Source organism: Pagrus major, chromosome 14 (assembly GCF_040436345.1).
Source record: "Pagrus major chromosome 14, Pma_NU_1.0".
NCBI classification, from domain to species: domain Eukaryota; kingdom Metazoa; phylum Chordata; class Actinopteri; order Spariformes; family Sparidae; genus Pagrus; species Pagrus major.
This window is the reverse complement of record NC_133228.1, coordinates 11,254,299-11,326,387: the sequence shown is the minus strand read 5'-3', so window position 1 is coordinate 11,326,387 and position 72,089 is coordinate 11,254,299. Positions and strand designations below refer to the sequence as shown.

Below are 72,089 nucleotides of genomic sequence, written 5' to 3'. Positions count from 1 at the left end.
ATTGTCCCAGTAACGCGAGAGAAATCACCACAGCTGAAGACGGCATATGGGTCTTAAAGGGTTGTCTGATTTATGGGGGGAGATTTCAACCTCTACCTCTTGTAACTCTGTCCTGAGGGGCAAGGGGGCTCTTGAAAACGAGGGGTAGGGCTTAAAATCTGAAATGGGATTGAGCCTAAGTGTCAACAACTTTATGGAAAGGATCCCTACAGAGATGGACCGTTATATCAAGAATGAGAGACTTTTTGTTAAACCAGAAACAGCCACTTGCCAAAGCAACCAGACTCCATTTGCAGAAACAGTAATTTTGTCATTTTAAAACACACTTCATCCAACAGGAAACCCAACAGCAAGAAAAATAAAACTCAACAAGACCTTCTCGGTTCCTCTTTCCAATGTTCCAACAATCACTGAGTCTGGTTTGGTCAAATTCACCACATTAGATGCAAAAGTATCGAGAGCGAGGACGGATACATAAGAGACACTGCCGGGGAAGAAAACGTCTAGAAATTCAAATTCAGATCAGTCAGACCAAATACCGGCTGGCAGGCCTCAGCTGCACTTTTGTTGCTTTAGAGCTAATTAGCAAATGTAAGCATGCTAACTTGCTAAACTGAGATCGTTAAACTAATTAAACCTGGTAAACATAAGCATGTAAGCATAGTCATTGTGAGCATGTTAGCATGCTGACATTCGCTCAAAGCGTCATTGTGCCAGTAGCATGACTGCTTACTGTTGGCTCATTGTTTCTCCGCTGGGTTTAACTTTATGAGATCATAATTTATAAATAAGAAACAGCACGTGACAGTAAAGTCCAGGAGGTTGGAAAGCCACTGAACATGCTAACATGGAGAGGATTTAAACCAGTCCTTTCTTCCAACTGGGTTACTGAGCAACAATAAGATAGCCATGGCGATATAGGCTAAAATATATGTAGATTGTGTTGGGTTTCCTGTCTCAAGTGAGTTTTAAGTTACAATAATTTGGTTTTCATACTATTAGAAATGCAGAAAATCAAAGTAAAAACTTGTAGCGTGCTTTGGAAAATGGTTGGTAGTAAATCAAAACATAAGTGATTGTAAGTTAATGGGTCAAAAACACATGGTCTGTGAAGTGTTTGCTTTTTTAAATAAAAAAAAAACAACAATTTTGGTGAAAACGGAGAAGCATACAGTTCATATGTGCTAATATATGACTTAAAAAGCATACCATACTGGTCACATGATCCGTGAACCTCCCTCTCCCTCTTTAAGAAGAAAACAATCTCCCTGCAGCCTTCACGCAGGGATTTCAGCCTTTAACATTTTGCCCCCTCCGAGGGTCGCGACCCAAACTCACCCAATCACAGCACCAATGACACACATCACAAGAGTTTGTTTTGCCCTCGAACTGACCTGTGAGTGCTGATACTTCCTGTAGCCACACGTCTGTCCTCAGGTCAAACATTACTCACCACCTAAAACCCCAGCTTAGAGGTCAAGTGTTCAGAGATCATCAAGGCCGAGATGTTTACTTTACTTTCAGTAACCAGCTATTTCTTACCAATTATACAACACGGAGATTAGAGGAAAATTGACCCTTTGGTACATTCCAGGATGGATATTACAAAGGTGCATTTTTTAAACTCCTCAGCATGCACACACATTCAAACACACATATTTTGTTGGGGTCTGGCCGTCTGTCTGGCTGAGGCTCGCGTGCCATCTACCAGCTGCTCGAAACCTTGATGCATATACGAGGAAAAGACATGGCCCCGGGTTATTAGCTGGAGCACGAGTCACCTCAGCAGTTGATTGTTGCCTCATTTCAACCAAGTTGTTCCTTCCTCACACACACACACACACACACACACACATGTCATCAAACCCTCAGGGCCAGAAGAAAGAAATCAAAGACATGTGACCCACAAAAGGATGGAAGAGGGGCTACGATGGTGTATTAGTGTGTATGTGTGTGTGTGTGGAGATCTTGAAATTCAAGAGAACATTCAGTCGGCCTTGAGGTCATAGAACAGTTTGTTTCCCGTAACAGCGATACAGTGGATTCATTCTGTAAAAATATAATACCTGACATTTACCATTTATCTCAAAAATACTGCATTTAAAGTTGTAATCCTCAAGATTTTCAAGCCCCACTTTTTGATACATTTATGCATTTCTTCAGCAAAACCCAATGTAGGGCTGCAACTAACGATTATTTTCATTATCGATTGATCTTCCTACTATTTACTGACTTTTTCTGTTTATCCATTAAGTGTCAGAAAATGGTGAAAAATGGTCATTACAATTCTGAATGCCCGATTTTAAGTCTTTTTAAGTCTTCAGTCACATTGGCTTCAGATTGCTTTTACATGCATGAGGTAGTGACAGTAAATGATGAACACATGTAACCCAGCATCATTTCATCACCTCAGCTGTGTTTCCATCAATGTATTTTTGAGCACATTTTGTATTCCACATTGGAAAAGGTTGATGGAAACAAACAAACAAAAAATCCTCAAAACACTCTCAACTTTGGAAAGAAAAGTTTCTATGATTAAAGGGAGACGACAACACCTTTTCTGAACAAGTTCTTGCAGTATGTAGCATGACTGATCAGCTGTTTTTTGCTCCCAGAGAAGAAGAAAAAGAAGATCAAGTTTCTGCTACTAAAAGTAGCTGACATGAAATAATATCTTTTTTTTCTATTAGGCTCTCTTCCTCTTCTTCTTCTTCTTCATCATCATTTTCACTTGTAGATGGCCAAGGCCACATATTTTGTTTCCTTTTCTTCTCTATTCCCCTTCTGCCCCTTGCCCTTCCTCCCCTTCTCCTTCTTCTTCTGCTCATTTGAGATTTATTGGTGGTTGGCAACAACTGGTTTTGTTTCTGGTTCCCAGCCTCTTCTTGTTTTACTTTCTTTCTTTGTTTATTACAGCCGTGCCTAACGAAGCCGAGACTGCCAACTTCTGCCAAAACTACGCTTTGCATACATAGCCTAGTTTATTCGCCTCTAAACAGATAATAGAAATGTGCCTAATTAGCATTTCTTTTTCTTTTTTGCAACACTTCAAATTCACTTGACAATAGATGAAAACACATCTATTGATATCAGCCTCACTGTTGGCTGTTCACTCTCTCTACTCCGTGTCAGAGCTGTTTAATGTTACTGCTAATGCAAGCTGAACATTTCCTGCTGCTGCCAATCATAAAAAAACATGAAACTGTTGAAACACGGGGGTGAATTTTATTGTGAAGTAGTGACAGGAAGTGAGTTGCATCTCTTCACAATCGACAGAACAACAGTTGAAATTCTTTCTCAGTGAATAGATTTCAAATATGAACACTGACAACTCTTTTAATTGTCTCCTGTCAATTCAATGAAGAAAAACTATCTGTACTGTGCCCACCATGAAATCTGATTTGGGTTGTAATTATTTTGGACTTCCTACCTCATTAAAAAAAAAAAAAAAGAGTTGTTTTGCTGCACTGTAAACAAATACACCAGTTACTCATCTCTTGTGCTTCTGACAAAATAGCTGCTCAAAGCTGATGTTTGTTGTCGTATTAAAGGTGCAATGTGTAACAATTGACCATCTGTCGAAATCAAAACAAAAAGGGGGGGAGCGTATCGCTACAGTAACCGCTAACTGTAGCTGCTGTTAGCTAGTTAGCTCAATTAGCCGTGCAGGTAGCAGTATGGACTGGGAGTGTTGGTGTTCATTGGGGCCAGGATGGGTCAGGGTTAGCTAGTTAGCATGCTAAGTTCAGTAGATATCTCTACAACACAACATAGACGTCATAATATCACAGATGTTATTTCTTCACATTCTGTTGATAATTTTACATTTTTGAATGTTTTTAACCAAAATTTGTACAGATTGCACCTTTACACCGCAAACGTGTGGCCAAATCTACCAGAACTAAAAAACTTCAGGATTAATTTTTAAGTTAATTGTGCTGTTAAAGGTACAATATGTAAGAATTTTAGTTGAAAACATTAACAAAAACAAAATTAATTTAAATAATCCACAAAATGTGAACAAAATATATATATACTGAAGTTAGCATGCTGCCAGCTAGCCCCAGCTCATACTGGTCCGAAGCTCCTAAGCTAGCTTTGTAAACACCAACACATCCTCACAACACTGCAGCAGTTAATGGTTATTCTGGTGATATGCTGCACCAACTTGTTTTGAGTGTGAATGTGTATTGCACGTTTAAACTGAATGCTAAACACTGTGAGTCTGCACAGAAAGCTCACAGTGGTGTTATTTGTGTACACTTAGCAGTCATTTACCTCTATCCATTTTTTATCAAAGGGCATTAGTGTGTGCATTAGTAGAGAACATAACAGGCCTGCACCGTCTTGGTGACCCCTGCTGCAAGGCAAACTAAACACTCCAGTACTGTAGCAGCAGGCCAGCCAGCATCTGAGGCCACACAGCCAGGCTGCATGAGTCACTCAGTCCAGAGCGAACCAAAATGTGTAAAAACTTCACATTGGCAGATTAGTTTGTTTACATCCTGCTCTGGACGTGATTTGGCCAGGCTGACGCAACACGCAGCCAAAAATCCTGTCTTCTCTTTCCTCCCTTTGACTCGCTCCTTCTCTGCCTCTTTCCTTCTCGCTTCCTTCTTTTCTTTCTTCCCTCCTAACTATCTCCACTTCATCTCTCCCACTCTCGCCGCTGCCAAGAGCACATGACCATGAGGCAGAGAGAAGCGGAAAAATAAAGCGGCCCTGCCCTTGTAAAAAAAATTTTAAATGAAGTACAAAAAAAAAATCAGACAAATTAATAACAACACAAAACAGATGGGGAAGTTGTATTTCCAGAATAAAACAAGACATTCGTAAAAAAAAAAAAAAAAAGTGGGGTTTGCCAAGTTATGAGCTCATACTTTGTAGGCCCTCTGCTGAATATCTATTCATAGCGTCAGCTCCAAGATGTCAGACTTTTATGACCCATTTCTCCTCTCGTTATCTGCACCAACAATTAGGGGCCTGCAAATTTAAGGCTGGAAGTATGGAAGTGTTTTCCTGACTTGGAAGCAAACTCAGGACAGCTCACAGTGAACCTGTGTGTGCAGGGACTGATTAAACTCCTCGTACTGCTCGAAGACACTGGTAAAAGTCAGCTGCGGCTTTGTTTGCATGAGTGCGTGGGCGCCTTTTTCACACCAAGCTATAGCATAATGATGAACAGGGTCAGTCTGGGGTAACACACACACACACACACACACACAAAGACACACAGACACCCACACCCTACATCGGCTGTGGTTTTGAGGTCATGCCTGGCACAGCTCGCAGAAATTCTTTTAAGTGGTGATGTCATATGGGCATCATGGCATACTTAAGAGCGTAAGAGCTACTGCCTCCACCTTGAGGTTAAAGGTTTACTTCTTTCTCTCCTCCGAAAACTCCTTCTGAAAGGCCTCGCCTGCTCTAAATCAAGAACTGCATTCTTATTCTGTTAGTGAAGCCATTACATCCACCGAGGATGTCAGTGGTTTAGCTCCACATTCATGTATCATGGCAAACATCTCTGAGAACAGGCTTACGATGGGCTGCCAGCGCCAAACAAAGCAAATGGTGTCACTTTTTTTAAGAGTCTGCAGATCCACACAGGTGAGGTGAGTTGTAGCTAATTATACCTCTGCTCAGGTTGGAGCTGAGAGTAACTGAGGTGATGCCAAAGTCAATGCCCCGCCCTGACAGGTAGGCTACTAAAACTAACCAGGGAAAAGTCAGTTATGTCTGTACTTAACAGCACAGTCCTGAAATGAGGTCTCATCAGGTGAAAACACCTGTGTGGATGAACAAAGGTTTTTAAACATTAGCTGCGTGTTTAAATTGAGGATAACTCTCACTAAATTCAGCACTCACCAGAAACTTGGTTCTTTCTCTTCTTTTCCTGTCTCCTCTCTTAATGTTGCTTGTGTAGTAAAGTGCATTTCCCCTCCAGCGCCAGTGAGTCAGTCAACATTACAGTACAAACAGTGTAGAGTATATAGGGTCAACACAGGTCAATGGAGGTCACCCCTGTGGATCGCTGCTGTAGTCTGGTTGATAAATGGGAGTGAGGATAAATCCACTTTTTAATCCCAAATGTTAGAAAGCAATCTCTGAGCTCTCCTTCCGTCTGTAAATGGTTCTGGATCAGAGCAGAATCTGATGAGAGTCCTTTGATAGAGAGACCCCTAGAAATGACATACTGTGCGTTTAAATCTTGAATTAAGGATTAATACAGATATTTCTCAGATGGTGATTCTTGTTCAATCTTTTCAACACCCCACCAGCCTCCAAAAATATCTGATGAGCTCAGATTCTGCCCTTCAGTTTTATTTGGACTATTGACAAGGAAGTTGGACACCAAGTAAGACGCTGTAATTCTAACTACCAGGAAGATTTGAGCCCGATCAGGCCCAAACAGCCAGATCCTAATATGAGAAGCTGGATGGATGTCATGCTCACATTGAGTTTTGCTCTGGTACAGGATTCAGAAAGATAGTTTCGCCACATATGTAGGATAAAGTGCACAAGTCAAAACCCAGTGTATTCACATACATACATGCAAAAATACAGTCATATACAAACACAATCATGATGCACAGACAATTAATTTAACAGACCAGCAATGAAGGTTGTTCCAAAGTTTAGCTGCAGCCACCACAAACGCCCAGTCACCTCTGGTTTTGAAATAGCTGACGCATTTTGCACCAACTGAAGACGTGCTTGTGAGGAATGAGTAATGCATGTGAAGAGGGACTTACAGTAGTCTAAACAAGAAGAAATTAACGTATGTGGCTGTAGTAGTTGCTGAAATGTAGAACATTCAGAGCACTTAGCTGTACTTCAGTACTTCCATGTACAATCTTTTTTAGAGGAAATTCACATGTCAATGACCACAACTTAGTGTCATTTACAACAAACATGAGCTAAATGTCATGAGTCAGTTAAACATAGGAAGTAAAGTGAATTTAACTGGAGATGTCAGCGTAGTAAATTGTTAATTTAATGTACTTTACATGGCATAATCTATTCCTGACTGGTGGATTGAATGGATCAGCATACTGTAAATGCAGAGTTAGATAAAAGGTTAAAAAAAAGGAAAAAAGGAGTGTTAATCAGTTACTGCCATTGAAATTGGAAATGTATACAGTTTATTTACAATTATATCATTTTTAATACATAACATTTTGTCATGTTGGTGTAATTTTTCACAAAAGACATTTCCCAAATGTAGGCTTTGCTGTAATGTAGGCCTAGTGAACTTAATCTGCCCTGTCTTGTCCAACAATAAATCATGTGCGATGTAATTACTGTGCATGTAGGCCACCTCAGTTGACATGTACTGTAGCTTCTGGTGCATCTGGCACTGTCTCTATTGAACATGACTTAATTTAAACTTTTGCCACCATGGCTGTGAAAGGGAGGCAGATTACATCATATTTCAAAGAATAGCTTGACCTTATTGGAAATATGTCTCAAGGACACGAGCAGACAGCTAGGTGAAAAAAGGTCTAGGGCTCACTAAATAACACGTTATGTCTGATTAAGCTGCACACAAAACGAAGTGTCAAAAAAATGTTGCATAATGTTTCACGGGGGTTACGTGCTCGACTGTTTCTTGGCTGGGAGCAGTGACTTCCTAGACGTCCTTGTCGCCATCATGAGGTTGACAGGCAACCAGCAGAGACTCTGGCGTGTCACTGTGAACGTTTTTCTCAAACTGTCACAAACTATTTCTTTAAGTTCAGTTGCAGCTTGTAACCTTTCTGCTGATTCAAATGCTGCCCACATCAGAAGTGTAGGCTTTCTCAGTTTCAGTTCTACTGTGCATTTATTAAAATGGCACCAACATATGTTGGCAACAGCAGCTGGTAGCTTCAGCCATAGATAGCTGCAGGAAATAGTATAGTGAGTAGCAGTTAGGGGTTACTCTGGTGATATGGTGCCCCTTGTATTTTTGGAGCTGCCTTTGAGAGGTGGCTGATTTTCTGCATATTACACCTTCACTCCTGTGTCACTGTGCATAGCTATGGCTGTTGCTACTGGCTGCCTTTAGCTAGTTAGCTCAGTTAGCCGTGCAGTCAGTGGCCCTATTAGCTATATTACACCTCTAACCGAAGTTTCCTTGAAAAAGATAATGCCTCTACTTACAACTTACTCAAAGTGGGAGTGATAAGATCCAAAAATGATGATTTCCTCATGAAAACAGATATTTGCATTACTTTTCAAGACAGCATTTTGTCAATGTTGATACATTTTATCATGATGCTGTCCTTTGACTTGTGTTAAAAAGTAACAAATGCACATCGTCAGAAAAAGCAGAACACCAATGGCCTCAAATGTGTTACAATCCTCTCTAAAAGATAACAATAAGGCCATGAGCTCACCAGTAATTACTACACAGTCACAGCCAGTGTGAGATGTTATAGAAATAGCTCTCTCTCCCTCTAACTCACTCTGTATTTGACTCCTACATGCTGGTATCAACAGGAAAGAGGCAGCCAATGAAACTAATTGGCTGGTGTGTGTTTTATGAAAAGAACAGCCTGTGCTGTCCCATGCTCCCTCCCACAGCTCTCTGACTGGCTGGCTCTTAAGTGGCCTGCTTTTCTTCTCTCCGCTGTGATTGGAGCCAGGGAGAGTCAGTAACTAAAAACTTTTTTTCCCCCTCTTTTTCCTCAGGACCTTCCCTTGTTGTTTTCAAGTTGAGAGAGGCAGAGCTGGCCTGAGACGATCCAGCACAGTCACAGCCTGCACTCTGGTGCTGTATCTGCACTCAAGATGGACACTGTGTACTGGATTTTAGTCCAAAAACCACACAGATTATATCATTTTATTGTACGGGCACAGCAGTAACGTCATAGGAAATAGAGTTTAACCGTTGGACATGCTTTGGCAGTCAGGTTCCTATAGAAATGAGCTCACAGCTGACTTAGTATCTAAAATCTACATATTAGAAGGTCACTACAACCTCATTACAGAGCGTGACAGGCATTCATTTCTTCATGAAGTTATTAATTAGTAATAAATTGTGGTATAGCTACTGATCCTATCATTGCCGTGTCATTCCACAGACTGAAATACACATTAAACATCTTTCATTACATATCGGGCCAAGTGTAAGACTTTGTAATCACTATGATCAGTCATGCAGTTTACATGGGCGGATCACTTTAAACTTTAAAGTGTTTGCAAAGGGTGGAGTGTTTGTGTGCTGTGCAATCAAAATAGTGAGCACATGCATTAATTACACCAGCATTGCTCTTTAATCAAATTGCAGGTTAAAAGAAAAAAAATTTAAAAATAAAGATACAAAACACACAGTATATAAAATCGATTATTAGGCTCAGTTTTGCAACATTTTATTTATCTTAAAAACAATAATGAAAATATATATTTACAAAAATGTCGCTTTGGGAAGCTATACATACACCCACAACAAAAAAAAAGCTCAACATAAATAAGTTAGTATAATTTTTTCAGTGTTTTTCAAAAAGAAAAAAAAAAAAAAAAGGCACACAGGTACACTTCAAAGTTTTACACCAAATGAGGCAGTGTCACTTTGTATTTCTGCCTTTAAAAAAAGAAAGAAATTAACAATAGTGCAATTACATGTTCCACATGAATTCCACACCACAAATCTTTGATTCACATATTTGCATAAGTAGCCCAGCGATTTTAAACATATTTTATCTATGTTAACCTGGACTACACCACTTATTACAAAGGGGCGGGGATGTATGACCTCAAAGCCACTAAAAATATGAACTCACCTAATTTAAAAATAAAAGCTAATTCTTAGGATTATTAGCAAATACTGTTATAAAATTTGGTTGGATATTGCTCAGCAGTTTAGCCACCCTCCCACCCCTCCCCTCAGCCCCAGAACAAAAAGGTACAAACTTTGGCAAAAACCCAGAGGAGGAAAAAAAAGAAGAAAAAAGTAAAGAAATAAAAATGGGGAAATAAGGAGACAATATTTGCATGTAAACTTTATCTGTCATGGCTGTTCCCAGTTAAGATGGACCCTCAACTTACAGTGTGGCCATCTGGGCCTTCAAAAAAAAAAAAGAAGATAATAATATAAGCACTGGGACAAATAAAGCCATAGAAGAAGAAAGACAAAGAAGACATTTTTGTTTCCACATAACCCTGACGTTTGAAATCTGCATTTTTAACTTAGATCAATTTACCTGAATAAGGATACAATATGACCACTTTAAACAAAATAATATTTCTCTGTTGGAAATTGCACTGCAACTTCCCGAGTCAAATTCACACAAATACATTTAACAAAAAAAAAAGGTATGAAAAGCATAATATGCTTTTTTTTTATGTGCTACATCTGAAACATAGGTAGTAGATAAAAAAAAATGAGCAAAAATCCATTTGCACACTGCTACATTGTCTGCTGCTTCTGAGGCAATTTTAAATCTGAAATGAGTGCCAAAACTTGATAGTGTACATATTCAGTGCTTGTGCAGCCTCTCCTCCTCCCTTCTGTAGGAAAAGGCTGCTTTTATATTTTCTCTCCCATCTGTCAGATGATGAGAAAGGCTACAGTATTCCACCAGCGACAGGTCTCCCCCGCTCTGTGGGACATAAAGAGGAAACAGCCTGTTGAATGGTGCAATTGAAAAAGCAGTCGCTCGTGCTTGATATCCCTCATGCAGACACGCACAGGCTGAACAGTCATAACGTGCAGGGTTGTGGTCGGTAAAAAACAAAACTAAGAACAATGCAAGTTTGAAAGGCTGGTGACGTGTGCAGAAATGTGTGTTTACAGCTGTTATGAATGTGTTACTGATGCTGATGATAAACAAGCACATTTAAACGTATCTTCTGGCATCCACAATTAAAGCCGAATATTAGTATTCCACACGCTGAAAACGTGCATGTGATTATAATCTCATATCACTCAGTAAAAGTCGAGCAGTGAGAGAAAGATTTCTAACCTTTTACTTTTTTCACCGGACCTCCGCGCTGCTCCCCGGCCCGCTCTCTCTCTCCTCCTCCTCCGCGGCTTTTACCGCCTGACTCGCTCCACCGTCCGACTCGTCTTCATCATCGTCTTCGTCGGTATGCAACCTTTTGCTCGGACACTCTCCCGAGCAGGGACCTGGCAGACAGAAAAAAAGAGCACGGAGGGGGAAAAAGAAAAAAAAAAAGTTAGTCAGGGTGTGTGCGGGGAGCTGCACGTCCACTTTAAAAGGCACCTGACATCCTCGGGCTGGCTGCTGAGAAATTTCACTACCGAGGACTGTTGGGGAAAAATGTGCAGACCGCAACGTAATAAGCGCCAGTTTGAGCCCTTTAAAGCGTGCATTACGTTGTCACAATCAGTAACAAGAGATTCAATTTTAAATCTGTAAAAATTATAAATAAATAAATAAATAAAAAATTCTCCAGCATACAACCGACCCGTAGCCTGCGATTGAACCCCGGACACAACTGTTGCTGAGCGCCCCTGCATTGCGGCACAGCGAAACAAAAGTGCGTGACAGCCTTTTAATAAGTCAAGGTAAATCACCTGGAGCTCGTCTTTTCCTCGAGCCGCCACTCTCTGGTAGGCGACCCGACCGCCCCTCGCTGCTCCCCTCCGCATCCCGCTGGCTGCTCTCCCCGGGAGAGTCCACGTCTCGCTGGGGCCGCTGGCTCCCGTGAGGCGGTCTGTGATAAAACTCCGGTGCGTCGCCGTCCTCCTGCCACTCGAAATTGCGCGGAGTGAGCGGTCTCTCCTCGACGGGGTCGAAATTGTACCTCTCCCTAAAATCCTGCACCTCTCCCTGGATCGCAGCGTCCAAATACCTCCGTATCTCCTCTCGGTCAGGTGAGCCGAAAAGACTTCTGCGAACCGGAGGTCTGACGTTGTCCTGCTGCCGCGCATCCACCCTCTCCACCGTCGGGCTCGCATTGGAAAGGCGAACATCTGACATTTTGTTGCACATATGACAAGGAAATAAAAGCACACAAACAACGTCCTTTCAAACTTCTATTCCCAAGCAGTATTCCTTTCAAATGCAGACGAGTGATGCATGCATGCTCCGCGCGTATCATCCAAAACGCGTACGCGCAAAAACAGAATAAAGCGTCTCCAAAAGGCGCAAGGGGGGGTTTAAGAAAGCCACTCCTGTCAAGTCCGTAGTAAGGCAGATGAAAACAACAAGTCAAGTCATAACAGCCAACATGGCGTTAGAGGGAGCTATGAGTGAAGAAGAAAAGTTGACATCAAGGACTATTTAAACAGAGAAGGCGATTCATTGGTCTGCGCGCAAGGACCGCCCATAGAGCTCTCTTAAAGTCGAACAGGGGCAACAACAACACAGGGCTGGATTGGATTAACTCCACACATGAATATGGCCTAATTAGGCTCTTTGATTAGTTAAACACATAAGAACAAAATGAAGGGAGGCTGCAGTTAGAGAGGAGTGAGTGATTGTGTTTTATCTGTCCATTAGCACCTGATTTATCACAGCAGGCATCAGATTAGACACTTAACCGGACACCCAAAGGTCAAAAATATCATTTGATCTCATTAACTGACATTTCTGTGCCATGTACATGCCCTGTAAGATGATACAGATAAAACATGATAAGAAAAAACGCACTGCAAACAGATTTATCTGCTCCGCTCCTGCCTGAGTAATACTATCACAGGAATCAATCAGCAAGTGATTGTATGAATGCTGACAGATTTCTCTGCCTGATCTGATTTGGTGGCACATAAATGGGTTAGGCACACTTGATTCAATCACTACAAATCCATTCAGTCACAGCCTCAAGGTTATTGAAGGACAATGAGACAGTGAAATGAGATTTTATGCAGGAAAAAACAACAAAATAGCCGCAGATTTGCCTCCTGGCATTCGATGACATCAGCTCCAGAGCAGAAAGCCTTCCGTCATGGTTGGCACAGTGCCTATCGCTGTCAGACTTTGCCACTGGTGCCACAGGGGTGGTTTGCGTGCTTCACTGGTTGTAATAGTTTGTGTGTGCTTGGAATTTAAAAAGCAAGGAAACAGAGTGGTGCAGCTTTAGAAAGAAAAAAAAAAAAAAAAAAAAAAGACCTTGAAATTCTGCACCGTTTCCCTCTGTGGTGTTCTCAGTTTGCATCTTAAGAATTTAATTGGTGGTCATGTCAAGACTTAGGTTATCTGATTTATTTTCTGTACATTCAGAGCTGCACAGGAATCCTGCAGTAATTGAATACATCAGCAATAGTAAACGCTCCTTGTGCACAGGAGTTATCAATGTCCCAACTTCAACTCCGCTGCTCTGCATTCCTCTGCAGCGTTTGCCAGTAAAAACCACTGGGCCTGCCTTTAAGGCCATGCTGTTTCAATTAACCCTTGAAAAGAGTCAAACATCTCGTGATGAACACAGCAAGGCCATCTGTTATATCGATGTTAGCGCCCGGATCACACTTAATCCATAATGTGTTTATGTTGCTGCAAACTGTGAGCAGGGTTGTACCGAGTGATCCCTGAGATGAAAACTGATTTTGATCAAACTGATTAGACGGGCGACTGAGAAACGAGACGAGGGAACATTTCGTTTGGGTCACACATGCATAACCAATGCTTTAAGATTGAAATATTAGGGCTCATTCTCCTGGAGAAAAACACAGCTGGTGTACCTGAGTGTGATGACAGGTTAAACATTAATTATGATCCACGATTAAACAGTCATAAAACGATACAGAGAGGTCGCTGTGCGCATCTTTTTTATAGTTTAAGATAACAAAGAAAAACATTTTTTTGACTTCACAGAAGTCAACAGTGCACCCTCATGCATGGATGCAGAAATGAAAGAGCACTGTTAAAAATGAGGTGTCACAGTCAGCACAAACATGTGTCTATAGAATTACTCACATAAATGTTCCCATTAGCTGCATATGTTGGTGAAAAAGTAATAAAAATGTGTCTTCTCATAAAAAAGGCACATTAAAGGATTGTGCAACAGGCATAATTCATCAACTACAAAGAGAAATTGTATGACTTATTAATTTCCTTACATTTCAAAGGCAGTGGACACATGAATCTGGTTTTTAATTTGACTGATTCTGGGAAATGTTATAACTTCCACATCTTCTTTCAAGTCATGCATAGTAAATAACCATGTTGAACAGTGTGTAAAAAGCCCAGAATAGTTTTTGAACTGGGCTGCACTAACTTAAATTATGTGCATAAGATTCGATACTCTGCTTTCTTTTTAAAATAGGAAATTAAAAGCAATTGCAGCACAACTATACAGTGCATGCCATTAAAATTTTAAACTGGGAGACATTTTTTATTGCTCCAAAATCAGCAGGTCTGATTCTGCGTGTGAGTCAGGGGTCTGGCAACACCGGTCACGCCCGTTGTTTGCTTCTATAAAACTCTGTAGAAACAAATAAACAATCAACAAATAACACCCTGTAGGCTAATACAGCAGTTTAACTTTACTGGCCATTAGTGTAAGCTATTATTATTATTATAAAGCGTGATGTTTATTTCCCACCCAAGTTACAATAAGCCAGAGCTATGCTAATAAATTACAGGATATTGTGGTGTTTTTGCAGTTTGGTCCCACATTTGGGTCTCTTTATGAGAATGCAGACACTTCTCCTCTAGTGTGCAGGTTATGGACCTCTTGTCAGATGTCATGAGACGGCTGCCCTGGAGCCCTGCTTCTTCTTGGCCAGCTCGGCCTGAATCTGATGTGGGAACTGGTCCAGGTGCTTGTTCACACAGCGCATGCAGAACCTCTTGGTGTAGAAGATACTGCAGTCCTGATATGAGAGAGGGGAGAGCACGAGTCCAGCATCAACGCTCCAGCAGCCTCAAATATATATGAACTTGATATACCCAGTCACACAGAGTTTACTTTTCACTATCCTTTTGTGGGACTGGATTAAATTGATTTATAAGAGCATCACAGATCTGAAGCTCACTCAGTAGATAGTATACATGTATGTCACATGATTAAAAAAGTCATCTGAGGAGATCATCATAGATGCATGTTGATCTACAAGGTCATCTCATGTCAAGTGGAAAGCTGGCACATGAGAACATGCAGTTTAAACGACGATGAAGCTCCTTAATTGCTTTTTCTCTGTCCCAGGACACAATAATATTGCATTTAAAGTATTTACAGACACACAGACTCAATATCTGTCTCTGCTTCATGTTACATACTCCCTCATCATACACTGCTGTCACTTGTCCCTGGAGGAGCATGCCAACATTTGTGCACCAGACATTAATCGCTTGATAAACCGAATTACATGATCACATATTTGTTCTGTGGCAAAAAACAGACCGTAGCAATTCAATTATCGGGACATCTTACCGATCCAACACAGACACGCATGGCGCACAGGCTGCAGTTTGAGCCCAAAACCAGAAACTTCTCCTTGTCCGGACTGAATGGGTCTCTGGTCACAAAGCACTCTTCAAGCAACCTGATGGACGATAAAAAGCCAGACATAAACTTAATTATAACTTAATTTAGATGCATGTGGTTCTCAGAGACAAAACAGACGTGTGTTTCAAGGGCCAAACTGCTCGCCGGAGGGTTTAATTTAGCTTTTTAAGACGATGGCGCAGCAGCTAACAACATTAGCTTTAGCACAGCTAGCTCCAGAGCGCTAAACGGAGCGTCTTCCTTCACGTCCACTTACACAATGGCTCTGGTGTTTGGTGGTTTCTGGCCGTGGTAAGTAAAAGGGCTACTTAATTCACACAACTGGCAGGTAAATGTTTTTTGAGGGGCTTCACTAGCAGTATGCTCCATGTTGCTCTTAGCAGGGGGAGCTGAAAATGCTAGTTCCTGGTTTTCATATCGAGCGCAGCCATGTTGTTTCATGAAGCTTTACCGCCACCTACTGGACCGGGGGAGCAGGAGCATGGATGGTGTGTAGAGTGTAGATATAAATATCATATAAATTATTTAATTACAAATGGTATATATTGGAGAGATTCTAGCTACCAAAGCTTTTTTTTAAAAAAAATATTGACAATTAAAGTGGCTTCTGAACATTTGTTGTCATTATTAGGATGCTTCAAACGCATGTTGAAAGATATTTTTATATAAAATTAAAGGAAAGTTTGATAAACCATTTAAAATTGATGGCAAAAAAAACCTAAAATGCAATGAATTTACAACAGATACTTTAATATGTCATTAAAGGAAAAGCACAGGTGTAATTAATAACATTAAAGGGGCACTATGTAGTTTTGGAGAAGAAATTCAAACTCTGAATTTTAATTTTTGACATTATTAATGAGGTAATAATACAAACTCAGAAATATTTATTTTTTCCGTAACTGAATAAACAAGCTGTTCTCAGAGGAAAATAAGATCCCCAGAACACAGTTTGAAGCTAGGAAGGTGGCAGGGTCCGCCACATATAAACAAAGTTACACAGTATGAAATTGTGTTGTCCATAAAGGTCAGTTAATATTCAGTTTGTTCAGTCATTAAAATTAAGAAAGTTTGTTTAATTAGTGTCTTTAGGCATAAAAATATCTATCTCTTCTGATTAAAATGTCTTCCACAAAATGACAAAGTGCACCTTTAAAGCCTCACAGGGACACTTAAATTAAATGGAACAAAGCTATCATTAACATTATCAGTTCCACCTGTGCTTTTCCTGTTACCACAGCTCAAAATGCCTGCAGTGAAAAAGGCCTATTAGCTTATTTATAGGAACAGTAGGGTTTGAATCATGTGAGCAGATAATAGACCCTTTTCACAGCAGCCATTTTGACATTAATAGAAGATAAACACAGGTGTTTCTAATCCCATTAATTAAGGCATTGGAACAAAAAAAACCCTTAATTAATGACGTTAGTTATAATTGTGCTCATGTCAAAATGGCTGCAGTCAAAAAGGTCTGTATTGGTATTTTTAGGCAGGTAAAAAAAAAACATTACAAAAAACTCAGTTAAATATATTAGTTTATTTTAGACTACCACATAATATGATTCATTTTACTGAAACAGCAAACTGTACATGATAAAAAATATAGACTGTTTCATAAGGGTGAGAAAACAGTGATTCTCCTCTTTGTGAGGCCTGTTTCACTGTCTGCACATACACACACCCCTTCCACTGTGGTCACCACATTCTTGTTATATTTACACAATAACACATAAACCAGCTTAACAGATTATTGCGTTTGTGGTCAAAATATTCAATACTGGCCGATGCAGTCTTTTTTTCCTGAAAACAAAGTGATTAAATGGCAGGATTAGTACAAAACATTTCGTCCTCTGTCACACTGATCTGACAAAAAAGGTTAGATGAGCTATCATGTTGTGCTGTTTTTTTAGCAACAGGATAAAGGATTAAAATAAATACATAACTGCAATTATTTTCAAATTATGGCTGCTTATAGTGGAAGTAAGGCTCCAATAAATTCACTGCTTATATGTGAGGACATTCCCTGGTTCAGCATTACATTACATTACATGGTTTAAAAAGCTACCCACTGAAGGCATACGATCGAAAGAGAGAAAACACGACCTCAGGCACTGAGACATAATGGCACTTGGTGAATACTGATGCAGGTGTTTCTTCATGCACTCATCTCAAAATGGTCAAGGGAGATCAATTAGTCACTAGTACAAAATGAAAGGACATGACAGTGATATTAACCAAATCCGAACAACTTTAAAATTAACATACAGTATCATATACTGTAAATATCAAAAATATTAGGACTATGTCTGATGTCCGATGTCTGACATATTTCAGTTGCTTCAGTGATTAAAAACGTTATTATCCCATACGCACAATTCGGTTTATTGTTCACAGGCAATACTTATATTTAACATCACTGCATGCTAGAGCTGCAACAATGAATCAATTATTGTCCATTGCCAACTATTATGATAATCAATAAATCGATTCCAGCTGCTTAAATGTGAATATTTTCTGGTTTCTCTACTCCTCTGAAACAGTAAACTGAATATCTTAAAGAACCAACACATTTGAGGACATCATTTTGGGTTTTGGGAATCACTGACTGACATTTGTCACCATTTTCTGACATTTAATAGAACAAAAAAAAGGATCCACAGACCAGTTAACAATGAAAATAATCGTTAGTTGCAGCCCTAGTGCATGCATGACTGCTGCAGTCATGTCCCTGTATCTTTAATATGTGTATACCCATTTTAAATACGATGAAAATTTGCATAGCTTACTCCCTCTTTAGCTTTTGTTTAGGAAGAGCTGGCATCCAGGGCATCATCTGTAGCAACTGGGTGCACTAAATTCAAATTAATGCATGTAAAGGAAATCTCTGCACATCTGTGGTGTGAAAATCAAAAAAGCTTGTTCCTTGCTGTGTCCCCCTTTCATGGAAGAAGTCACGCCACCTACAAGAGCTGCCTTTCCCCCATTTCATTTGTTTTGTTTCAGTAGGAAGTCACATGGTCTCCGTGCAACCTCTGCAGGGTGCATCCACAGTGGCTGCACAATAGGCTACTTACAGTACATTGATATGCATGATAGCATCAGTAAATATTTGATTAATGAACGGCATACAGTAATCTTTGTCCATGACCATGTGCTATCCTCTCAGTACATGTCCCTGTATATTTCTTGCAGGAGCGGGTGCAGCGACGTGTCCTCCGTCGTCTTGATTTCCTGCACCAGCTGAGCATGCTCCGTGACCAGCTCCCGGAGGTCGGCTAGTTTCTGCAGCAGTCTGGGGAAGAGGAAGTTGTCGTCGGGGTGGTTGGCCAGCAGGTGGAGCCGTAGTACCTGAACGATGCTTTCTTGCAGCTGCTCCACCAAAGGCACGTCCACCAGGCCTGGGCGATCTGAAGGGAAGGGATCGCACAGAAGGAGAATTAAATTCAGTCTCTGGTGCATTTTTAGTTCAAATTAAATATAACTTTCAGTTACCTCCGCAGCAGATAATGGCAGCCACGAAAAGGGCCAGGTCACTGTCATCTAGCTCCAGGGAGTTGAAGCGTGCTGCAAACTGGAATTTGGGCTCCATCATGTCACTAAATGGCCGCCGGAGGCTCTTGAGGAACTCCCGGGTGATGAAGCCTCCGCCACGGGCCACCAGGAGGCCGTCTTTGTTCATGCAGGAGGCCAGGAGAGTGAAGAGGGCTTCATAAACACCGTACTTCAAGAGAGTCACCTAAACAGGCAGGTAGGAAGGCAGCAGAATGACTCTAACATGTATTTTTGTGTCTCCGACTGCTTTTTCTCACAAAATTCCAACAGAATCACATCCTCTTTAATTCAAGTTAGATGATGAGTTCACCCAAAAGTGAGAATTCAGTCGTTATCCACTCACCCTCATGCCAATGGGAGGCCGGGTCAAGTTTAGTAGTCCACATAAGATTTCTGGGATTAGATGGGGATTTACAGCTCGTCTGGTGTAATCTAAGTATTTAGAAGCCCAGAGATCCTAAATTGAATTTAAGATGTTATTTACACTCTTGATCATGCTAACGCTAATGGTCTTAGCCAATGGTTTTAGCTTAGCAGCTACAGTGAAGATTCTGGCTTAAAAAAAGGTCTAAATACCGTCTATATCAAATCAATTTGGGATCTCAGGGCTTCTGGAGGCCTGCGTTACACCACAAGAGCTGCATGGAGCCATTTTATATTTTGCTGCTGCTGTTTTTTTTTACGTTTTAAAACAAGTCCCCATCTACTTTAGTTGTTTAGGAGAATGCTGCATCACTGTTTTGCTATGAACCACGAAACTTCACCCTACTTTCCATCAGCATGAGACTGGGAAGATAATGACTGAATTTTCATTTTTAGGTGAACTAATCCTTTAAGTACAATCTTCCATGTGGCATCCCTTAAACCCACCTGGTCATTTAGATCCAGGCTCTGGAAACCCGGCACAGCCTTGGCGAACTCCGTCAGCTCCGTGACCGTCTCCACCGACGTACTCTGGCAGCAGTGGAAGAGCCTGGCTTCAGCCTCCCTCTGCTGGAGCTCCCCACACCCCACAGCCGGAACCAGCTCCCCAGCTTGAAGGCCACTCTCGGGCTCCGGATTGTCACCGTTTACCATGTGTGCCGCTAACGTCCTCTCTGCCAGCTGGAACGTCTCCATGTCATGAATGATGAAAGGCTGCTGGGAAAGAAGACACAGCAGGATGTTGGAAGGTGAGGATACAGATAAAAAATATGCCCAAACCTCTGTTCCGTGCTTTATTTTTTCCTTTACCGGCTTGCTGGTCTTTCCGGTGAGTATGAGCCGAGCCTTAGCCTTGTTCATGCTGAAGTTTTTCACATAGGCTCCGTGGATCTCCCTCACCAGAATCTTGTGGTCGGCCAGCATGGGGCCCGCCACCTCTTTCTCCACCACCTTTCGTTCTGCCTTGAGCTTTAGTTTCTCCGCCTGAGGCATCCGACCAAACCGGATGGCTGGGGCACAGAAACATTCAGCGTTAGCAGCAGCTAGAGGAGTTTTTCAAATGGTAGGGTGTCTTATTTTACAACACATACAGAGACATCAGACATATCCTGTTACAGCAAACATGCATGCGTGCAGACACACAAACATTCACCCACATTCAGAATTCTTTCCTCTCTTCTGAGGACAACATGTCGTCTTCCTCTCAGGTTTCCTACACTGCTCTGTCTGCAGTGGGAGGCCATCGTAACAAACCCAATGACCCCTCTGCAGTCGGTGCAGATGACAGGCCAGATGTGGAGCTATATGGGCCTGTGTTTTCTCAGTGTCAAGCAGGCTCCGGCAGGACATTGTTCTATAAAAACCCAGTCAATGTAAAGCACACTGAACTGGAGCCAGATCACAGAAGGAATCGTGCTGTTGTTGTAAAGAACATATACTATGATGTCGGCTGAGGACCTTCTGAGTAGAATTTTATGTAACTACATGCTGCAGTTTATTTCATTCCTATAAAGTTTCATTTCAGGACTTCTGACACACACCCCTTCAGAAGCCAAATAAACTTTGGTCCCAGCAGCCTACAATTTTGAGTAAATTCAAATTCAAATAGCTTTATTGGCATTAGCATAACTAAATACATTTATGGCAAAGCACTGTACAAATAATTCTGTAGTTTTTTTTAAACAATCAATATAAAGAAATGGAACAAACATGCACATTTATTGTATTTTGAAAAGTGTATGGAACCTCAACATCACAACTCATCACTTCACATGTTATAAACAATGACAGGGGGGATTCAATAAAGTCCTGTCTGTTTTATTCCCCCCCGGCAAAATCATATTTACTCAATTTAATTCTCCTAAAAAAAATAATTAATAGTTAAACACAGAAGCAGTAAAGCATACTCTTGCTCAAATTAGTACACTCAGTGGTTTTGCTGCTGATGAATGTGGGCCAATACAGCTCTATTTGTACATTTTTCCGAGTGAAAAATTCAACAGGATATTTAGCTAACATTTTTAGCATTCTACATATAGAGTGGTTCATACGTCTTTTAACAACGTTTTCAACAAAACTGGCTACACACCTGGCAGGCCAAGCTCGTCACTTATTTGTTGACATGCTTTATTGGTCCTGTTTCTGTCTCAATAATGCTTCATGTGCATATAAAAACAGAGAAAATGAGCCTGTCTCTCATGTCAGTGGTGGTATTTGAACGCTAGGGGTCTGTAATTATGGACACAAAACAAAACTATTTGCAAGTCATTCTCTGCATGTACTACTGCAGTTTCAAGTATGAACCCTCGCTGGATAATTATCCTTTAATTGTCATTTGTGGCTATTATTTAACAAAAGTTACACAGTTCAGCTTTAAACTACACTACTCAAAATTAGTTAGGGATTTGGGGATATGGGTGCATACATGCAAAGTCAAATGTAGCCAAAAATATTCACAAAACACAAAATAAACATTCAGAAATGTCACAGAATAAACAATCAAGTGAAACGCTAAAATATCCTAATGTCCCTAACTCATTCTGGGTAGTGTACTTTGGAGGTTTCAGGCCTTACCGTTATGGGACATGCCCACCGAGAGGCACTTGTGGAATCGGCAGTACTGGCACTTGTTGCGGTTCTTTTTTTGGATCTTGCAGTTGCGTTCGCACTTGTCGTACTCCAGCTTTAGTCTGATGGTCCTCCTGAAGAAACCCTGGTAGAGACAGAGAGATGTACTGTAGCTGTCAACTTTATTTACAGCTTCATTTGAAGATTATATTAAAACATTCTGGTCTGAGTCCACAATACGCCCACACAAACACTCAGCCCGTACGGGAATCAATTAACCTTTCTGATGTCTTCACCCACCCTTGACATCAGACACATTCTCTGCTGCCTCTTGATTGAATTTTAAACCAGAAGTGAATTTTGCAGCTGCTATTCAATAAGTTGGAGAATGACTGTCTTGTCCTACTTAACAGTTCAAGGATTTCATTAATTCAGTGTACAACATTAGCTGTCTGAGCCTGTCTATTCATGCAATTCAACACATGTTTGACCAAATTAATTCAAGCCTTATTTAACAATGTTCATGGCTTCCCATTCACTCTGGTTCAGTGAGCTTAAAGTTCTGAATTGCATGGCAAGACTGAGTCCAGTTACAATCGTGTAGTTATTATTACTATTATTATTTAGAAAACATCATCATTTAACTTTTTTTTAAAAAGTTGTACCAAGGCTGTTTATTTCTCTAACTCAAACATGGCAGCATCCAAGCACACTTCCCCCGTCTGCAGCCTCAGGTGGATCAGGGCTAAATCGGCCCACTGATAATCCTTCACATGTGCTGCAGAGGCCTCACTCCTGGCAAACAGGATAACTGTCAGACATGCATCGCCTTTATAACGACAGGGTTTATAGCTCTTATCAGTGGTCTGTTAATCCTTAATTTAATCTGTAAATGGTTTTACAAATGCTGGGTTTAAGGGCCCCAAAGACAAGAAAGTGTAAGAATGCAAATTTCTTTACACGTCATGTTTGATCCTTAAATGCACGGTACGTAATTTCTGCATTTAAGAGTCTCATGAGCAAAATAAAACAAAAGATGCATCATGGGAGTTGTTGTCCTCATTATTAAAGATTATTAAACACCATTGCTGATAAAAATCCATCTGACATAACTCAGGCATAAATGTTTAAGTCTAGTCTCTCTCTCCTGGAATTTACAGTGACAGGTGACCAAATGAAAAGCACCCTTACTTTGTATAAACATTATATATTTCTGAGTTTAAACATTGTTGGAAACATTCTGGATAAATTAAAGGTGCAATATGTAAGATAAAAAATAATTAGTTAATTAAAATGATCAAATTATTAACAGTTTTGACGTTACATCAAAGGCGTCTATGTTCCTTTGTTAAGAGATATCTAGTGAAGTTAGCATGCTAACCAGCTAGCCCCGGGCCTGAAAACCTTTTTCTCCCAGTCCAAAGCTCCTGTGCTAGCAGAGCAAACACGAACAACCCCCTGGTAGTCCACCTAGCTGCACGGCTAACTGAGCTAACAAGCTAACAGTAGCTAAAGTCATGAATGTATAAACAGAAAACAGTTAGCAGCAGTTAACAGTTTCTCTGGTGATATGCTGCTTGTATAAATTCAAGGTGACCAATTCTTATGTATTGCACAAAGGTTTTGTCCTTTTTAGAGATTAATACAAAAATGGTGCATTTTATATCTTTAAGACAACAGGGAGATTAAGATGATCTGGTATCTATCCATGAAATCTGATCACACTTCATCACTACACAGAAAAACTACTCTTGATGACTGATCATACACCATATGTCAGACACCTACTGTATATCTGCAGCCCCTTATAATACTGTTCATGCATTCTGTACATTGAGAGCCCTGGTAGGACCATCCACCTTGGATTGGACTGTATGGAGCCATTACATCTCTATTTAAAGATATATGTTCTTCAAGGTTTATAGTGAGCTCTGACCTTTCTGATGAAGAACCCTGACTGAACAAGACATCCTGTAGCGCTCTAACACACACAAAGATACAGGGCAATGGGCCAACACATGCTTGCAGATGATCCTTTTACGTAAACTGACGCACACTGATGTACATTGTTGACATTTTAGTCATCAGTCACTGTCGGGAAGGGAATATTGCGATATATCTGGTCACGCAACACATCAGCCATCATCCTACAGAAGGTCTTATCTGCTTTAAATGTTGAAGACACATTGTTATGAAGGATTATCATGTGCTTGTCACTTCTTTGTTATTTTAAACCACAAAAAACAGTTTTGGGGTAGAACAAGCTGTAATGTTCATGAAAACACTGGAGGTCCGGGCATCTACTTGAGTGACACATGATAGTCATTAAATACATTACAAAACAACAGAGATGCACAAGGAGGAGAAAACAGATGTGCTTGTTTACAGCTCGCATGTCTTTGCATGTCTGTGCATGAGAGAACAGACATTACCAGAGGCCAATACTTTGCTGTGATATATAGCCATGAGAGGTGAGTAACAAGGCCAAAAAACATAAGCAAAGACAGGTGTTGTGCAATGCTTCCTTAAAGGCAAACATCTTTAAGTGGAACAGAAGGAAAAGTTCAATCTAGGTGGGAAACCTATTCAACCTGACCTCCACCAGCAGTAAGAGGTGCTGTCTCTGACTGTCCTGTACACATGTCGTACCGTCATCGCCACAGACTTAAGCCCCGGCACCACAGCATCACGGCACATTCCATTCACATTCCCACTATGAAGCGCTCCTCTCTTAAAGCGAGGTGTTGAAAATGATATGCAGAGCCCGTCCAGCATGGAAACCGTCAACTGTGACTGCTACACATCACGAGGCAGACTTTTCCATGATGGCGCAATAATTTAGGAACAGCGTCCAACAGTTCAGAGTCATCCTGTCCCTGTGGTCTGAACGGGAGGAGCGTTACTTGTGTTGATTCTGATGAATGAGACATGGGTTGTAAACCAGAGCCCTGCAGGAATATGGCCAATTTAGCAGCACTCAAAAACACACAGATGTGCATTGTGCAACTGGCAGGACATTTTACAAAAACTTGGACAGAGAAATGCAAATTGTGAAACGTTAGCTTCCTGCCGGTGTCCATCTCTTCTGTCTCAGATAGATTAGAGTGAAAATGAATGCATGGAGCTCGTCTAAACGAGCGAAAAAAAGCAGATTCTCTCCAGGAGGGGGAAAACAAAGAGGAGAACTCAAGTAGCGACTGTGCCAACTCTGTCTGGATTTCAAGGTGGAGCTGCAGCTGATGGAGGAAAACATTAAAGAGGGCAAGGTCACAAGTTCAGAAGTCGGGCAGGAATAGCAAACAAAGGCTCAGATTAACAGCAACAACCTGCCACTGGCTTAGAGACTCATGACAAGCTCACTTGACTTTACAAACAATGCAGCACTTAACCCCTCAATGGTTCCAACACCTCCAACACCAATCACTGGTCTCAGTGGTCAAAATGTTCTCACTGTCATGGTTTTCCAGTGACACTTTTGTCCCTAAAATCTCAAGAATCTCAGGAATTTCAGAACACAGAAGTGTCCTGCAGAGCTCATTTAATTATCCACCTTTAAGATAACAAATGTCTCTTGTCATTAAATCCTAAGGATGACTCTGTAATATTTAATATGAAGCACAGCAGGGCTCTGTGCCAGCAGCGGCAGCAGCTTCATGTGTCACTCTGTTGGGCTCTGTGCCAAGCAAGGGAGAGGTGACCAGGCAACCAAGGCCACTGTGTCCCCCACCTCACATGACCCGACTATGTGTCTCAGAAACTTTCCACTGGCCTCTAGGTCAGGTGCCTCTGGGGTGGACATGTGTTTGGGTGTGTGTGCGTGCGGGCATGTATGTTCATGTGTACACTTGTCTGTGTTTGTATCGGGTGTTTCACCTTTGGTACATTTACACAGCCACGTGGAGGGAGACCAAAGACAACATTTACCTCTGCAGCACACATTATTATCAGTCTGAGTGCTTATATTTATATCTTTAATGCCGTTTATGTCCGTATATTATGTCAGTATGTCTCACCTTGCAGCCCTCACAGGCATGCACGCCGTAGTGGAAGCCTGAAGCCTTGTCAGAGCACACCCGGCACTCCAGGTTGAGGGGGGTGGAGGTCTCATCTGGGCCCTGTGTGGCTCCACACACCCCTGAAGACGGACTGGAGGCTGGGGTCAATGTGTCTAGACACAACAGAGCAGAAAGGAGACAATAGAAAGTGATGTCACTGGACTATCATTTGAATAAATGCAATGCAAACTGCGACATCCACTTTATAGAAAAATGTTACACAAAATACTCTCTTTATTAACTTTCTTTGCAAACTGACAACACTTTAATGAATAGTTTGAAACGTTGAAAAAGATACTTATTTGCCATTTTGCCACTCATGCAGTATGTCTCATGACTCATAAAGCTAGCTTCAGTCAGCAGCCAGTTAGCTTAGCTTAGCTTGGAGTAAGCTAACCATTTGTTAGCTGTTTGTAAGGTGCGTTCATGTGGAATAATCAGTCAAATGAGTTACCGACTAAAATCTTCACATGAAACGTTGACACAACAACAACTGATGATGAAAGGAAATGTTTTGTTGATGGTCAGAAACTTACATTGCTTATCAATTTTTTGCTCACATATAAATTCTAATATGGTATTAGGTTCTAACTCTAAGCTGCTGTCCACGTAGAGGGACCTAGCTTGGTTGGAAAAGTTATTTATTAGCGTTAACCCTGATAAATACAACACACCCTTTTAGCGACCATTTTAGGACTTAAAAGCTCATTAACACACTGGAGTCAGAAGAACTACTTCCAAACTCTAGAAATGGGACCACCGAGGAGCACGTGAATGCACAGTAACAAACAAGATATGACATGTTAATGAGTGAGCTTTAGAGGTAGCCTAGACAGAGCCAGGCGAGCTTTTTCCAGTCATTATGCTAAGCTAAAAAAGTCGGACGCACCTCACCAACCCTGACCTCAAAATCCAAGATGGCTGCTTAGCGAATCAACAACCGTGAAAGCTCTAGAATCTAATGTTTATTGTCTTATTTGTGTCTCATTAAATCGGTCTTACAAACAGTTCTGTCCAACTTCTATCCTTGAATATGTTGCTTCGGTGTTTGTATGCGCAAAAATATCATGTAATGCATTGCTAACCAACTGGTATTGTAAACAATAGCTCATAATCTCTAACCTGGCTAGAATTGGCCTCCAGACTTGTACTGGAATGCAGTCAACCCGGGTATGACGTAATTCCCAGCTCCGACTTCCAACTTCAGACATAAATGGAACGCACCATTACAGAAAATTAAGTTAACCACTAAACTATGTTGTACAGGAAAAGTGTCTACAAGAAAACCTATATTTTCTTTATGTTACAAACATATGCCAACCAAAGAAACAGGTTGAAAAACCACTTACAATCAAAGGAAACACAGGCTTCTGTTTCTAATGTTACCAACTAAACCAACATGAGGATTTGACCCTTTTCTCATACTTAAATACCTAAAAATCCTAGTGATGGCAAAAACAAGACATCTGTTACAGATCAGGACACATTCATCTAATTAAACTGTATTTTGCATTAAACGCTGAGGATTCCTGTGAAACAGGCTGCTTCTTTTGTTGACTTGAGTATTATAGTTAGGTGTCTCCTGAAGACTTGTCACAATGTCTTCTCTTTCTTTCAAACATTCAACTACTCACCCAGCGCGATGGAGCTCTCAGACCCCGAGCCAGCACTCTGATACTGTGGGAAATCAAATCCCAGCGTGTCGTCTCCTATGGACTGGGAGATGTCACGAAGATCCTCCATCAGGTCTCCACACAGCGGACTGTCCAGCAGGGAATCCCCCAGTGGGGACGGTGGGCTGAAGAGATCCCCCGCCATGGTGGAGATCAAAGCAGACATGGAAGGAACAACCCCTCACTCACCAGACTGTGATAAGGGGGGGAAGAGAGTAAGCCAGTGAGTGATAATGAAACTGACTGAGGCAGACATTACATTGTTTGTGGCTTTCATGATGACACACTCTGAAAAAACCTCTGAAAAAAGGTAGTTTTTAGATTAGTTAATTTTAAGACAACCACAACTGTCTCTGACCTTTTCAAACTCTCACCAAAGCCTGGTTAGTTTCTCTCATGTTCTCAGAAAAAATGACAGAAACTGAGATGACTCATTTTTCGGTTTGTATTCTCACCCTTTTAAGCTTTCGTCCACATTAAGCAGGCATTTTAGTGTGGATCAGCCACGAAGGACATGAAAGTGCGGTTAATATCACCGGCTGTGTTGGACCATTATGGGCAATGCTTCAATCAATGAGCAGGCAATATGAGATGTTGATATGATTTTTGCCCGGACGTGATTCAATTTCATGATTCTTTTTATATTGCCCATTACTCATGTGGAAAAGGAAAACCATGCTTTAGGAAAATGATGTCATATGTTTCTGCTCAGACAGTCCGAGAGCTGCTAGCTGTTGATGGTGCCATTGCTCAACACAGGAAGAACCTGGTTGGCAGGCAATATGACTGCAATTTGCTACTTTATCAGTATATTATTACTATATTAAAGGGTAACTCCACCAACTTTACACATTAAAGTGTGTTTACAAGTCTTAGAGAGAACTACTGCATATTTAAAAATAATAGTAATAAAAAAGTAGTATAAAACCTTTTGTGGCTCCAGAGGAAGCTACATGAAATCTGATAATGTGCCTCCAGTGAGACGTTATACTACTTTTTTCACATGTGCAGTAGTACACTCTAAGACCTGTGAACACACTTTCATGTGTAAAATTGGTGGAGTTACCTTCAACTACATTTCTACAAGCAACACAACACGTATGAGGGAAGATCTGAGCTTCTTTGCTGTCCTACATGTTTCAGACAAAATAAAGCCAAACATTTTACTTCAGTTCTGTTATGAAGCTACTAATGCCAGCGGTAGGTTCGTGATGTGAAGGTGATTGTTTAATAAGTGAACCATGCACAAAGAGTCAACAGTGGACCATTATTTCAATCGCACCACTCATAGATTAAATTCCAACCTTTTCAGCCAAAGTACACAACCTGCAAGCTCCAACTCAAACTTATTGACCAACTCTGAGTATCTGAATAGATTGCAGTCACTTTGTACGTCCGTGTCTCTGGCTGCTGCCTGTCCTCTCAGAGTGGATCTCAAAGTATGTGTGGTGGGAGGGAGTTTGGTGGAGCTCCCAGCTGCTCACAGCGGGGTAAGAGGACATCTGTTTGAGCTATCACACGACATCACAGCTCACAGCCATGTTCTATAACACTCCCTCCAACTTTCAGTAATTCATGGAGGCAGATTGTTACAAAGCGTACTGTCTGTAAAACCTCCGTTAGTAATGATGAATGAGGATAAATGCAGAAAAACCTTCATAAAGATGGTAATTCTCTCCGTCTAAACCCCCTAACCCTTTCCTCTTACATTATTAGAATAAAATTTGATCAGTGTTATAATGCTAACAAATGTATTACAGCATTTAAGGCAGGAATCACTAACATATCTCTGATGATACTGTGAGATTTGACTGTGAAATCTCACAAACTCAGTTTTCACAGCTGCACACATCTGTAAGCCGAGCGTGGAAGAAACATAAGCTAACACGAGGTTGTGCAACTCTAACTTTCACTGCTTAGGATGAGGCAAAACGCTCTCTGTCACTCTGTCAACTCTGGTGGATGAGGCCAGACAGTAATTGATCGAAGCATGCTTGTTCTAGTTTATCTTGTCTTTAGGTTGCAGCATTTCAGAGGACAGGTCCCGACAGTTCACCGCAGTTGTGCAAGGGGGAGCGGGTGTGGAAAGATTTATGCTTGTACCTACAGTATATTGTGCAGTACGGTGTCTACTGCGGTAAGCGATCGTCTAACAGGTCTTTCGAGCTGCTCTGACGCATAACGTGCCCTCTGACAAACTGATGAAGCTCCTGGCAGCTGAAGCAGATTTCTCCATCAGACGGTAGATTAGGCAAACGTGTTTTTCTCTGAAACACAATAAGCAGTTTGGACTTCAGTGCACTGAGTTCATCTAAAAAGTAACCCATCATTTCCCATGTATCTGTGGCTGTGGAAGTCCTGCTTGGAATTCCTTTATTGTCATTTTCAATGTGTTGTTTTTTGCAAAGTTGTATCCAAAATATTATAATACAATATATATTATATCTTTACTGTAATATGGCATGTGTGTTGTCCTTTCCTGGTTTTAAAGGCTGCATTACGGTAAAGTGATGTAACTGTCAGAACTAACCAGACTGCTTTATATTTGCCTTAAAGGTACAACATAGGGGGCAGCATATCACCAGAGTAACCGCTAACTGTAGCTGCCGTTAGCTAGTTAGCTCCGTTAGCTGTGCAGTTAGTGATCCAGACTGGGCGCTTGCGGTGGTAATACGAGACAGGACAGGCTGGGGCTGGCTGGTTAGCATGCTAACTTTAGAGGACATCTCTGCAACACAACACATAGATGTCTTTGACAAAAGGTAGGAAGCTATTTCTTCACAATCTAAACGCTTTAAACCAAAATTCTTACATTGTGCACCTTTAACCACTTCATTATTATCATTATGTCCACATTACTGGTGATCATTAAAAATCTCATTGTGTTAATATTTTGCGAAGGTATCAATAGTCATCCATACAATACTGATGCAATATTGATATTGCGGCATTTGGTCAAAAATATCGTGATATTTAATTTTGTTTTCCAGTCTGTGCTTTTGAGGAGATTTCAAAAACATTATAATTGTTATTATTTTATTATAGCATTTTCAGGCCATATGACCCAGATCGACCAAATCCATATCTGGTTTTGACAATTTCATGGTGTAGATCTGAGTTCTGCGTGTCTCGAGCTGCTCTCTGGCATGACTGACTGTGACGCTCATTCGATTCATCAATTAGTCCTTTAAAGAAAATAAATCTGCAGTTCTTTTGATCATCGTTCAAGCAATTTGTCAAGCAAAAATGCTAAAACATTTGATGTTTCCAGGTTCTAAAATGTGGGGAGGTGCTGGTTTTCTTGGGTCTTACACAACATTAGATTAAAGACTTTGGACTGTTGGTCAGATGAAACAACACGTTGTGCTCCAGGGTTTGATGACAAACATTTCCCCTGTTTTCTGATGTTTTTTAGACCAAATCGATGATCAGTTGATTAAGGCAAATAAAAATAATCATTAGTTGCAACCTTAATCGGATAACAAAACAAATAAAGACCTAGACGGCTATTGCTCTTAAATGTTTAATAACCTTTGAACCTCTAATGCCATCCATAAGCTTTAAAAACTCATGTTGAGTGAGTTTTTCAGATGTTCAGTGGTATCACACATATCTTGTTTGGGCATTCAGGGGATCTGTAGTGAAAACCATGATACCACCATATTCTTCAGCACTGATTTGTCAAGGAAATCAACGTAGTTTCATCCTCTGGGGCAACGGTTGTAGTCGAGCTACTTCTGTTGTTCATGTTATTCAAGTCACGTCTGCTTCAGTGCCTTCGGTTGTGATTTACTAACATTAATATTCACTGTCCTAACTTGTTTTTGGGCACATCTACATGGCCAGTCAATCAATAGGATGACACCTGGGATAATATGATAATTGATGGCTGTGGCTTGGTCAGGAAAGGTCAGATGTAAGGCAAATGTCAAATTTAGACTTTTAAATGAGTAAGACTGAAACTGACGGTTCTCTTGAATCAAATGATGTTGTGCACTTGATCCTGACTGCGTAAGAAAAACTAAAGACATACAGGAGAGTCAGGTCTTTCTGATGAACCCACCTGATCTGGTTCTCCGTGCTGATATTAAAATAGGCCAACAACAACAACAACAACTCCTAACTGGGCTGGCGTGACTTTATTTCCCCTTTCATAGATGACCGGGGACCGGTCCCTGTTTCACCTCAGAGGACATTGTGTTTTAAATCCCAGAGGAACTATAATCCCAGACAGGAGGCCGCTATCTTTAGGTCATAGGGGAAGAGGAAACAGTAGCTGCACTCAGAGCACGTTAGCAGATGACAGCGAGGACACAACAGACCACAGAAAATCACTTTGTATGTGAGGTCGGCTGTATGTTGATGCTCTTGTTACCTCAGTTTATGGTTGGATCTCTCCACATCCAAGGTCATCCATGAGCCACCAAAAATCAGATACAGGAGACATCCCCAAACCAGCATCCACAGTCTGATTAAAACTAGATCAACGTTTACAGACAGTACTCATGTTAAGAGCTGCTGCTGCTGCACAGACATGTAAAAGGAAGTCTAATGGAGGCTGAAAGGGGAATTTACGGCCAACTAATGTCTTCCTCTCATCAGACTGAAACTATTCTCGACACCACTGTAGGTGTGAGTGGCTGATCACAAAAGCAGGTGAGGGCGAGTCAGGAAAGTGAAGTTCACTTGCAACACACAGCAAGACTGAATTCTTCTGTGCATTAATCGAAATCAGCAGAATATGACAGCGCATGGACTTTCAACTTGTTACTCCTGCACAGTAGAGTATGAGTTAGTTTAAAACAGCCATGGAAGGTTTACATAACTGGGAAATAAAGCTTCTGAGTTACCTCACAGGCTGCTATCCGGAGCATTTCCCCGCGCCGTCACCGGGATGGACGGCCGTGTGTGTGTGACCGGAGGAGGGAGGTGTTTGGGTCCGACACACTGCTCCAGATCTGCTCCGCTGGAAAACTTGACGCGTCTCCTCCCTGCGCGCTGTCAAACCTCCGCTCGTCCTCCACAGGAAGTAAACGCATCGACGGACGGACGGCGACACGGCGCACACACCCCCCTGACACACCTATGCTTTCAGCCAATGGGCACGCCGGGAGCTGAAAGTGGGAGCTCCCCCCCCCCCCCCCGGTTTTTGGCAGGAGGCAATCACTTCCTGGTGGCTCGAGACGTCACGGGTCGGTCTGGATGCGTGTAATGTCTCATGAACTAGACTATAAAATGTCGAGATGTCCGTGAACACAACACTGTAGAAGCAGCAGGTCGTCTCCTCAAGCTGCGAATCACTGACGTAATTAAACGTCAACTACGTCATATTGGCCTATCATATGATACTGATTACGTAAATGCTCAATTAAGCCACAGTTTTTCACAATAAAATACCAAAAAACACATACTAGGCAACAGCCCACTGAGGCAATGTGATGGTGATTTTGGGCTGAAACTGATCTGATTTGAACAGTGTTACATTATTTCTACCATATTACACCCTTTCTCACCTTTACTATATACTTTGCACATGATAATTTAGCAGTAACTAACCCTAATTTATTCTATTGGTAATCAGATAAAAAGAAAATAAAAACATTGATTCAAATAATCAGAAATGTTGGACATCAGAGCCAATAATCAGTCAAACCATAGTATACAGTATATACATGTACATTTATGTATAACTTTACATTCACTTGTGATACTTAAGTGTATTTAATGTCAGATACTTTAAGACTTTTACTCAAGTACAATTCGTATGGGTGACTTTGGCTCTTAGCTAAGTAATATTTTAGGACAATATCTTTACTTTTACTCAAGTATGACTCTTGGGTACATTTTATGTCACTGTATAATATGATGCACTGTTATAGAAAGTACTTTATTATATTTCAGATTACATTAGCCTTCTCAAAACTAGATAAAATAGTAGCTCCATCTCAACCATCTATGCACACATGAATGCATCACTTATCATAATATAATAGTAACACTCAGGAGGAGCCACTTTTCTAAATTATGAGTACTTTTACTTTTAATATTTGAAGTATATTTTTCTAAAGGGACTAAGTGACATTTTTAATGTTGGGCTTTTACTTGTAAGGGTGTATTGGTCTCTACAATGCAGTATAGATACTCCAAGTTAATGATCTGAATACTTTCCCCACCACTGCATATACTGTATGTCATGTTTGTTATGGTATAAATAACAATGACAACCTCAGATTCCTCTTCATGTGGTAAAGTCAGATAAATATAAATGTTTTAATGCATATTGGTTCAATATTGTTATTGAGTGTCAGCAGGTTGGGACGAGGTTTGGTCCTGGCCTTTGCCCGTAACTCCTGATCATTGTCAACAGTGAAATAACTTTTGACTAATGTTTAGTTAACTATACATTTACCATTTATTAATGATGGTTATTATAAATTGTTACCCAAAGGGACAGTGGGACATGCTCTTCACAATGCAACAGCCAATGATCCACGTTATCCTATTACTAGACTGAGGTACTAATTATTAGTTTTTATATCGTTGACATGCCTTTGCAGCTAGCTTTTTGCACACTCTTAATCTTAAACTTATTCCCCTTCCTTAAACTTATTTTTTTTATTTGTATAGTTAAAGGAAATCAATGAGGGATAACAGCCTACAGTTATATTTGTGAAATGAGCATGTAACCTCATTAAAGGTATGTATATTAAGTTTAAATGTGACAAAATGAAAAAGCTGAAAAATTCAATTGTAATTTACAGCACCTTTGCCACTGATTGAAATGGTACTATTTTTTGACTGTACCCAACACATTTTGAAGTTATTAAACATTTATAAATATATAAACATTATTTCCTGAGGTAGAAGCCAGTTAAGTTTGCAGAATATACTCCTTATGTAAAATAAATTTTGCCAATATGCATTGAGGTGTAGACTGCCAACATATATCTGGCGCCATCTACTGTGTACAAGTACACAGCAGCGTCTTAATGTGTCCCCACACTGAGGTGAGAGACAGTATGGGGGGATTTGGCCCTCATCTTTTTCACATTGACATCCACACTGAAGCACGACAACAACACTCTTCTGAGCAGGCTCAGCTTGTTTTCACAGACCAGTGGGAGGGTGATAATTTATGATTATTTGCTGATACCTCAGCACCTGCTGTCTCGTTCCATCTGTGAGGGAAACCCACATGCTCATGTTTTCTGAATTACAGCCAGTCTGAAGATGTTTCAAGACGGTGTGAACCAGAATATCAGCTTTGATGAAGTTTGGGGTGCAACTTCAGAACAAAGAGTTTGTTAAAAATGTTGAACAGTTGTCCAAAACCACTCAGCTTAAATAAAATGTTATGACTTTTTTTGTTTGTTTGTTTACTTTGAATTTTGCATCCTCAAATATGTTTTTCTTTTCCTTTGATACATTCCAACATCTTGCATGGTTCAAAGTAACTGCTTTTGTGTTAAAGTACAGAGAGTAAAGATAAAGACAAAGGATGTGCAACTCTTAGAACATTCTTAATAGACAGATACAGGACATATCTACGTATAAAGGCATGAGCTGCAGAGGCTTTTAAGACTTGTATTGAATGATGATGAGCTCCTTACAAGGATTACAGAAGAAAGAAGTCAGTATTTAGTAGAAATTGAAAAGAAAAGACTCCAGTCATTGTTCTTACATTATTTTATATCCAGTCTTTATTTATTTATTAGTAAAACAGCACAAAGTTAAAACACCACTGATGCTAAAAATACTAATTCTAAGGTCGACAGCACTTTCCATCTATCCATCCACACATATACATACATACAGTAACTGTAAAGTAACTCATGTTGCTATGAAATGCATTTTTTTGTGATTTGGCACCACTCACCTATTCAATAACACTTTTGAAATCAAAAGCCAGTCTTGACTTAACAAGAGTCAGTTTCTTCCTAATGACATGTGTACTCCCTCCTGTGATGTATTGCTGCCCTCCAGGGAAGGCAGTAGGTTGTATAGTTAGCTCCTGATGGGGTAAAATCACAACCCTGAAACCACACAACCTACTACCTCACCCTGTACGAACACCATAAGTCACCCGAGTGGGTAGGAGGATGATCTGCTCGCTGTGTAAATGAAGACTTTGTTGTTATTACAACGAATGCAGCAAAATTTATCATGAAAACATTCGTTAAACTGTTGCATTTAGATACAAGTGAAAACCATTATTCAAATAGTAGCTAATGGAGACAGGTTGTTAAAGCATTTGCAATTATAATAAGCACATTCAAACACTTTAATAGCCAAAAAATAGGACAAAAGTTCTGTTTAAAATTCCACAAAGTGTCTAAATTTCAGTAATATGCGCTGATGAATGTCAGACAGTAAAAATGGACAGCCTACACGCTCTCTAAGTTATCGCCTCCTTTCTGATGATTTGCAGTGGTGAAGATGTATTTTCACGATGATGATGCTGCTGCTGCCATCACAGTCGCTCCAGGAAAGACAGTAAGTTGTATAGTCATCTGACAGCTTGGGAATGACCCTAAAACTATACAACCTACTACCTCACCCCAAAGGACAGTTTGTCTCCTGCAGGCGTCTCTCGTGGCTGACGGTGGAGCTGTGGGAAGACGAACTCAAAACGACAAAAGGCCCTCCGAAAATCAGAAAAAAGACACATGAAACAAAAGTATGGATCGAGTGAATGTGCATTTATGAAAACATTTCCACCTATTCTACTACTGAGTACTGAAATAACAAATATCTGCAGATGAAGACTGTGTTGCGGTTAAAAGCAACACAATCTGTTCTCCAAAGGTCGAGAATAAAGCTGAATTTTTTATAACAAATTTATTGTATTATATATATTTTTTTTATTTCAAAAAAACATGCCTCACTGACTTTTAAACTGTAGTAGTAACTGAAGAAATTCATAAATAAAAATTAAATAAAAATTCTCTTTTCAGCTAAACATTTTGGCCATATCAAGACAAATCTCCATCACACCACTTTTCTAGGGATGTGATGTGTCCCTGCAAGCACAGATATACAGATGAATTAAACTGCTGCACTACATTTCATTGTAAAACACTTAAGACCTTTTTAAATAAAGCAAAATAGAATGTTATGAACTCACTGGACAATCAAAGTTAAAAAAAAATCTCTATGTGAATTATTGATTGTGATTTTGTAAGTAGGGTTCATGTATTTATGATTATTATTATTTCAGTGTAGTTTTATTATGTTTTTTAATTGCTTTCCATATTTACAGGAAATCCAATTTGATGTGAGAGTGAACTAACCGTGTGTCACAAACTGAAATCATATCAAAGCCGTCAAAATACTTCCTGGAAGTCACTGTTGCTTGATGGGTCACCTCCTCTCTGCAGAGACGGCTTCAGTCCTGTGCGGTCTGTCAGCTCGCTTCCTCTCAGGTTTCCTCGGCCTGAGAGAGACAAATGAGAGGAGAGAGTGAGCTGCTGCTGGGTGTCCAAAGGTCACACTTTCACCTCGTGTCTCACACATGAGCACCGCAGAACGACAGCGCTCACACAGAGAAAGCAGTTTCTGTACCTGTTTGTGTGTAAACGCCTGCACACACATGCATGCACACTGACACACAGAGTGAGAGTGTCTTCTGTCTGAATCTTTTATGAGCATCTTGTTTGGCAATCTGCATGTTGTTACCTGTTGGCTCAGGTGACACCTCTAAAGTGAACAAACACACCCACAGCCGATAACGACACCATTATCTTTAAACTAGCATATTAAATCCTCTGAAGATAAGCTTCATCTGTAGCCTGTCTGTGTAAATGAGTAGAAATTTATGTGTGTTTGGCTGAAAGGTCAAACAGGCAGGCTGTGGTTGTTTGAGGGAGTTTCCTGAGTGAGACAGGAGAGGCTGCGGCTCTGCTGCGGTTTCCCCCCGAGCTGGGGAGCGACGGGGGAGACGTGCGGAGGCGAGGTGAGCTCCTACTTATAAAAGTGAGTCACGGCCTTAACTCCTCACGCTCACACTAAACGCAAGCACTGGTTTGTGGCTGGTTTATAGCAGGTCGGTTAGCCCATAAATGCCACACAAATCTCTACACGAGCTACTTAACGTCCGAGCCTGTGAGGTACATAACAAACCTCTCCTCACTTACACTGCTAACGTGTATGGCAATGTATGAGCTTCACTGTATGGGTCGTTTCTCATTTACTTGTGGTGATATTCATGCAGATTTTAATAATGGCTGAAATTTTAACCTTCATCCAAATACAATGGAGGTGAACTGAATTTCATCTCTGGTGCACACATCATTGAAAAATAACACCTCTCTGTAATAATCACTTTGAGCTTCTGTATCCTGAAGAAATAGTCTGAAAAAAGTCCAAAAACTATTGATTATCCAGTCTTTTCACTGCTGTGAGCAATGAAAACTCAATTCCGTACTCCTACATTGTGTTGGGGTGGAGAGGTATCTTGAATCTCTCAAGGCAAATTAAAGCAAAACTGTCTGTATAAGTGCTGCAACTAACAATTATTTTAAATTGTTGATTATTTTCTCCATTAATCGATCAGTCGAAGAGGTGATAAATGTCAAATTACGTTTCTCAAAGCCCAAGATTACCTTTCAGAATGTCGTGTTTTGTCCACAACCCGAAATTATTCAAATTACTGTCATTGAGGAGTAAGAAACTGGGAAATATTCACATTCAAGAGGCTGAAATCACAGAATTTTCTTTTCTTTTTTCCCCTTAAAAAAATCTATCAAAAAAATCACTCACACCAATTCATTAATTTTAAATGGTTGGCGATTAATTTGGCCAGAAACTACTAGAGGTAAGCCAGAAATGTTTTGTAATTTGGGTGAACTAACCCTTTAACATTGCCTCAGAGTTCGAAATAAGTGTTAAATTAAATCTTTCAATTGTTGGTATGCATTCACACACTAGCAAAGTGTTAAATTAATCCTGTGATTGCTGTGTGTATCCTCTTTACTGCAGTAAATTATTTTAAAAACTATAATTAAAATAAAATTTGTTTGGATTGTAATAACTATAACACAGTCCAAAAACTCCTCTATCAAGTGTGTAATAGATATAATGGTGTCATTAACTAACGAGAGGTGTGACTAGGGAACGCCCTGCAGCCATGAACTCTCGTACAATCTTCCAAACTTTCCAGAAGAACATTCGTCCAACACTTTTGGACGTGAGGCGCCTCGAAGTGTAAATCTGTGTTAAGCTGTCAAGAATGATCCTTAAAATGATTTGAGATTAACCACTCGACTCATTGCAGTGAGTGGACCCAGTGGGCCTGGAAGATTGGAATAAAATGGTAAAATCAGCACATGTAAATCAAAGATATTGCTTTTTTTTTCTTTTGTCATTTTAACTTTTATGTAACAGCACACTCAGAGAGAAGTAACACAAAAACAATATGACCCAAGACAAGTACCTGTGACTGTATATGAACGGTACTGTGTCCAAAATCGTCCTAACATTCGTGTGCCTTAGAATTACTTACTTTACTGTGCCTAAAACAAAGAAAGTCCTCACATTGGCTGCCCTGTGAAGGTGTCCGGTCACTCTGCCTGCAGTTGACCAAAGCCACCAACAGGTGTCATGTCTCCCTAAGCACGCAGGAGAGTGTGTGCGGTGCCCAGGGCTCCCGTGACAATGAGGCCTTTGTGCAGTTCCGGGTGCCAGCCGGTGTGCCCTCGTGTACTGTTTCCCTCTAATCTTCATTTGACCTTTAGGCTGACGGCTTTTCTTTCCCCTTTTTTCCCGACTAATTTCCTTTGAAGAGATTATCTTTGAGCCGTACCACAGACTTACTGATTCAGATGACATGACACACGACGTGCTGGGGCCGGTTTTGACGAGGACGCGTCGCTCGCTGCCACAGTCGCCAGAAACAACGCAATCCGCGTTGCGTTCAATAAACAACAAACTGTGTTAATTGTGTTGTGTGTTGTGTGCCTGCAGGCCGAAGAGGAAGCGAGAGGATGCATATTTGAAGCTACAGGCCGAAATAATTTTGAATTTGAGAATTCAGCAGTGTGGTGGTATGCACACACACACACATAGGACACACACATAGGACACACACACACAGTTAAACATATCACTGAGTGTGAAGTAAATATATACTAACATAAAATAAAAATACATTTGAAAATATAGAAAAATAATAAAAACATGAGACCAACCTTCACATTGAGGTCTGAGCAGGAAAAATTAAGTCATTCCGTAATAATGAGCCTGCAAATGGAAGAGAAAAACAGAGACGTAAATATAGTCATACTTACACACACACACACACAAAATACTGTACAGCTATATTCACAAAACACACACACACACACACACACACACACACACACACACACACACACACACACACAAAGGTGTCCATGTAGCCCTCAGGTCATAAACCTGCCAAGCAGCTACTTGAGTGTATCATTAAGGCTGATGTAACATATGTTAGAGTGATCATGGCCCAGAATATTGCCGCCCGATTTAGACTGGATAACTATATTACCATATACTGGCCGGTGATGAAGAGGATGAAGATTCATCTGTCAGAAAAAAATTCGCTCCAGAAAATGACCAGTGGGAATTAGATAACTGTGTGTTGTGAGAATTACAAATAAAGTCGTGGCTTTTTTCTTCGTCACCTATGCAGATTTTCTGCAATTTTCTTTATTGGAAATTATATTTTTTATTCTAAAAATAAAGGGCTGAAATTTAAAAAGTGCTTAATGGATTAAAAATATAGAAAGCATTAATGGAACATCAAGAAATAAACAAGCATCTGGTTAAGCTTAAAACAAAATCCACATTTTTTTATTAAAATCCCTTTTACACTAACAAACAATTTAAAATATAATATTTTATATAAATAAATATTATAGCCCCCACTCACACACTTGCGCGCACGCACGCACGCACGCACGCACGCACACAAACACACACACACACACACACACACACACAATGCAGTGTCACAGCAAGTTACTTGAGAAAAAGTACCTTTTCTATAATGAAGTATAATTAAAGAAAAGTAAGTTAATATATATAAAATTATATCACGTATAAAAGAGTAAATTACAAACTTATTTTTACACGAGAAATAAAATTTTTAATTTAACGTGATTTATAAAAAAAACAGCCAAGTGTATTTAAGCAAATATAATCCAAAAATAAACATTAAAATACATCCCCTTTGTAAACTAAACAATCTCATTTTAGAGTTTGGAACTGAGGCACGTTTATATATTCATGTGAAAACCACACACTAACACACACACACACGCTCGAGGACTTTGTGTTGCTGAACCCTTACTAAATGAAATGTTAGATTTTCCCACGAACTTTTGTTTCTGCTTCATTTAAATTCTCCCTGCAAAACAAAACCTTATGACTGGCTCACACTCTCTCACACACTCTCACTCTCATGCACACACACACACACACACACACACACACACTCATAGACACTGAAACAAGAGGAGGTGTAACTGAAATGTTACTGAAAGTACAACAACCAAAACACGTCTCACCTCATTTAGCTTCCTGTTTGCTGCTTAACAAATTAAAAGTCACTTTTTAAAGCAGTAAAGATAAAGCTGTGTGTCACTCCATCTTTAAAATTGACACTCGTCACATGTGTAAGTCCTCGGACGAATAAACAATATTTTTTTAACTATGTCTGTGTTCGTCTTTGTATTATACTCAAATGCACCTGTGTGTGTTTGAGTAAGACTGTGTGGCCATCTGTAGTGAGTGCATTGTGTGTGCATGTGTGCGTGTGTGTGTGAATGCTCAGAGGAGGAGGCTTTGCCCTGCACTCCTTGGGAGAGGCGTGGGAACCCCATTCATCCAAGGAGCCAGGGTTCATTGTGGGGTACATAGCATCAAATGTGTCTGGGTGTTTGCCTATGTGTGTTTGTGTGTGTGTGTGTGTGTGTGTGTGTGTGTGTGCGCGCGCGTGTGTCCTGCGTGTCTTGTTAAAGATGTGGTGTGATACTCTTTGTGTTAGCTTTCACATTTCCTTTAGTTTGGCTGTTCTCTATAACACATCTCTAAAACAAATGGTTGTTTTTAGAAACCAGGCTTGTTGACTCAATTTGGATGTAAAAACCAAAATTTCTATTTAACTTTTTCTGCTTAAAAAATGCTGCAGGACTTCATTAAGGTCAGAGAATATTTTAAGTGCAGGAAATCAATGTGTATTGTTTAAAATCTAACAACAAACTCCAATAAACTGCCATTTTTGTGTCAAAAAAATATATAAATTCCGAGATCTAACCAGTTTTTAAAAAAAATTTTGGCTTCTCTCGGGATGAAATTTTTTTTCTAAGACTGCCGATATTTTGAATAAAAATATACTGTATGACTTTTTTGCTATTCCTAAAATAAACAGAAGCGAAATCGTTCAAACGCTATAAAGCGTTTTCAGTGTTTTTGAAAATGTAATAAAACGATCGACAGGTTCCAAGTTATGAAACGTATATTAAAGCACGATTCTTCCCCGATACGCTGAAGGGCGTTTGATCGTGAGAAGTGTCACGACTCCGTGCGCAAATATCACCTTTTGTTCCTCGATGGAAAAAACTAGAAAAAAAGGAAATACAAAAGAAGAGCAACGAAAAATCAAACAACAAAGATCCTTCATTTGACTCTGCTGCAAGTTTTTACTGCAGCACCTTGTGAGCTGATTGGTGCTCAGCAATGACGTGTTCCTTCTTCTAATGCTGACGTGTTAACTCGTAATATCAGTGGGTTGAGGGTCTCAGAAGAGGGATTCAGACACACCTAATGCGGGGAAGCGAAGTTAGGGTCTTTCCTGCGGGGGTGACAGTGATGGCGGAGCTCGTGCCAGGCTCTGTAGTGTGTAACGTAGGACGTAGGTGGGATGACTAGAGCTATCGGTGATGACTCACACTGCCTTCACTCCTACCTATTGGTCATGGTAGACTCTGGTGTGCTGAGGTGCTCAACATGAAGCCTAACGACAGGGAATGTGGAAAAAAATGCAAGATTTTTCAATTAGCGCTGGTTCAAAGAAACTGATTTATGGGCGATAATTAAAAGATGCCACACTAGAAGGCAGCAAGGGGGGGTGTGGCACATTAGTTTTTTTTAATTATGTCGAAAATATGATATTATACAGATAAAATTAGACCTACTATTCTTCCTCAGGGATGAAGAAGGTGTGATACTAATGCTAATGACAAATATAACCTTTATTATTCTTTACAAAGCAAACTGCTCTATTCCGATTCAGATACACAACCCAAATACTGTGTTTAGGTGAGATTGCTTTGAATTTAACAGATTCTTCAAACCGTATCATCGAACTAAAGTGGGGAGCATTTTGCTTGTTTACGCATGCAAAGTAAAGTGCAAAAAATGAAAACGAAGGCTTATATTCGAGCCACTTTAGTTATAAAACATATTAAACTGAATGTCCAAAAGGCCTGTTCGAGCTATATCAACGCTACATGTGGCCACGTGTCACCAATGACCCATTTTCAAATGTTTAACCGTCTATTACAAACCAAAAAACCCGCATATATTCACAGAGACGGGGTTTTATTGAGAAAACTCGTTACGAGAATCGCGGTTAATAGTTTTCTGATAGCTGACCAGGAGAGAAAAGGGGAGAGAGACAGAGGGAGAGACTGAGAGAGGGAGAGAGAGGGAGAGAGAGAGGGAGAGGGAGCGTTGTGGTGGGGCTCGGCCTTGTGCAGCAGGCCTTGTCTGGCCCTCGGCCCAACATTACAGCACTAGTCCCTCTCTGCTCCCTCCAAAACCGTCTCTCTTTCACACACACAAAAGGCCGACCTGGAGTGCAAAACTGCAGGTAGGAACGCACGAGAGGAGAGATTAGCTCCGTTTCGTCGGAAATTCAAAGCCCGTGCCACGTTTCCCCCCCTTCGTTCGCCTATATTCAGTTAAGCCTCCTCTCTCTGGATAGTCGTGTCGCCCTGAAGGAAACAACACCCAGACTTCAACACAGCAACACGGAGTTCGGGTCGAAAATGAAGCCGCGCCGTAGCGCTGCTTTCATCTTAGTGTTTCATCGGTTTTGTCAAAAGAAAACCTCTGCATGTGTGCATGCTTCACATACACAGGCATACATGTACACACACACACACACACACACACACACACTTACCTCCACACCCACACACACTCCATGACTTACCACTGAGACTTTGAGGCAACTGGCACACAAACCGCAGTCAGTCTGGTATCCGGGATAAAGCGCCGAAATCTCCGCCGCTCATTGTGCTGGATTCCCTCCGTAGCTGTACGCAGCATGTCCACATATCCTCTCTGTAGAGAAGGGCAGAGAAGGAGCTCGGATTCAGTCACACAGCTCTGCACTCCCTGCAAGGAGTAGGCGGGCACGCCAACGAGAGACCCATTCAGAGTCCCACAAAGTGCCAGCCTCCCTGTCTGCCTCAACGCCTTGTCTATATGTCTGTCTGCCCATCTGTCTGGCCCACTGTCTGGGCTTAACCCTGTCAATCTGGCCACCTCACCCCAAACCCGACTCTAAGCCTCGGGCAACCTGCCTCACCTCAGCTAACTTGCTTTCTAATATTTGCAAACCGGCTCCCCTCGCTCTCCCCTGTCTGCCACCTCCTAGTCTGAGACTGTCAGGGCCCGCCACAATAAGGAGGCCATGTGGGTTTCCCATGGAGTCGCGTGTTCCTCCCGTCTGGCAGTTAACAAGGCTTTGAATGAGGAATGTTAGCAAACAGAGCCGCTGAATGTCGGGTGAATGCTAAGCCAGGCAGCCAGTCAGATTGCAGCGCTGGCCCGGGCATATGAATAATGCAGAAGACTTGCAGGGAGGAGAGGAGGCAAGGTTCCGCCTCCCACTGCCCCTTCCCAACTCCACCCGCCCCTCCTTCTTTTCCCCGCTCGAAACTCAAATGCCTTCACGGGAGAAAGAGAGCAGAGAAGGGGGGAAAGAGAGGACTCAAGATCTCTGCTGCTGCTTCTCACTCAAGCAATGAAAAAAAAAAAGTCCCGAGAATAGTTACACATGCATACACGTTATTACTACAAATCAGTTCTTGAAACGTGCCACTTTTTGCCTGCCGCTGGGAACTATCTCACTCTTTTTTGGCTTTTTGTGTCTTTTGTTTGGAATTGGCACCTGTCCCAGAAAAAGCCCCGTCGCTGCTCCGCCCTCCTGCTCCCCTTTCAGTGGAGACTGCCCACGAGAGAGCGAGAGAGAGAGAGCAAGAGAGTGGGAGAGAGAGAGAGAGAGAGAGAGAGAGAGAGAGAGGAGAGAGAGAGAGAGGGGGGAGAGCGTGAGGAAGAGAGGGTGGGGCAGAAAACCCAAAAGAGGGAGAGGTTTAGAGATGGAAAGGGTGAGGAAGGAGGAGGGTGAAGGAGATAAGAGCACAGGAAAATACACGAGAAATCATCTGTTGAAATCATGATACATGCGCAGGTAACATGAAATCAGGCAGCTGCTCAAACAACATGCTAAAAAAACCAAAAGTGCTGTCTTCGTCCTCAGCTTCAGGGAGGACTCACGAGAAAAGGAAGCATGGCGAGCAATCAAGAAGCACGTGCTCGAAAAGCCTTCGCATCACGGCAGGGCACAAACCAAAACCCCTGATTCTACCCAGTCCAGTTTAACTCTACCGACAACACCCCAAAAGCAGCAAAAAACGACCAAAATGCACGTGATCAGCGCCCAGTGGGTGAAGAAAACGGGGGTCCCGGAAAACGTCTTCACAAATGGCGCAGCAATGTCGAAGTAGGAGTAATGCAAAGCCACTTGTTGCATGATATTGAGGAGCAGATCTTGCAGAGAGAGCAGGCAGAGGGTTAAAATCCTGGGACTGGGAGTAGTAAAAAATCCCTCCCTCTTTTGGCACAGACTAGCTAAAGGGGAGGGCCTGCCTGTAGAAATAGCAGCAGAGCGTTTTTCCCCTCTCTTTTTTTTCAGAGCTGCAGCGTCCTAGTCTACCCTCTCGCATGTGGCCGGGACCCAGGGAGAGAGGAGGAGGAGAGCGATGGATAGAAAAAGAAGCGAGAGCCGGGAGGGGAGGGGGCGAGAGAGGGAGGGGCGAAGAGCTGTGAGTGGAGGAGAACGGGCTCAGCTGATGATGAAACAGGGACGTGTGGGAGTGCGTGCACACCGCGTTTTCATCACCGGCACGACGTGCGCGTGCACAAGGCGGGGTAGGGAGGGAGCTGGAGGGAGGGAGGCAGGAAGGGGGGGCACAGTGCACTTCTCCTGAGGAGGAGAGTCACAGCAAACACTCACAAATGATTAAAGGATTCTGAGACAACTTGCAACACCTGACTCTGAGATTCGTGGAAAAGATTAACGAGTCATCTTTTCATTTCAGAGCTATTTTCAGTTTATTATCAGACATTTGTCTTTGACCTAGTTGTCCTTCATCCTAAAACTTCCAGGGAGCCAATGGAAGCAATGGCGTCTTCCTAATAAAGGCCGAAAAAGAAGGTCTGGCGCCATCGCTGATGGAATTGGCCACGATCACTTCTTCTATTTCTCGACCCTCGACACGTTTATGAGTCAAAAAGCTACGTTGACTGTGTTGGCACGCAATCAAAGTCAGATAAGCACCTGGGTGCGACTGCCTTGCCTTGATTGCAACAGCGAACCGTGCTGTAAAACCCTCTAATATTTACCGCAGTGCGCCCGCCATGTGCCATTACTAGGCCACCCTCGCCTTGCTGCGATCTGCAGCAGCAGCGGCGCTCCTGCGTGCGAATAAGGAGAGGAGAAATGTCGGGCAGTAACCGAACGATAAAATGGACTCTGCTGATGACTCTGCTCGTGTCCTGCACCCTCCTTCCCCCTCCGCCTCCCCTTTAGTGTCCAGCCTATTCTGTCTCCCACCCTTTCTTGTCCTTTCAGTAGCACTGTTATAGCCTACAGTAATAAACAGCCCTGCTCTGAACAGCTAGTGTTAATTTAAGCCTGCATGAGGAGGATCTTTTTTAGGGTTTTTTGTGCCAGATACCACCCCTGCTGCCTTTCTCTCTCCCCCTGTCTCATGCACACCTACCAACCTCTGCATCAGCCTGCTGAAGGTTACTCACACCCGTCCGGTTTCCACCCGACTTCCCTCCCCTTTCTCTCTGGCCAAAGTGCTGTAATGCCCCTTTAGCTGTTTGCAACAGATTCCCCCATGGCAAAAAAACAACTTCCTCTCTTTTGGACGCCATTCCCCTCCCCTCCAGTCTTCTCTTTCCCAAAAGAAACCCAGAACTCAACACAGGCAAATTTTTTCCCCTCCTCTCTCCCCAAAGTAGCAGCCGCACAAAAGAGAGGGGAAAAAGGGAAAACTGTCCAAAGAAACGACAGATCTCACATCATGGAGCACGGCTAGCTGGTCTTGATTTCAAGCTGTCTTTATTGCTCAGGCAGAGTCTAAAGGGGAATTGTGCACATTTACACAAATAAAGGTGGGAAAGCCTCCATATACACACTTGAACATTTTCTTATATGTGCGATTGGAGAAGCAGACGAAGACCAGAGCGAGTATGAAGCTACTGAACAGCAAACTAATATGGCCGCTTGGTTAGTTGCAGCCTCTCCTACCTCCTCACTCTGAGTCCTGGAGGCTGAAAGAAAAGGCGTTACGCTGCTGTGTGTGTTTCTTCCTCAGAGGACGGACCCAAAGAGAGAGAGAGACAGAGAGTGAGTGCACTTGTCTTGCCTAACTCTCCTCAGCTTTCCACAGTCTCAAATGAAACTCAGATTCCCTGTTTTCTGCTGCACCATCCGCATATCAAAAACACACAAAGCACGAACGCGAAAAAACTTCCAGTCGTGAAAAACGAGCACGAGTAAGACAGAAACCAGGCGCTTAAAGCGAGTGATTCGAGCGTACTTTTATCAAGATATAAAGTCACTCGTGCCCCTTGATGAGGAAAAACGGATCGAGCACCAAACAGTCATCAGATCGAACCCTGTGACGTCACATCTCGCCACGTCTATGAACCAATTGCAATCGCAGCGAGCAGAAAACGCCACTACGGCTGCATGCTGAATATAAATCAAACAATAGTGTAAACAAACGTGTGTTTCGTCAGCAATTTGAAGAGTCCCTCAGCCCTCCTCGTCTATCTGAGACACTGTTGCTGCTAGTCAGTTGTTTACCATCTAACATGTGGCAGGAATTCAAAAAACTTGGCAGAGCCTGTTGCACCGTACGTCGTGGAGAGTTCACTTGAGGATACGACTCTGGTTTTGGCTCAGCTGCCAACTTCTGACACTGTAGCCCTCTGCGCGGCCTCGCCCCTGCAGGAGCGGCCTGCGTAATGCTGCCATTGATGAAACTCCAATATTAACAACCTCATTTATGACACCTCCAAGAGTCCACGACCACAGACTTTTTTTCATCAAGACCCTTCACCTCCAGGTTAAGTCCAAGCCATGCTCTGCCCCACCACACATTTATTGTCAGTGTGTAAAAGCATGTTGCATTGTTGATATTTGATAAGCATGTAAATCAGATTTTAAAGCATAGTTCAGCTGAAAACAGTGGGAGAGGGGAGAACAGAGGCTGCAGTGAAGTGATTAAGCTTCAGTGAATCTTCCACATCTGCAAAAAATCAAAAAGGTGCAAACGGGATAATTTAATAAGAAAACACAATCAAATTAACCGACCGCAGTCAATGTGTCAATGATGCACAACTCATGTCCCCGCTGTGCAACATGGCAGTGAATGTCTCACACTCAAAGTGAGATACAGCTCATTCATGAGCTTAAACAATAAAGTTGTTGTCTGGTATTATCGAACACAGGCGCCTTCACATCCTTATGAATCAACAAAAAACACAACCAATCAACATACATGGATGAAATTTATAACGTACTGTCCCGGGACAAGCAACACAGGCAGAACTTGAGAATAATATGAACTGCAATATTTTTAATACTCGGTGGCAAAAAATATGCAGAATAAATACAGAAAAATCACAACATAAATTGTAATCAAATAACAAATGATTTGTTAATTACAGACAGTAGAAAAGACTTGCGAAAAAACATCTCTCTCTTAAAGCAAGTCCTTCATTTGTGACAGCAGAAAAATCCAAAGGTTTAAAATGTCTATCTATAATCTATTTCTGTACCTAAAATGCTATTTCTTCAATGCATTACTTGAAGCTTTAAGTCAGCAGTGAATAAAAAGCAGTGAAATAAGTAGAACCACCTGGGAATGCCAGTAAAAAGAGATGTGACCCTCACTGAAGTAGTTATTTCTCTGAATTCATGAATTATTGTAATTGAACGCCAAAGTTCAGGTCTTATTTACAAGCTTCAGACCTTGTCCTTAATGGCAATAACTCACACATATAACCCCCTGTTGTATTTTCACCCGATAAGTTACAGCCATCTATACGTTCACACTCCGGCGAGCACACACATACGCGTTCCTTCTCTCTGCGGTGACCAGTGCGGAGCGCCGGCTCCCTCTACAAGGTGGTCTGCTGAGGGGCCCCTCGGCAGCACGCGCCTCGACAACTTCTCTATTACAGCCGTGACCCCTAAGGTCAGCCTCTGAAGGGTTCTGAACAAAGGCCACGACCCCAGGGTCAGAAGTGTAACGCCGGGGGCAGGCCGGGGCCCCACGGCAAAGGAAGCGTGCTGTTTGCTTTGAAAGGTAAGGATCACTAACACAGAGGCCTAATAAGGATTAAGGGGCCATCCCCTTTGGGATGTCACTCTGGGGCCTCATACATCAGTCTCTATTAACCTTCATGACCCCCGGCGGCCATTATGAGGCTACGGGTCACAGTCGCTCAAGCCGCGGAGCTGTAAAACCTAACGTCGCATGCAACCTCTCACACGGGTGTTGCTGATTACATGGACAAGTTGTTCTAAGGGGTTAACACCTTCTCAAATAGGACACACTTTTCCTACAGAGGAGTTCTGCCTGTCCAGGCTAATTTCATCTTGTTGCAGTTAAAGGGCAGATCACAGTTTTTTAGGTAGGAACCTTAAGGTAGGAAGTAAAGTTATCAGCCACCAGATCAATTTTCTTGGTAATAAAACAAAAGCCTGACAGATCTTATAGAAAAAAAAATCTAAAAATCATATTAAAGCATTACAATTAATTTTTTTTACTTCGATAAACAGCCGGAGAGAGTTTGGTCAAACTTTGATAAAAGCAGGTGAGCAAGAACAGAGGGAGAGAATCACAAAATGGAGGACAGGAGGAGACAACATGGCGGCCTGAGTGATGCAGTCACTCACACATTGCTTATAACTTGCCAAATCGCGACAAAAATGTCGGACATTGTACAACATATTGCTATATGAAAAACAGGGTTATTTTTCAACAAATTTCAAAACAAATATGTACAATGACTTGACTGTTGGAGACATACATAAGAATTCCTTTAGTCACTTTGAGACTAGAGAGATATAGAGGTTAACTCTCTGCACTCCGTCACGGATAAGGAACGATATGAGCGTATATACTGAACGCTTTTTATTCGCGTTGATGTGTTCATATTAAATTCATTGATTTCTTCTTTTTGCTCAAAATATATACAGGCAAAATATATGCAAAGACAGTATTTTAAATAGTTTCAAAGTTTATAAAGAGTATGAAATGTAATTATTTCAAGCAAGAATGAGAAAAGAAACAATCTGAAGTATTATAGCACTCTCTCTTCTATAATCGGCATATATTGAATACGTGCCAATAGATTTATCGAAAAATCAAGCACAGAGAAACCAAATATCTATATTTTTTAATTAATTAATATATATACATCAATATTAATGATATGTAAAACAGTATAATTAACAAATAGTAAAAACAAAAGCAACATTTTGAGTAATTGGTAATGTAATGTGAGCCAGTATAACCAGACTTCAGTGCAGGAAAAAGGAGACGAATTCAGAGGGGGATCGAAATGTTTTTGTTTTCTGATCAGGATCATTTTTTAAAAAGCATTAATGAATTTATGAAAATATGAATTCATTAATGTAATATAGGACTTTATTTAAAAGAAATGTTGGAAACTTCATTTCAAATGTTTGATGTGACCTATTAAGATAAAAGAAAATACAAGTGTTCTTTTCTTTTTTTTAAAGGGAGGAACTTTGATTTCTGAAAAGATTGTGTAAATTTCAACAACAAAATGATGACCGTTTTGTTTTTCCTGCATTCTGCAGGGAAGAATTTCCTAATAAATTTAACTTTGACCTCCTTTCCTTAAGTTAACTTAAGGAGAGTAATGAGGCAAAGTTAAAAAACAAAGTGCACTTTTTTCAAACAAAGCTTCACCATGACTAAATGATATTTAAAAAAATACATTATAATTATTGTTAAAAAATAAGAATAGGGCAATTTTATAAACTACACAAGCCTCTGTTTCTGTTGGAAACACTTCAAAATGAATTAAATGTTTATCTCTAAGGTTGTGCAATTAAGAGTGTATTGACAGGACTGTTATCCAGGATGTCAAACACGTTCGTATGAAACTTAAAACCTCTTTCGAAAGGTTTAATAGTAACAATAAATTGTAATTGTCAAGAAAACAAGTGGCCATCTGCATGTACAAAAATCATTTGAGCTTCAGACCTTTCAGACATTTTGAATGTGTAATTTAAAAATCTTCCTTTTCAAATGCAGCTATGCCTCAATCTTGTTTTTCACTCTTTCACATTTGAACCTTTAGTATTAAATACATGTAATAATTTTATAAACTTTATAAAAATGTTCCTTTTTGTTTACTTTTGTATTACAAATGTAATAGAGTAAAGAGTAATCTCTTGCAGCTGACTGAAACTGTAAATAAACAAAGAGGTACAAGCCTGCAAGGTCAGGAAACCATTCTCGAGTGTTTTCTGAGCCCAGTTTACACTTATCAAGGGCACTAACAGAGCACTTTGATTCTAATGTATTTCTTTGATAATCATTAAGCCACTCACCTCTGAAAACCGAGCTTCTCTGTGTGGAAGGAGCACATTCGGCAGCAGAGCCGAGCAGAGCAAAGGTTGGAAAAGAGGAAAGATGAAATGGACACTGCGCTCTCTACATACGAGTGTCCTAAACAGCTTTTAAAACAGCCAAACAGACAAATCCCAAACAAGCAGCACTTTGACAGCTTCACAGCTCGTCCCTTTTCTGCAGCTCTTCTCTCATTAAAGTAAGGGCAGTGCGTTGGGAGAATCAGCGTCCTACTTTCAGTTAACCATGAGACTCCCCTCTCTAGGTCATTTTCTAACTACCAGGTTTATTAGAAAAGTTTGGTTTCTAATTTAGCAAAGAGAATACGCTGTTCATCTCGAGGACATTAAAAAAAAATTAATTACAGAGAATTATTATCCAGGGAACAAAGAAATGCCACTCGGATCCTTGACAAAATATGACTATTTTCTCTAATTTGTAATAACACTTGAGCATGGCAAAATTTAATTTACAACAAAACTGATGCTGTAATCCTTGATACCTTGATCTTATCCAAGCATGCATTAAAAGGAGCTTCATTGTGATTCATCGAAATATTCTGCAGTGCTAGATGACACAGGAAAAATTCTCTGAATGTGGAGTCAACGACATTTCAGCTCAAACGTTTAAATCATTTTTGTACACATTCTTCCTCTGGAATAAATTGTTATAAATAATGCAAACAAACAAACAAACAAAGGCAAAATACAGACAAAAAAAGGCACATCAGAAATTGATTTTTCAGATGCTTTTTTTTTTTTTTTTTTAAACTTACCCTTCTTCTCCCCCTCCTCCCAACACAAACACACACACACCTCTCCTGATACTCTGCTCACATTTCGGGGTCCATCCCGCATTAATAAATGATTATTTTTGCGGCTCTTATCAAACATCAGCTCACAAGAAGGTCTCTGGTGTTCTCAGGGAGTGGTACCACCTCTTAAAGGGTTTCGGACCTGCTGTTGGTTCTAGTTTAGTGCCACGTCACAGAGCTACTGCAGCCTGGATGGGCCTGCGTGACCTGGCTCGGCCCAGATAGGAGCCCTTCGCACCCCAGCCCCCATCAGGACCATACACCCACATTTCATACAAGGATATTTTCTGGTAGAGGTGTGTGTGTGTGCATGATGTGAATTTTTATTTTAACTGCAACCTCTCTGTACTTCCTGTGATTTCCGCTCTGTTCTCTTCTTGTCACCAAAAATGTTACATTTGTCTGTTTGAGTGACAGCATGTTTGTCTTCAGTTCAGCTGACTAAGGGTTCAGGAACGTTTCAAAGAGAGTGTTTGTTTCATTTCATATCGAGCACGAGTCTGCGCACACATTATACCCCGCGTCGCACATGCACACAAACATGCACACGCACGTTGGGAGTTGTCTGGGTTATACAACGCAACGCGAAGAACGCGAGTAGGTCTATATAAAACCAACTATTATCTAACAACTTATCTATTTTTGTGAGCAGGAAATTCAGAAGAAAGGATTCTGAATTTAGAAAATATTTTTTATCTTTTTCTTATTGCTGGTTTACAGCAATTTAAAAAGGGAAATATTCCCAGAGAGAGAACGTTTGGGTGTGTGTGTGAGTGTGTGTGACTTGATGATCTACTCAAGGAAGTCCACGTAGCATGCTAAAAATTGAAAAATGAAGAGTGCTAATAGTTTGGAGCATCTCCTAACTGCGGCAGCCGTCGAGTCTTGATGCTCGTGATTTATCTTTAATTGGATTTTACAGAGGGGTCTCCCAGCGGGAGTCGGCGATCTCATTTCTCAACTGTCCCTAAAACTTTATGCAAAACGTACAGACAAATAAGCAAAGTTGGCCTGGCAGGAAAAGGGATAACGCAATTAAAGGCGAAATGTGGAAACCAACCTACATCTGACCTGCATAAATGCTGTTTGCAAATCTATACAGCAGCACAGGAAATATTCATCTGCATATTTTTACATATATTTCATGTGAAAACACTTTTTTGTTGTTTTGTTCTCTGGTCTTTCCCTATTCATGGCTGACCTCAAAATTAACCCCAAATCATTGTTAAAAATGAAGCCCTGATCCAATTCTTCAAACAATGTATAGCATTCATTTTGCTTTAACAAAGTTTTGCCTGAATAACAACAAACATGTCAAAGAATTCATATTTAATAAGTAAGAGTCGACAAACATTATACTAGAATTATACTTTTCTTTTTAGAAATAGTTCCTGGGGAGTTTTTTTATAGCAAAGTGTCCACAGAAAACACCAAACACATAAATCACACATGAACCACTACTGTTGCTCTAACTTTAAATCAAGTGTTGCTTTTTTCCTTCAAGTATTAACTCACTGTGATCTCTACTGCAGTGTGCAGTCTAGTGAGAGGGGAAAAGAGACGCTGGCTCTCAGGGGTTAAGATGCTAGCAGTCATGTGCCTGTCGGCTGCAACAAAAGCCTGCCTATGTAGGGTGCATACAGATGGAGCAAGCTCCTTTGTGTGCAGTGTTTCACACGTCGCAGCCTCGGAGCTGCCAGGTCTGGCTCTCTGGGCCTGGCTACGGGCCTAGCTAGCAGCTTGTAGCACCTGACGCTGGGCTCTCACTTCTTTGCTTTTCTTTGCTGCAAGTTTTTTGAAAGATAATGGAACAGAAGTCCAAATAGTGGGTCACACGGCTCAACACAAACAATCGAAACAAAATACAGCACAGCAGAGCATGGTGCTGTGGCCAGGCGGGCTCAGATCAGCATGACAGGAGCAATTGTAAGCATGCCTCCCACTCAGGTCTGCCACAAAATATTTGATTTTTCCCTCCTCTGCTGTCTGTCAAATACTCCTGTAAAATACTCTTCAATGTGCTGATATATATACAACCGGTGCATGTTTTAATCATGTGTACAGTTGTGCATGATGTGTACATAGTTTTGTATCCTACTATATACACTGTGTCTGTATATTCTGCTATATTTATGCTACGTGCGCCAAGTCTCCAAGGCAAGTTCCTTATAGTGTGCATGTTGGTGTACACAGTGATTAAACTAGCTAATGTCTGGAACAAGCTTTAAAACAGGGAGGACAGACTCTCACAAGCAAGAAACGTGTAGGTTTGAAAATGCATTTTTTTCTCAGTTTTTCTCTAAAAAAATTATTCATCTGCTCTTGATGCGGAAAACATTTTTTTTCTTGTTATTATTGTATAGCTACAGTATATTTGGTGTTCACGGCATTCATACAATGTGTAAACTACACATTCTTATACACATTGAAAACTATTTCTTTCTTAAGCTTTACATGCTCAATTTAATATTTTCAATCGCAAACAACGCAAGAGTTTATTCCACTGTGGAGGATTCGCAAATCGGGATTCTGCTATTGATGCAAACAAATCCAAAATCAGACGGCTTAAATGATGTGTTGCAGAAGAAAATCCACACTTCTATTCCTGTTTTAAAACCACAGAAAGACTTGGCTTTGAACAGGGCATTAAGCATTAAGTTTCATTCTGAACTATACAGTAAATACAAAAAAATCCCTCAGCTCATTGTCACTGTGAATGCCAATTGTGTGCTCTGCTGTTTGTTGAAGGTTATTACATTATTGATAAAACCACACTGTAAGTAGAAAAAGAGATAGAAGAGGCTGGGGATGATTGAGTTATATTATTCTATTTGTAAAAAGCGAATACTACGGTTTCACAGTATGTTGACTCATGACGTACTGAGGTGGAGTGAGCAGGAGGAGGGGGTCACTGCCGTGTCTGAGGACCCTTCAGCAACACACCTGGCTGTTAGGACGATGCAGCCTTTGACATTTTAAATGCAGGACAATCTCTCTGAGCACTAGGACAACCTACTGTACTCAAAACCCACATAAAGTGGATTGAAATGCTGTGATGGAACAGTATTAATCTATTATTTCAAGTGCACTAAGTTCACTTTTTTTTTTTTGACAGATAAATTACATGTAAGCATTTAGTCGATACAAAAATACCTGCACACTGTGCTGTTGGGTTTGGACTGTGAGCGACAGAGGCTACACTTCCATAAAAGTGAATACAGCTATCTATCCAAAAATCACAATAAATGTTTAATGAGATGATACGCTCTAGATATCCTCCTCAAATAGACCAACTGGCACAAAAACAACTGTTTTACAATGTTAGGACCAGTACTGGGTGTAATAGTTTTGCTAAAAGCACTACATCACAAAGTACCAAGCTAGTATTTTTACTCAAACATATATAAGTATTTCAGAATGACTTACTGGACGCCTTTACAATTATAATAACATATATTAGAAAGATCATTTTAAGATTTTTCTCCCTGGTAGCAAAGTTATAAAAAGGAGATGAGCACTGCTAGCACTGAGTTAGCTTGACATATCTAAGCTAACAGCCTCCATGAGTTTAAAATAGGAATGCTAGCAATGCTACAAAAGTTGTTTTATTTTGCTTCTAACTACAAAAAACTTTTGAACTTTTTTTCTATAATGTGTGAAGTTCCCAGAGAAGAGAAGTAACAAACTCCTTCAGCAAAGTGTTACTTTATCTCTTTATAAATGGCACAATGATCATTCATCCTGCCATCACACTTGAAGCTGCTGAGGTGCAATTAGCTCCCACATATCGTCACGTATTGTTCCACACCATGTTACAAATTGTATTAACAGTGTAAATACTTCACTGTGTGTGAGTCTCTGCTCTCTCTTCTTTTACATGCACACATACACACACACACACACACACACACACACACACACACACACACACACAAACTCTCTCTGTCACTCAAACAAGCTGCTGCTATAAGTTGTGTGTTAATTAAACCTTTGTCAGTATAGCCTGGAGAGTATTAGCTCCTATTTTCTCACCCTGCTCCCTGCTGTCACCAATCTTGTCCTAAAACACATACACACACGACATGTTTAAGTTACATACTACCAGGACAAGCCTGCCGGGTGCCTGACAACCACAGCGAAGGAGCAGACGTGAGGGAAGGAGAAAAAAAAAAAAGGTACCCTAGCGTGTTAGTTTTCTGCCAGGGAGTCCCTATTGACCTGTTAAACCTTTGTGACTGGAACAAATGCAAATGGCGCTGACTTGTTCACACAAAATACTAAAGGCCCATTCAAATGAGGCCCCAGGCCACAATGCAGCAGTGGCCGAGCACTCTGTGGAGGCAGGGCAGCCCCCAGTCTGAGGGAGAGAGAGAGACAGAGAGACAGAGATTCTTTTAGCCATTGCACAGTTCATTCTGGTTGTCTGGTGGAGAGCAACCATCCACTCTCATTACTTCGCCTTCATGAACACAGACACACAAGATAACGTTACCTTAAACCTCTGTCGTAATTCTGCCCTTCCTAAATTGCAAACACTGTTGCACTGCCATGAACTTTACCCCATAATTACCTTGAATGTAATACTTTGTAATTGGATGCCAGTGGCCCTGAACGTCCCTGTTATCAAGCATGACTAGTGTCATGCTTGATAATCATTCACTGCTTAATCCACCTTGGCTTTTGCAAAGATATTTGGTGTGTCCCTGTGCTGAATATCATATTCTTCTTTTTAATTCTGTCCAGGATGTAGAATAGTAAATGAAGAGAGAGACCCAGTGGGAAAGAGAGATAAGATGGAGTGAAAGAAGCAGAGAAATACATGTACATGAGCCCAGATAGTGAGAAAAAGTACATAATAAAAAGAAATGTGAAAGAGCAGCTTCCCTCTTTGACTCATTACTCAAATAGTTCTACTACAGGGGTTGCAAATAATCCCAAGTCAGTACGGTGTCTACGTGCAACATAGGGCTGGCAGTATCTTGACTATATATGATATATAAAAAAACATTTTTGAACGATATAGTTGAGACAATATGGTTTATATTGATATAGGGTGAAACTGCGCTACATAAAACCTTTCTTCTGTAAAGCCATGCCAGTTTCTGTCTCTCCTCTCTCTCACTCTCTGTGCAGCTCCACCCCACTTGCTCACAAGTTCTCCAGCAACATTGAGGGAGACACAGCGCCGCTACTCTATTTTAATCAGTCTGTTAATTAGTCTACAGTGTGACATAGACCTATAAGTTGCACGTGCTTCGCCAAATTGTGTCTGTGCCGTTAATGAAATCACTGCAGCACCCGTGCAATACAGCGCTGCACTGCACGTGTGGGACACAGAGACACTTGTGTGTGTGAGGTGAGGGTTTGTGTAGTTTTTTGTGTGTGCAGTGAATCATAGCACATGGCTATTCAACTTGGAAGTTGTAGTCTATTGTCTCACAGTGAGACAGACATGTCATACACAAGACTTAGATAGCACAGGAAAAGTATCTCTCTCTCTCTCTCTCTCTCTGTCTCTATGCTATGTGCTTTATGCATAAACAAGTAAAGATATTTACACCAATGTCTGCATTTTTCCAATCCCGTATTTATTTGAAATGCCATGGAAAATAACTTTTTGGACCTACTTAATAATTACATACTCGCGCTATAGTTTTGTGGATTGTGCAGCAAAACGTTCAATCTCTGTAGCACCATATGTGCAAAAAAAAAAGGCAACACAGCCCTGTTATTAATTTTATGTAATTTTTCATCTACATGTTTTGCAGCTGTTTAGTTTCAAACTGAGTTAATAACAGTGCTTGTGACATTTCAAATGTGGCTTTGACTTACAACTGAACATTAAGCCGACTGTGTACAAAATACCAAGATATATATCGATTCAGCCTGAAAATACAGAAATATGAATTTTATGCCATATCACCGAGGTCTAATGCCAGACAACCCATTCAAAGTTTTTCATAATAAGCATACAAGCATTTCAAACTGAGCCACAACTGGGACAACTCGATTACAAAAACAAAATTCTTTTGCATATAAACATAGTAAATGAAAATGAAAGCATTCAAGGCACTGTGGGAGGCTTTCAGAAAAAAAAAAAAGGCAAACAAAGCACCTTTAAATGAAATATGACTTTCTACATTAGAGAGACTCACTTGATTGTAAATATGACACAAGGATGCAGTTTCTCTAAAAAAGAATAAGCTCTGTTTTAACAGTATAGAGCACAGTGGACCCTTGATAGTCATGGAGGGCTTTCTTGTTCCATCTCTTCTCTCCAAATAAGAGATTAGTCGGAGCCTGAGGATGGCTCTCACTAGCACATCTGGAGAACACCTGATCCGAGGCATGCTGCCTACTGGACCTCCACTAAACTGGTTATATCAAATGAAGGGTTTTATTTCTAAAGCAGGGTAAAGGTGGGAGGTAAACCAACCACCCTCAGTCATTTTGTATATCTTCTCAATCCAATACACTGAAAAATGTGAGGAGACTAAATTCATATTATTAATTTGAAGTATAAAATATACAATTTCTGAAAAGTTGCAGCTCCCATGAGTTTCAAGTTTTATCAATAATTCTGACTAAATTCTTACATTTGTAATTGCAATAAAGGCTTTTGTCTGGATTCACCTGCTTTGTATATTTAAAGAAAAAGAAAGTAACTTTTGTATTTTGGTCAATTAATTTAATATTGTAGATATGCAGCATGAAACTGCCTGAAGTACTAACCTCCATGTGTCACAATGTCGGCCCATTCCTAGTCTCACATTTTCCTTGTCTGCTTTTTTCCCCTGCTATGTACCAACTCTCCTTTCATTTATCGTACCACTCCCACTCTCTGTGCAGTAACCCCTGTGTTCCCACCATTCCCAATCACCTGACCTCCCCTGTCCACCTGTTCCCATATTACTATCATCCCAGTCGCGTATTTATATACCAGTTCTATCCAGCACCATTCCTCTGCCTGCCTGAGTTTTTAAATTTTTTTTTATGGAGGGCATGTTTGCCAATCAGCTGGGACTGGCCGAGAGCCCCGAGCCAAGTCCATGGAAGCTTGCACCCTCCGTGGATACCTCCTCTGCTCTAGGAATCATATAACTGCCCCTGCACACCTGGGCATGTCAGGTTATCATAAGACACTCACCTTACACCTGATAGATGCACTTTAACTGCCTGTCATTCTGCCATTTCCATAGCTTGTCAGACATAATCCACACATGTACTGATCCTCTGGAGTTGTGACTATTATGCTGTTTATCGTCTGCACTGTCTCCCTATGATTGCTCTGTGTACGAGTTTCCAGATCTCTGGATCCGGATTTGTAAGGGGTCTTCAATACAGCCTGAGTCATCATCCCTACGACTGCGCCATTGACCTCCTGAGGGCAAGTCTCCACCCAAGGGCTGGCTTTATTGACTGTCTGCTCCTAAAACCTCAAGCAAGGGAGAAATAAATCAGCGACTCCCTAGCAGCAGTGATCATCCAGCCCTCCCCATGATCAGCAGGGGCAGGCTTCTTTCTCATGAACAAAGGGGACAAACACCAAGTCCCTGCATGCATATCCCTACAACTACCAGGGTCTTGAAAACATTACCATCAAAAACAGGCATTCCCTATCACTGCAGACAGCATCCAGACTGATCCTATCAAGGTCAAGGCAGCAATGGACTGGCCTGTCCCCTCCTCTTGCAAGCAGTTGTCGTGCTCCCTGAGATTTGCCATTTCTACAGACTCTTTTCTCGCTCCTGTCCTCTCCCTTCCTGATGCATCAGTCAAGTTTGTGGGGGAGGCCAATGCCTCTAATGCAAGAGTGGGTGCTGTTCTCTCCCAGCGATCCTTCCAGGACCACTGTTGAGATACATGTTGGGGGCTGGTCTGGACCGACTACAAGAACCTGGAATACATCTGCCTTTACATCTGTCTGAATTCCCACCAGGTCAGGTTTAATCTTTTTTTAACTGATTCAGCTTCTCACTTTTCTACCGCCAAAGGCTCTAAGAATGTGAAGCAAGATGCCCTGTTCCGCCAGTTCCAGCCTGAGGACACTTCTGCCAGTGGAGATTCTCCCCACCAATCTTCTGAGGAAATTATCATAAATTAAAGCAGTACACGCTAGGCAGCTCCCAGTGGTTGCCCTGCTAAAGGTCTTTTGTCCCAGCTCACTTTGGCTCGCACTTTCTCCAGTGGGGGCACTCTTCTTGCCTGGCCTGTCATCCTGGGGGTTGTCACACTGGCACACGTGTCTTATCAGGGACCTCAATTTGCATCTTGTTTTTGGAAAGAGTTTTTGAATGAGCCACCATTAGCCTTTGTGCTATTCCACCTGCAGACCATTGGCCAGACAAAACATACAAAACAGAAGATGGAGATGGCTCTGCAGTGGATCTCATCTCACAACCCAGTCCTGGTCCAAACCACTGGTGAGAATATAGTCTCTACACAATATTTCCAGCTCTGCCACCAGCCTCCTCCAGATCTCCAGTGCTACTTCGACTATCAACCTGCACTCTTCCCTGAACAAGAAAGGGTGGCCAGCATCCCCTGTCTATGCTTTTGTTCATCACTGTTGATGCAGCTGGATGAGGGCCTGGTTTACACTATATCGAGCTTAAGCCCCTCACTACAACTCGGGACAGAGGTCTGACTGGCTACATGAGAGCTACCTCGGAGGATGGAGTCCGGGAAATTGGCTCCTTGCTTCCTGGGTCCCATCTCCCTATCTCCAAAGTGATTAACCAGGCTGCAGACGGCTGTCAATTATCCCAGTCCATGTTAACCCTGAGTGAGTTAGCACTGCCCCAGACACCCACCCTCCCCTGGCTGATTGGTGGCTAACCTGCCTTCACTCTCAGGTTCCTCCTAAAGTCCCACCAGGTTGAGAGGTGTCTTGAGTACCTCGTCGATTGGGATGGGTACGGTCTGAGGAGTGCTGCTCTATTCCAGACCTTAGCATTTTAAACCCGAGTCAGGCCTGAGCCTTGACACTATTTTGGCTGATGTTTTCGGGCATAAACTATTCATGAAAAAAAAAGATAAAAAATCCACTTAAATATCACTGTTGTTTTTAATGAAACATTAAAAAATTCTTACTAACCCTTGCCCTGCCCCTAACCCTGGTCACATTATCATATTATGTCGTAATTTGTTTAGGAAATTATACACTGCAATTTTTATCCATTTCCCATTCCTTTTATCTAAGTTTAGTAACCTAAAATCCATTTAAATATTACCCTTTATTTTTATTCCAACCCTAATCTGCTGGGGGATGAAAACATAGACGGGTTAAGAAAAAATAATTTATTTGACCTTTACCTGCCCCTTGCACTTTTTCCAAACAATACATTTCCTGTCTTATATTACAGAATCCATAAATTTTTATTTTAATCATATTTTTTGTTCTTCCTTTTAATTACTGAATTATCATTTAACTAAGTTTTTGTTTTACTTTGGGCCTGAATATATTTAGGAGTTGTCTGCAATATACGAAAGAATAGGTATAATTAAGACGAGAGATCACAACCAGAAAAAAATTCTAACTCATTGATTGTTGATGAACCTGAAATTTTCCATTTAGGCTTTTGTTCTTGTGTAAAAACTTTTAATCAAAAATTATGGCAACTTCTTTTAAAAAAATTAATATTAAGTTAACCATCATTTTTCATTTTCAGGGGTAGGATTTGCAAGAAAAGTAAGCTAATTCAACATTTTGCAATGGGTCTGACGGACATGCTGTATGTTGAGTGACACCTGCAGAGGTCACACATGAGCTAAAACTCTGCAGGGAGAGAGGCAGTGGAAGTGGAGGGGGAAAAAAGACGCCAGAGAAAGACAGAGAGATGAGGGACCAGGCCGAAGTAAGACAGAATCTACAATTAGTTTTGTTTTGACTGTTAAAGTCTTATTTTGGGAGCCTGAGCAGTTTTGAAATAGAGAATAAGACAATGAGTGAAGCAGGCTTAGACAAGGACAAGAAAATTCTTCATTTCTTACTTATTAATTCAAATAACTTGTCATTTCTGCTTTATTTGCTAATAGCTATAATGGAGTGATCTGCATTTAGTTCTTCTTTACTACTACTACTAAAGCTATCTTTATTTTGTAAAACTTTATCTGTACTCCACTACAATACACTTTTTGTAATTTTCACTCCTATACATTTATCTGTCTGCCAAACTTATTAGCGACTTTGACACGTGAGTGTTTATAAGCAAAACATATTGCTTTTATAATTCAGTTGGATACATTTCTAAACATTCAAATCATTAGATCTAGTATCACCTGGATCAGCTACAATATTAAAACACAAAAGATTTACATATCCATTATTTAACTGAAGAGGTCTATTAAACAGAATATGTACTTGATTTCTGGAATGTTTTCCTGCTAATTCATCTTCACTTTTACTAAAAAAAATTAGCACGTAGGATTTTAACAGACAAGTTTTACATTTGGTGGTACTCTTCAGCAAATGATTTGAATGCCTTTTAACACATTTCCCACTAGACATGACAGAATAGCTAAAGTGCACTGAGGGTCTCCAGTCAAATCTCAACCCCCGGACATCACAGGATAATGACCCAGGTCTAAACTGGATGAGCTTTCACAACAAAATAAAAATTTTAAAAAACTCTTCTGTCTCACTCCATCAGTGAAACTCACATCCTGCTGCCAAGCATTGTTCAAACCCACAAAACTTTATTTCACATTCCAGTGAAGCTCTTAATGTTTCCAAACATACTAAATGTGTCGTGCTGAATTATGGGCGAATGGTATGAATTGATGCGAGAGACATGCTAAACTTTTCCATTTTGTGTTGTAAAAAAGAGAGCATCTTGGATTTAATTTTTCATTCAATACAAGCATTAAATAATTTGGCTTCAGTGAATATTCTGGCATGTAACACTGTCGTTAGTGTGACGCAGGTTTTTTTTCTCTCTAGGAAACACTAAAGATTAAGAGGAACATCAGGTTTTGAGCAGTTTAAGATAATTCTGAGCCTGATAAGTTGCAGCAATACACCATTTTCAAGGTATACTGTGGTATGAAAATTAACAGTTATCATACAGTGTATATTTGATTATATACGGTGGCAAGTTCTACTCTATTAATTTTTTTGTTTTTTCATTCAAGTAAAATCACGTTTTATATCTGTCAGGACATAGTATTTTGTGAGATTATTGCAAAGCATTTGTTCAACCAAAAAAATCCCTCTGTTTCCAACCTATTTAAGGTCATTATAACAGAAAGTGTTAATTCTGTAATACTGTATACCTGGATTTTCTGAGATGGTTATCATACCTTGAAAATGTCACGACCCTGTCTTACACTACAGGAAATATACTGCGCCAATAAAGTCCCCCCACCGGGTTGTAAATGCAAAGTCAAACAAACAAGATATTCTACTTGCAGGCAGGATTTCACCGAGGCCAGCAATAGGTACACCCATTACAAGTGAAGTATTACAACTGGATGGCACATTTTTGTGCCATCCACATCAATCAGACTTGGTTTCACAAATTTTGTTCGAAACAACTCATAAATCTTTCCTTTAACTTTTATTCCAGCAATTTCAAGCCGGAAGAATCATAGCTGTCCATACTGAGTGATTTTACTCATTCAATCCACAATCCACTCAAAACCACATTTTCAAATAGCATCAATTCCATGACTACAACATAATGTTCTGATTACGAAGAGTCAACGCCATCATGATTGTAGGATCAACATCAAAACAAAAAATTACCACGCAACTATTTTATTTCTTCCCAGGGACTTGTCTTACGTAAAATCCATCATGATCAAATCCCCCTAACTCTCCTACAGAATTACAACGCTTCAAAACTAAAGACAGGCATCGTTCTCCTTCACTGGGAAAAATCAGAATGCTGATGGTGTTGCTGGACAAACCACGGCTCATCACTCAAATCTGATTCTGCTTATTACGGTCTATTAAAGATATGATCGTCTGTATTGACGCATTAGACCGACTGTCAATTTGAGCTTCAATCATCTTTGTATGCAACCGATTGTGGGATTCTTCTCCTTCGAAACTCTGGAGATATTATCAAGAAATCCGATTTGATAGATCAAGTTTCAACTTACATTTTATTCTTAGAATTTTATAAAACCAGATCAGTCCTTTCTAGATTAACAATGCATTTTTAATGAGATGTCTAACTAACAGAGAAACATAAAGCCAGATGTGTTACATTGATGCAGTTTACTTTACATATTTGTATTTAACAAAGAAAAAAAGAGATGTGCAACTTTGCAATATTTCGGAGGCATAAAATTGCAACATTACAATAATACAGTAGCTCTGATCCTTTTACCTTTCAGGTCTGAATCCTAAAATTCATGTTATTCTACTCAGTAAGAGTGTGACCGCAGTGCCTTAGGTTGAAATTATACATATTTCCCAGATTCCTTTGTACACGATGTTTGTGCGTGTTAGCACGACCATGTGCTCACCTGCATTGCAGTATCTGAGGCCTCGTGGTCTCACGTCCGCTTGTGTCCTCACTTGCTCTGCACCAAAGACAGAAGATGAAGAAAAGGACTCAAATCACAAACAAAAGTGTGGAAAGTCACTGCCCTGTTGTTGCAACCTGCCCTGTGAAAATGTATTAAGATCAATGATTGATTGGGACGTGTGGTGTGCAGTTTTGTTGCGTGTCGTTCCCCCACATTGTGCCAGCACAGGACATTCTTACTGGAACATTTCTGCCGTTACATGTCAGTGCTGTTGGGCAAAAGACCAGCTGGAATTTATTCGTTCTTCTTTGCATGCGTAAGTTTTGTTAGTGATTCATATTTAATGATTTACTATTTTTCCTTACACGCAAAATATCAGACGCAAAGTATTTTCATGAAGTACACTGATAAGCTGAATCGAGGTGAAAGCTATTACTATTCATTAAACAACTGAAATAGAGATGAGCAGAGAAGAATTTTTTTGCTTTGAGATAACTGAGATGCAGATTGCAGAAAAGGGAGCAACCACTCAACATTATAAATGTGTTCTTTTAGACTCTAATAATAAAACACATTCATTATCTGCCCTTTAGGAAGGCCAAAGCACAAAGCAACAGCCCCGGCCCTGACGCGTCTGGAGGCCTCCGGGCAAGGCGGAGGCTTAGATGGACATGTTCTCCGAACAAACGCGTGCTTCTGCTATATAGACACAAAGTTCTATATCCACACTCAACAAGTAAAAGCCAATAAAAGGCCACTGTTTTATTCCATGAACAGTGCAGTTCATTAAAATCCAAAGTATATCTCCTTTGTTCTTTGACAAACGTGTATTCATGAATATTTCTGTCGTGCTGCAGCGCCAGTGTGTCAATCCCACCACGTTCTGGTTCAATCTTGCAGACACACAAATCAAACAGTTTTAAGATTTTGCAAACACATGAAAGAGGCTGAGTAGGTGGTTTCAGTGAGAATATCTGGTCCTATTTAATTCCTAAAAATCCCCTTTTACTGCAATATGTACACAAAACCTGCTTGAAAATGAGATTATGTACAATTATGGTTTAGTTCATGCTGTTTCAACATTTCTAACAATTACCTTGGCCTCCATTTGATTCTTGGAACAAATGTCATCCAACATGAAATGTGTCTGAGAACAAAATTCGAACTCAGTGACCTTCAAACTGAATCAATCCATGTCACATCTGCAACCAAACAATGATTACAGTTTGGGGAGTCTTGCTTTTGTGTGGTGGCTGCAACAGGAAACTTGCTTAAATATTTTAACCATTCATCTCTCACACAGAAGGGTTTATCAGTTATTTTTAGCTGTTGTTTTTTCCATACAATCACAGCTTTAAAGAACACAAAGGGGATTCATAATCCTTCACAGCGCTTCAACACTGGCCTTAATAAAGCCACTAGTACAGTTTGTGTAGGTGTTTTATGGTTTTCTTTGCCTCCTAAGTACATAACGCGGGCAGCCTCTTTCAGCTGTGGGTATGTTAAAACTGAACCGGAAGAACCTGCACTGCTCCCCACAGAGCCCTGCTTCATTTGCTTTTCGTCTCTCCTTTCCTCACCCTCTCCCTCCCTCCCCATCTTCTCACAGGACTCGTGAACTCTCCATAAACCCGCAGATTCCCTCCAGAACACTGCTGTCTATCCGACATCAGTAGAACTAGAAATAAAACAAAGAGTAAAAAAAAAAGCTGAAATAGACAATAAGGTATAGAGAATGAAGAGAGGGAGAGGGGGAGAGAGAGAGAGAGAGAGAGAGAGAGAGAGAGAGAGAGAGAGAGAGAAGCAGGCCACATTGCAGAGGGTTGAATCAATGCAGCGGCCTGGTCTCTTTTTTTTTCCTCTCCCCTCTCTTTTTTTCATTTTTTTTCTCTCTCTCTCAAATGATTCACAGTGGAAAGAAAAGGCCTTTTCCTTGTCCTCAGTTGAACTCCACATCAGCTTCCTGTTAGAAAGGCAAGGAGGAAACACCCAGAGCAACACGCGCGTGCGCACATACGTACACACACAAAATACACACAGAGGAAGGCCTTCACTAGTGGATTCTTCGCTGCCAGAGAAATTAGGTCAAGCACTTAAATGCCCTGCACTGAGATGCGCAGAGATTTAAAACATGAAGTGTTCGGTGGGGACAGCAAAGGCATACCGGGACAACAAACATGCATGCACACAAACGCTTGTTGCACTTGGAAATACACACTCACGGTGCTACATACTATACTGTCAGATCGTGGCATGCCACACTATTAATACCAACAAAAAAAACCTTGAAATAATTTGTGACAGACGCCCACTGCTCCTACTGTTAATGCACCATCCATCTGTTCAGATTAGAACATGACAAGGTGGCTCAGACACGCACAATAAAATAAATGATGTGCATTGAAAAAAGGCTAAGAAAAAACACCTTTTAAGTCCCTTCACAGGCAGGAAATAAAGTGATACGTGCACGCATTTTCAAAACGCCAGACGACCTGATTAGGGAGTGACAGGAGTCTCTGTGCGCCTCTACAACACAGCTCAGGACAGGATGGGACAGCACTACACACCACATTGCTGTATCAGCCGTGCACGCCGAAAATCCCCCCACTGCCTCCCGTCCTCTGACCTGAAATGGCCTTAAAGAAACAACACACCACATCACCATCACATCCAATCAACTATTCATAGAAAGGCTGGATTGCGCACGGCCTGATCTTGCCGTTTAGGGTTTCAATCAATTGCGTGAGATATGAGAGAGCGGGAGGGAGAGTGGGAGGGAGGATGAAGCTGTTCTGAAAGCAAATGAGAGAAAATTTTGGTGAATCCAAGCCTCTTCTCCTCTCCACATTTGCCACTGCCAGTATGGCCCACAACGGGGCTCTGAGCTACAAGGTGGCGGGATACATCAGATGATAATCACGCCAATTTTCACTCTGCAGCCATGTGCTTTCTCCTGTCCCACTGACTCACAGTGGAGAAATGAGCCTCAGTCCATTGTCTGAGGGCCACCTGTGTTTCGGCTCCGTTTTCTCGAAGGCACAATGGCATTTTCCTGTTTATAGCAGCGACTGGGTTTAATAAACATGCAATATCTGGGTATTAATACATCTCATGAAAGAGTGTGTGAGAGACCAAGGGCTGCGGCCAAAGGTCACTCCGATCGTGTTCACATTTCGGCCTCTGACAGTTCAGTTCCTCTTTACAGTGAAAGAGAGAAAAAGAGACATGGACGGGGGGAGAGAATGTAAAATAGCACAACACCATGTTTCTGACAGCCAACACAGATCTTTTCTTGAGAAACACTGCTACGTTGCAATTTCGACTGACACTCCAGTATGAGCAGAATCTTACCCGGCCGGTTGGCCAGCGTGCAGACAAAGCTTTGAGAACACACACTCACATACAGACACAAAGCAAAATAGATAGCCAGGTGTGCTCGATGCCAGAGATGATCAGAACGGGCAAACAACCCCTTAAGATAAGCTGATAAACTGTGGTGTGTGTGCCACTTTGACTTGAGTGTAAGGTGACTGCTGTGGGCAAAAGTTATCTCTGCCACGAAGGATATCTGTGGTATGATCTGAGACAACTAACCCAAAAAGAGACAACGAAGAACAACATGGTGACATGTTGAAATGTGCTATTAAGTAAGACACTCAAATTTTAAATCCTGAATTTTTACACAGTGTATAACTTAATGTGATTCCACTGCAAAACATCACTCTGCCTGCCATCTTAAATGCACTGTTGCATTTTTACTTTGCTTTTCAGAGTAAAACAACGGCCAAAATGGATTATTATTAAGGAACATTTTTTTATCAATTTATAATCTATGGCTACAAGATGAAAAATGAAATGAAAAATGATTTAGGATATAAAACGAACTCTATAGGAACCTAAAAGTGTCTTATTTTTTCTGATCTCTAATAGGAAATTCTACTACCTGATGAATGTGCAGCTCCTGTATAACTGTCCAACCACACACTTGCACATAATGCTTATATATATGATCGCAGACATCTTCAGTCTGATTTCTGAATAGGATTCAAGTTAAATTGAACATATTTTAGTCTTAAAGCCGCTCACTGCACACCTGAGAGAGAGACTGGCAGCCCCACACAGGCCTTTTAACCATTAAAAATACATACAGCTACTGCTGAGTTAGCTCCTCTCAGATTTCAATGAATTAATTTCATCAAAAACTTCTCTGAGGGAAACCTCAGTGACACATCAGGGGAAACCGCACAGCTCTACCATGCGCTGTCATGTCTTACATACACTGATTATCTCAGGGTAAACAGCTCGGGAGACGCTTTTCTAATTAAATGCACATTTTGCTGAAATCCTATAAATTGCTCACATGGACAGCGGGGATGTTTTTCCGCTGGATTGACGTGATCTGCCCGGCTGCCTATCTTTGTTTGCATCGGGGACAACAAAGGGGAAGATTATGCCTCTCTGCGAAGGGAAACTAGGGCACGAAAAGGCGACCTCTTTTCTTGTATTGCGAGGGAGAATTTACAGTCTGGCGACCATTTCATCTCCACGTAAAGGCTGGAAGATGTTTGGGGACTTGTTCTCAAATTTACAGACGATTATGTTAAGCTGCTGTTCAATGCGCTTGTTTTTCGCACCCTTGAAACTTCCCCCTGAGGACTGTGGATCGGTTCAGTCATAACAGTGTCAATATCCACTGACCCAGTCTGGGGGAAATATATGGCTACATGCTTGCGCTTTAAATAAAAAGTACGCTTAAAAATGACAATGACGACAGCTTTGCTGTCATTTTTACGCACTTTACGCAAACGCAAACCTGTAAAAAAAAAACCGCTCTACAAAGATAAAAGGGTAAATTAAAGACTACGCACCGACAGGTTTCAAGTTCAAGTTGGATGGTCTCTTCCTCCGGGGTGTCCAAACTCCCAAGTCCGCGTGCTTTATATTTTTCTAGACGGTGCCTCGTCTTCTATTGTCTGGACCCAAATAGAGCAGAAAATAAAAAGCACAAGGCGACAATAATTGTAGAGAAAAGTCGTCATGTCTGGACGTGGTGTGAGACGGTCTCTGCGAGCGGTAACCGGGCCACGGAAGTGTTGTGCTTCGCCCCCCCTCCCCCGTGTCCGTGTCTCTCTCCGCGGCCATCCAGCTCGGTTCAGTGGGGACAAACAGGCTGCAGACTGCGCCGCGCGTCCTGCGCCGCCGATGAACCAGATGCGTCAAGTTCAGCTGAGGTGAATCCCCCGTTATACAACCAGCCTGGGTGTGCAGCAGCCCGCACAGTCGCGCTGCTTATTTAATGTCTCCTAAAGGAGGAAAAAAAAAAGAAAACGGCGCATCACATTGAAATATCTGCAAAAACCAGGCTGTGTTGGGATGATTATTAAGGGCTGCCTCACTCCCCCCCTTCCTGCTCCCTCCGCGGGTCTAAAAAGCACTATTTGCTTTTGTGAACTTACCTGATGTCATTCCTGTGAAAAAACGTCATTTTAATTCTGTCATTCACGTTATTCTGATTTTAAAAAATAAAAATAGCCAAAAGTACAACCATGAAATTATAAACTGGAGTTCATTACCAAGAGGGGCTATTAAAGGAATAATACACAGCTGTTCACAAATATCAGTCAGACAAAATAACTATAAAGTCACATTTTTAGTGTCCTACACAGACTTCAACTCCATCTTGGATTATTTTAAATAAATAATAAGCAGTTTTTATTTATCTGCGTCACACCCCTCCACCATAATGTTTAACATCACATCCAGCTAGTCACATGGTTTAGCTATTTAGCTAAAAAAAACAGTCTTAACCATGTTAAAATATGTATTTCAGCGTTGCAAACGTCGTGTTAAATAAAATAAAGTGCTACTCAACACCTTAAATATGGCTGTGTCACCTTCAAACACAGCTAAAAACACACTTTAGTTAACAGTGGAGTTCATTTCTCATGCTAGCCACAGGTTTAGCTCCACTGCTAATTATTTTGTCTTGTTATGCTAGCTCATGAAACACTCACGTGACGTAAAGCAGCGTCTCTTACACCTGTTTGCCTGCGTTAATGAGCCTGTTTCACTTTCGTCCTCCTTGTGTTAAGTTAACGAGGGGCTTTGGTTTTAAGACACCACAGGTGACTTGAAGAACAAGCCCAGACTTGTTGAGTTTCCCTCCGATATGCCTCACAGACACTTTATTGATTAATCAGCTGTGGGGATGAGGCGAGGCGGAGCAGTTAAAGGACCAATCTGTCAATCAAAGAAGTTGTTCCAAAATAAAATGACCCCGTGACATCAGAAGCCGGCCGTTTACAGCTGCATGTGACCTCACCTGATGCTTTTTATGTGAACAGATGATAATAAAGCAGATTTAATGTAACAATTTGGACTTTAGCATGGCAGTATTTTATTTGTATGAGATCAGTGGAGAAAAATAGACTAATTTTAAATTTGCCTGTAAAGGATTGAGAATATTAGTGGAGCAGATTAGAGCAGATTATTCTCCATCTGCATGTGTGTATTTTTTTTAATGTTTTCTCTTTTTACTTTTAAACACACACATTGCAAAAACATACATACATAGGTAGTTATATAGTTATTATCTACTTTATAAAATCTGTTTTTTAGCAGAATAAAGACATCAAACAATAAGTGATAGTAAACAGAGGAAATTAAATGCTACACTCCATTTTGTGCTGGGGATAGACCCCTGCAGTCACTCTTTGAAAAGTGGAGACAAAAAATTTAAGTGCATATTAAATAAAGTGCATCACTTTTTAGATTTAGCCTACATACTCTTTAAAGAAACAGATTCAAATTAATTATTAATATGAATTCCCTGGAATGTTTTAAAAACACACTCCTTCACTAATGTGATGTAAATGTGTAAAATAGCACCAAAGATTGTATTATTAAATGTAAAAATATATATTAAAAATAAAAGTTACTATCCTTTAAAATAAAGTCAGTTTGCAGAAAAGGTTTTAAATCAAAAGCATCAGACAAAAACAGGATTTGTTTTTATAAGCTGTGAAAGAAACAGAAATGCTTTGTTCAACAATAATAATGTGGTGAAAAAAGTAAAACTTTGCTGTTCAGTAGAACACAGACTCTTCATGTCACCGGTTGTGTGTTGTTTGATTTTTTTTTTCTTTCCTCTCTGTACACATGAGTCGAAGCACCAGTC

General features: G+C 40.9%; 3 protein-coding genes and 1 long non-coding RNA gene across 7 annotated transcripts; all 4 read right to left on the bottom strand.

The window, feature by feature from the left end:
* Positions 1-9,340: 9,340 nt before the first annotated feature.
* Positions 9,341-12,204, bottom strand: cdkn1ba (cyclin dependent kinase inhibitor 1Ba). Its single transcript, XM_073481049.1, has 3 exons — positions 11,525-12,204; positions 10,950-11,113; positions 9,341-10,586 (listed from the first exon to the last, which is right to left on the bottom strand). The coding sequence occupies exons 1-2, from the start codon at positions 11,940-11,942 to the stop codon at positions 10,962-10,964; spliced, it is 570 nt and encodes a 189-aa protein (XP_073337150.1). The 5' UTR covers positions 11,943-12,204; the 3' UTR covers positions 9,341-10,586; positions 10,950-10,961.
* Positions 12,205-13,700: 1,496 nt separating this feature from the next.
* On the bottom strand, positions 13,701-15,822 carry cdpf1 (cysteine rich DPF motif domain containing 1). Of its 2 annotated transcripts, XM_073480684.1 has the most exons (4): positions 15,656-15,822; positions 15,325-15,436; positions 14,623-14,764; positions 13,701-14,373 (listed from the first exon to the last, which is right to left on the bottom strand). In XM_073480684.1, the coding sequence occupies exons 1-3, from the start codon at positions 15,766-15,768 to the stop codon at positions 14,636-14,638; spliced, it is 354 nt and encodes a 117-aa protein (XP_073336785.1). In that variant the 5' UTR covers positions 15,769-15,822; the 3' UTR covers positions 13,701-14,373; positions 14,623-14,635. The 2 variants fall into 2 exon arrangements, with proteins under 2 accessions (XP_073336785.1, XP_073336783.1); XM_073480682.1 differs by having other exon boundaries at positions 13,701-14,764.
* A 1,095-nt stretch (positions 15,823-16,917) lies between these two features.
* Positions 16,918-32,701, bottom strand: LOC141008446 (peroxisome proliferator-activated receptor alpha-like). Of its 2 annotated transcripts, none has more exons than XM_073480815.1 (8): positions 32,521-32,701; positions 27,632-27,863; positions 25,956-26,110; positions 21,949-22,087; positions 20,185-20,384; positions 19,822-20,088; positions 18,892-19,135; positions 16,918-18,806 (listed from the first exon to the last, which is right to left on the bottom strand). In XM_073480815.1, exons 2-8 carry the CDS (start codon positions 27,834-27,836, stop codon positions 18,562-18,564), a joined length of 1,455 nt encoding a protein of 484 aa, XP_073336916.1. In that variant the 5' UTR covers positions 27,837-27,863; positions 32,521-32,701; the 3' UTR covers positions 16,918-18,561. The 2 variants fall into 2 exon arrangements, with proteins under 2 accessions (XP_073336916.1, XP_073336915.1); XM_073480814.1 differs by having other exon boundaries at positions 19,822-20,091; positions 32,521-32,610.
* Positions 32,702-36,360: 3,659 nt separating this feature from the next.
* Positions 36,361-70,996, bottom strand: LOC141008505 (uncharacterized). 2 transcript variants are annotated; one of them, XR_012180079.1, is made up of 6 exons: positions 70,927-70,996; positions 69,781-70,215; positions 64,910-64,966; positions 43,860-43,990; positions 39,856-39,907; positions 36,361-37,103 (listed from the first exon to the last, which is right to left on the bottom strand). It is a non-coding gene; the product is annotated as an uncharacterized lncRNA (long non-coding RNA). The 2 variants fall into 2 exon arrangements; XR_012180080.1 differs by lacking the exon at positions 64,910-64,966.
* Between the last annotated feature and the right edge of the window lie 1,093 nt (positions 70,997-72,089).

Coding starts and splice junctions, on each gene's coding strand:
- LOC141008446 (XM_073480814.1), bottom strand. CDS start 27,836: ATGTCTGCTTTGATCTCCACCATGGCGGGGGATCTCTTCAGCCCACCG. Junction 22,088..25,955: donor ATGCCTGTGAGGGCTGCAAG/GTGAGACATACT, acceptor TGTCTCTACCAG/GGTTTCTTCAGGAGGACCAT. Junction 18,807..18,891: donor TGCCATTATCTGCTGCGGAG/GTAACTGAAAGT, acceptor CCTTCCCTTCAG/ATCGCCCAGGCCTGGTGGAC.
- cdpf1 (XM_073480682.1), bottom strand. CDS start 15,768: ATGGAGCATACTGCTAGTGAAGCCCCTCAAAAAACATTTACCTGCCAG. Junction 15,437..15,655: donor CCAAACACCAGAGCCATTGT/GTAAGTGGACGT, acceptor ATCGTCCATCAG/GTTGCTTGAAGAGTGCTTTG. Junction 14,765..15,324: donor TGCGTGTCTGTGTTGGATCG/GTAAGATGTCCC, acceptor CTCTCATATCAG/GACTGCAGTATCTTCTACAC.
- cdkn1ba (XM_073481049.1), bottom strand. CDS start 11,942: ATGTGCAACAAAATGTCAGATGTTCGCCTTTCCAATGCGAGCCCGACG. Junction 11,114..11,524: donor GAGGAAAAGACGAGCTCCAG/GTGATTTACCTT, acceptor TCTGTCTGCCAG/GTCCCTGCTCGGGAGAGTGT.